The 72089-nt window shown below is 35.9% G+C and overlaps 3 protein-coding genes across 4 annotated transcripts in view; 1 reads left to right on the top strand and 2 right to left on the bottom strand.

Moving 5' to 3' along the window:
- The window catches only part of LOC114301532 (Chaperone DnaJ-domain superfamily protein), an 8256-nt gene extending 5568 nt beyond the window's left edge, over positions 1-2688 (top strand). The window contains exons 4-7 of the mRNA XM_082887298.1: positions 87-137; positions 1198-1287; positions 1391-1567; positions 2394-2688. Of these exons, the coding sequence (XP_082743424.1) occupies positions 87-137; positions 1198-1287; positions 1391-1567; positions 2394-2438 (363 nt within the window). The 3' untranslated portion in view covers positions 2439-2688. The remainder of the gene's footprint in view (positions 1-86; positions 138-1197; positions 1288-1390; positions 1568-2393) is intronic.
- A 46926-nt stretch (positions 2689-49614) lies between these two features.
- Positions 49615-51314, bottom strand: LOC114287133 (Mitochondrial transcription termination factor family protein). Its single transcript, XM_028230413.2, has one exon. It carries the CDS (start codon positions 50689-50691, stop codon positions 49747-49749), a length of 945 nt encoding a protein of 314 aa, XP_028086214.2. The 5' UTR covers positions 50692-51314; the 3' UTR covers positions 49615-49746.
- A 9-nt stretch (positions 51315-51323) lies between these two features.
- On the bottom strand, positions 51324-64161 carry CIPK23 (CBL-interacting protein kinase 23). Of its 2 annotated transcripts, XM_028230415.2 has the most exons (15): positions 63274-64161; positions 57375-57437; positions 57215-57286; positions 57004-57111; positions 56790-56870; positions 56543-56596; positions 56327-56452; positions 54754-54843; positions 54433-54552; positions 54188-54313; positions 53728-53844; positions 53231-53287; positions 53061-53135; positions 52595-52673; positions 51324-51919 (listed from the first exon to the last, which is right to left on the bottom strand). In XM_028230415.2, the coding sequence occupies exons 1-15, from the start codon at positions 63457-63459 to the stop codon at positions 51897-51899; spliced, it is 1377 nt and encodes a 458-aa protein (XP_028086216.1). In that variant the 5' UTR covers positions 63460-64161; the 3' UTR covers positions 51324-51896. The 2 variants fall into 2 exon arrangements, with proteins under 2 accessions (XP_028086216.1, XP_028086215.1); XM_028230414.2 differs by lacking the exon at positions 52595-52673.
- Positions 64162-72089: the final 7928 nt, after the last annotated feature.

Genomic DNA, 72089 nt, shown 5'->3' with positions numbered 1-72089 from the left:
TTTGTGTATTTGTACCTATATGTTGATGATAACTTTGAATTTTTTGGATGGCGGAGGACTCTACATTAACTTATTTCCTTGTGCAGGAAGAAGAACCGAATAAATGGGCACCTGAAGGAAGAGAACTGGAAAAAGATGTAAGTTTCTTCTAGTTAGGTTTACATCTATTTACTTTGAACACATGGTAGAAGAACCATATACTTGTGCTTATTGGGCACATTGATATGCATAAGAGAAAACTTGTAAGCTTTTTACACTCAAAGTACTTCAGGTGAGTGCCATTTCATTTGCAAAAACAGATCATATATTACATGCTATGTGACATGGACTTGTGTACAAATGTAGAGTGTTTGTATGCGTCTATATGTTAGATTTATCTAATTCTCATTTCCAAGGATACTTAAGACATGAGTAGATGTCATATTTTTAAAACAATTTTTTAGGATAAAATGATATTTACAAACTAAAAGAAAGAATGTTAACCAATAATGTTAATCTTAGTAAATTCAACTATTTACAAATACTTGTCTGGCACATACCAACTGCAAATACTTGTTGGGCACATATCCAACTAAACGTGTCAGACACATACCAAGTGTTGGGTGTTGACAAAGGTACTGCACAAATTTAAAATAGCCCATCTGACATAGATTATAGGTAGATGGGTTTTTGACTCTCTTTTTTGGCAAGTAATGTCTAGTTTTTCATAATACATTCTTGCTAGTTTATGTGGCAGTTTGTATCTACAGATGCGTCTAAACCCTTTCTCAAATGTTAAGTACTACTGCCTTCATACGTTATTGAGCTTAAAGTTAAACTTGAAAATTTTATTACGGACCAGGAAAACTATTATAAGGTTCAAATCAAACAAGCAAATAAAGAAACAAATTATGTAGTGTTATTTGTATTATAGCTTTTGATCAGATCCTTCCAAAATCTCAAGACATACTTGATTTCGTGATTATAGAACTCTGGTAATCACATATCAATGTTATTGATTGCTACTACAGTATGGTTTACGAGGTACCAAAAAAAAAAAAAAAAAAATCACAAGGTGTTGAATCTTCTTCTCTCTCCATTTCATACATCATAAACGACTTCCACTTGGCTTTTGTCTCCAATTTTTTTTCCCCCTCTCAAGAGATATGAACCAACTGTTGAAAAATTCACTTTTTTATCTACCTTCAAAATGAACAGATGGAAATGGAGGTATTAGATGAAGGTATACGGTTGTGGTCAGCTAGTAAGGAAGCTAACATCCGGTTGCTGCTCTCAACATTGCACCAAGTAAGATATCTAAAGTTGTTGGTATTGTTGCAGCATTATTTCAGAGTTAGTTTTGGTGATTTGAATCACATTTATAACAGTTTATTAATTTTATGTAATTCAGATTCTATGGCCCGACAGTGGTTGGTATGAAATCCATATAACAAACCTGGTAGAAAGCTCACAAGTGAAAAAGGCTTATCAAAAAGCAAGGTTGTGTCTGCACCCTGACAAGCTGCAGCAAAGAGGTGCAACGTTCATGCAAAAATATGTTGCAGAGAAGGCATTTTCAATTCTCCAGGTACGTTTTGGTGCTTGTATTACAACTTGAAAAATTTATGTATTAATCAAATGGAACAAATGGTAAATAAATTAGAAAGAACGATGTGAGAAAGATGAGGGAAGAATTTTGATCGAAAATGGTTTCAGACCATGGACAGTGAATTTTGCACTTGATCAGAGTTGAACATGAAAAATGCAGATGGAAAGTTCTATCTGTAATTTGGTGGTGAAGGGTGAGCATCTAAAGCTAGAATTGTTAGGAGGAGAAATGGTAATTTAAATGAATTCCAAGGCAGACTTGTGATCATAGTTACTGGAAACTCTATTCAAAAGGGAAAACTTGTTTCCCATGGACTGGTTTGAGGAGGAGTGGATAAAAAACTCTAATGAAGTGTTGAGAGAAATTTCTCTGAGAAGTATAAAAAGATCTTACATAATTTAAAGAAACCTTTCAGAAACTCTTAAAAAGCAACTTTCTAGAAACATGCTTCTCAAAGTCTATACTATTTTTGCTCTAGAATTTTATTTTTCAAAATAATATATAGTTCTTCTGATATATTTATGTAGATATTATGTTGTGTTAGTTTTTTAATGATCATCAAACTATGTTGATGCTTTGTATTGTTATTCTTACAGTTTTTAATAAAATTTCATATATAGATTTTCTATTGAATCTTATATTACTTACCATTTTCCGTTTCTCTTAATATATATATATATATATATATATATTTATCACGTATCACGTATCACGTTTCTATTGCCATAATGCATTCCGGTTTCCATTGACAACTATGCTTTTGATTGTGAGTCTTTCTCAATGAGATTTTGTGATGTCGTAACAGGAAGCATGGGCAGCATACATCTCCCAAGACTTCTTCTTTAGCTAGAGGATGACTAGTAGTCAGTCCTCTCTGGAAAGGAAACCTGTTTCAACTCAAAACTGAGGCACCTTATGTATATATTCAAAGAAAGTGCCAGAGATGAAACACATAATTCCATTGTTTTTAGTACAGATGTTTCAAAAACCTGCTTCTTTTGTATCCATATACTGTTGTGTTTTGTCACTCAATGGCTAGACTATGTAATTTTTTAATATGAGAAATGCGTTGCCCACCCCGACCTGAGGTATGCATCAAACCCTGGTGTTTTACTCGAGAACTAGATGTTCACGTCTTCATCAAGTGAATCCAACGGCGTGGTGGATTGACGAATGATAGTGAGATTACCATGACTATGAGTTCCTTATTGAGATTTCAATTGTACTTTGCAGAAACAATCTTGGAGCTCTACTTTTTCTCTTTCTTCCTACGAGTTTCACCAGTTTCTTTACCTGACAATTTTTAAACTTTATTTATCAATTGCATCGAGATTAGGACAATCACTTTTTTTTTTAATGAAAATGTAACTGCTTAGTTTCTTGATTTCAAGCTTGCCAAATGTTAAAAATCTAATAATGTTTGAAATTGAAAAAGAAAAAAGAAAAAAAAAGGGTGATTGTCAATAATACTTTTGTTAGAAGTCGTAGCTAGCAACTTAGCAATCAAGTTTTTTCCACTCATAACCAAAAGGATATATGGCAATGACATTGTAGAGAATCTGGAGGAGAGGGTACTGAGACTGAGAGGTTAGTATTGGAGAGGTGAAAAATTGCAGATGATAAACTGGGATCATTGGATACTGTCATTGTATAAATATTAAGGTAAACAAGAGTGAGCTTTAGCTCTAACATAAATGCATGAAAAAGTGTTTGGGTAGAGCTCTAATGAAACTAGACTACAATAAAGAAATTCATAGGGAAATTTGAGTACTTTAATCTTCGTTGTCCTCAATGAGTTTCGAGAGTATTATGGTTAGATTGGGTTCTCTCTCTCTTTTTATTCACTTCCGAACTTTTCACCCTCTTAGTGTTGTGTTTAGTTGAGAGATTTGGGAGGGAATTTGGAAAGGAAAAGGAAAAAGGTGTGTGAAACTAGGTGAAATGTAGGTATATTTTATTCAAATTTTACCTACCTTTTTCATTTCCTTTTCTAAATCCCTCCTTAAATCTTCCAATCAGACAATGGACAAGGGATCCACTTTGTACTAGGGATTTGTTCACACATTTTCAATAAGGCAATCACACTTTACCATGTACTTTAATTAATTTCAAATCATTCCACATTAATTAATGAAGTTTCAATTTTTTTTTTTTTTTTTTTTTTTTTGTTAATATATATTTATACATTGTTAAAGTAGATAAGCCAGTTTTAGTCTGTTGATTTTGGGCTTGCTTAGTATAACTTACTCGTGAACAAAGACATTTACGGTCTCACCGAGTAAGCTTAACCCAAGGGCTCATTATCCTAGTACTATTCTCACCAAAAAAAGCAGTCAACAAAACACTAGGGCTCAACTATCCTAATACTATTCTCACCAAGCACACTTAACTATTTGGTTATGGAATCTGGTATATTAGTGCTGCGAGGATAAAACCTCTTTAAGTTTGGACAACTCAAGTTGCAATCAAAAAACAAAAAAAAATGTGGACAACTCAAGTTATTTTGCCTTTGGAAAAAAAGAAGAGGAAATTGTGGGTGAAACCAGGAGCAAGTCAACAACATATGTACCATGGTTTTTTGGGTGAATAATGTACCATGTTTAACATTGGCCATTCCATTATCTGCTCAAGAGCTCACATTACATATGAAGATATAGCCCACCACCATTACCATTTAGTACGAGTTCATTCACAAATATGATCACGAAAACATGCATTTATTGCTGTAAATTTGTAGATAAATTGGTTAATAAGTAGAAAGCAAAATGATATCTTGATCCCTTCTAATCTTTTTTTTTTTCTTTATAGATTTTTACAGGGTCAATATAGCCACATGTATATATATATACACACGAGTGTTACCATTATCATCCCAATTAATACTTTGGACCTCACCTGCAAAAGTCAAAACTCTAAAAATCTCTAAGAACCCTCAAATAATACCAAAAGTATCCTTATAAAAATAGGAAAATTCTATTTACACACTATACAAACTCTCAGTACATACCATAAATGTGTTTAGATATAAATTTTTGCGCACATATCAAATGTTCTGATTTAAAGTTATGAACAAAAATAAATTGTTTACATATACATTCTGTTCAATTATTTATATCTAAGCTACTGCTTTATGTTTATAAATTTATATCCGAACATTTGGCTTTTATTTAGAAATTTATATGAGAACACCATTGATGGTGTGTATTGAGAGTTTGTATGGTGTGCAAATAGAATTACCCATAAAAATATCACACCTACCAAAATGCACACCCCTTCAGAACATTTCATCTCCCAAAACCCTTAATTGTCGAACTCTCACCATTGAACTCAAGTTTTCTCTCACCGGGAACTCTTGAACTCTCACCGTTGAACTCAAGCTTCCTCTCACCATCGACAGAGCTTCACCATCAATCTATGCCTGCCGTCGATCTTTGTCACAAGCTATTTCTCACAGCCGACCTCTCTCCACCGGCGATCTCTCTCACATCCGATCTCACACTGTCAACCTCTTTTTGCCATTGATCTCTCTCACAGTCAATCTCTCACTGCCGACCTCTCTCCGTTGTCGATCTCTCTACCTCCATGTTTGGACATATGTTGCCAAACAAATTACCCATGTTCGGATTGTGTTACTAAACAATTTATACATGTTCGGACTTGTATTACCGAATAATTTGTACTTGTTCAGACATGTGTTATGGAACATTATAAAAACATAACGTCCTGTGAACAAGTTTGACCCGTCAAAGTTTAACAAATAAAGATAAGTATGCATCAACTTGTTTGATTAACAAATAAAACTAAAATTCATCGCATAACCAAAACATAAGTATGCATTAAGGTTACATCCAAAGTGCCAAACATATGAATAAAAAAGTTTGGATCCAAAGTGCCGAACATATGAATAATGTTCAGTTAGACGTCACCATGCTAATGCCTTTAATTCGGCCCTATGTTGCTATTTTTTTGGCATATGTTCAGGAGTTTAGTATCGGAAAAAAATCGAACTATTTTCACTATTTATTTGTTTGTTTTTTAAAAAACTTATCAATTCAAGATCAACCTCCTCTGAACTACGAACATCATCCAAACTATGAACCTCCTCTGAACTTATATTGTGATATTCCATTCGTCTCATGGTATTGGGCTATCGGAAAAATTTTCACTCATTGCCATTATCAGAGAAGTGTGTACTGTCAAATAGTTGCCATTGAAAGTTGTCGGAAGGCTGGCCGCTGGAGGGTTTTGAAGTGTATAGGTGGTGAGGGAGGTAGCTACTCTCATAAACCCTATGTTATGATTTAGCGGGTGAGTGGGTTTAATTGTGAGATGGGGTGTTCCAAAATAATTCATGTCCTTCTTAATAATTTCATTTGCGATTATTATTGTTATAAAAAAAATTAAAGAAATTGGGGGGTTCCAAAGTATTAATTGGTATGCTAATAGTAGCACTCATATACAAAAGTATATATATTCATTGACCCTGGTGTTGAACGTGGAAAGGACGAATGGGAATGGGATGTTGTAAAGGCAAAAGTGAAGACTAATCTCTTCTGAGTCTGAGCATAGGCTGAGCACTACAATGTGAACTGATTCAACTAAGGCCAGTTTATTCTAATTGATCGGCCTTTGGAATTACAGTAAAAGAAGTTTCGATTGTTACAATTACACTGAAGCCAATTTGAAGAGTTTTTGCCAGTACTACAATAACACTGAACTGTCTCTCCACTAACATTTCCAAGTGTCAACAACTATACTAAAGCAAGTTTGAAGAGTTTTGCTTGCATAACAACTGCATGAAGATTAAAATGGAATATTTGATGAACTGAGGAAATACACCCTCCTCACCTTACAAAACCATTGATGGAAAAATTAAAGGAAAAGAAAGTCTTTAGATGTAAAATGTCACGACCCCAAACCGCCCCTAGTAGTTTGGTGCCGTGATGGCTAGTAATCCGTAATTACCGAAGGCCAACTTCCAAGGTTCACACACAATCAGAGTATAAATATATGGGGCTCACAATTGCGGAAGCAATAATTCAACATACAAGTGGTCCGTAAGAGCAGTGCGTAAGTCAAATGAAATAGCATACATCTTTACATAGCTTTAAAACTTGAATACAAAGTACAAAATACACATTACATCTTAGCAAAGGGCTTCCCAAGCCGACATGTTCAAAATACAAAAGCTTCAAGATTGCCGACGTCCTCACTGCCGACATAACATGCATACAAAACACCTTGTAAAACACACATCTCGGCGTAGCCGACTTTTAGCTTGTTACCTACATATATATATAGGGAGGGTGAGCTTGGATACTCAGTGAATGGTACAGGTAATAAAGGGGTTAAATGAATGATTCCCGAGGTCTTTTCAAACAATACATAATATATTTAGTCAAAACCATACTTATCATAACTTGTACAAAACATGAAATAAATCTTGTTCATCAAACTTGGTCTTGCAAAACTCACATACTTAACACGTGTCAAATCTCATAACATAACCTCGGCATAACCTTGGTCCTTCAAAACATACTTGTGTCACTTAGGCCCGTAGCCCGCTTTGACCATTACTTGTGTCACTTAGGCCCGTAGCCCGCTTTGACCATTACTTGTGTCACTTAGGCCCGTAGCCCGCTTTGACAAGGACCTTATCCTTTTATACTTAGTACTGCGAAAGTTTAGAGTCCTCCAGCACAAGGGACTATGTTACATAGGCTTAACGTCCCCTAACACGAAAGGACGGCGTTACTTAGGCTTAACGTCCCCTAACACGAAAGGACGGTGTTACTTAGGCTTAACGTCCCCTAACACGAAAGGACGGTGTTACTTAGGCTTAACGTCCCCTAACACGAAAGGACGGTTCCAAGAATGCCATTCAAAACAAAGCTTATACTTGATACATAAAATAGGGGTGATCATTCGTGCTTAACAAATACTTTTATCAAAACAAGGCAAAGCTTTATCAAAACTTTAAGAACATAACTTTATTAAAAATACCACTCACTCTAGTTCTTGGGACGTCGGGGTCAAGGCAAAGGTCCAAGTCCTACAAACACATGGCAAAGCATACTGAACATACTTCTCAAAACAAGTCTCACATGCATGCAAATGATCTCGGGAAAACATGCTAGAAGTCAAAACACTGTTTTACATGTCAGGAAGACATGCTGGGTACCAACCAGGTCTAAGCCGAGGTCCTACACCTCCTGGCCGAGGTGCGGCTACCTAGGCTTCGGCATGCGGCTGCACGCCGAGGTGCGCACAGGACAACCAAAGGTGTAAGTGATTATGCAAGGTAGGCCAAGGTGAGATACGATGCTCGGCCTAAGTGTGAGGTCTAGATGAGAGTGGTCTCGGCGACTACACCCCGGAAAGTGAAGTCTGGAGATCTGGGTTTCCACCCGTGAAGAACAGGAAGGACATGAACATGAAGATCATGAAGAACATGAATGCCAAAATCATAACTTCTTTATTTACAAAATGTGGGGTTTCACGCTATGAGTTCGAAAACATGGACCTGGGTACCCATACGTGAAAATCATGCAAGAACAAACACAAAAACATGGATCTGGGAATGAGCCTTCGGATCAAAACATGCCTTTTCTTGAAGAACACATGAATGCCATTTTCTCTTTCTAAAACCGAACTTCAAAGCGATGCATGGCTTACAAATCATATTCAATCATGCAATGTAATATCATAAACATATAGAACAACAAGAGCGGATCAAGAATCTAACCTTAGAACACGGATCTAACGGTTCGATCTCAAAGAATCAAGCTTGGAAATCCACTCTCTCTCAAGAACTCTTCTAGAGCTTCTCTCTCTATTCTTCAAAACAAGATACAACAAAATGAGGGGTTTCTCTCTCTATCGGCTGACTTAACTCTCAGCTCGGACACGTGGCAACAGCGGATTGGTTCTCTTCAAAAAGGTGATAGATTGACAAGACAAGGCCCTGACAAAGCGTATCCAACAAGCTACTCGGAATGGCACTCCGGCAAGCGATGACATCGGCTAACCACAAGACTTCGGCAACTAAGGTGACAATGACCTCGGCTAGGAAGGACAACACTTGGCTAAGCTGTGCCACACCTTGGCCTAGATGTGCCACACCTCGGTCTAGGTCATACCACTCCAGGACAAGGTCGCTCAGGTGTAAGGGTAACATCTCGGCCTAGATGATACACATCTCGGCCTTGGTGATGCACACCTCGGCCCAGATAATGACATCCCGGCCAATATGTCAAAGCAAAGGTGGAGGTCAAACGAAGGGGTTCCAAGATACTTCTAAACTGAAGATGACCTCGGCTTGGAATGATCTAGGCATAACGTAACCTAGGCTTGGCATAACATCGGTTAAGATAACTTAGGCTTGGCGTGACCTAGGCTTCACATCAAGGAGGGAGCAAAGCAAGCACACAACACTTAGACAAATCACGAGGCATCAAAACAAGGCATGGATCTTACTTAAGCAAAACAAGTCAAAATGCGCAAATGCAAGCTTAATAAAATAGAAACATGCAAATGTGCAGGAACATGACTAGGATATGAATGTGGGTTATTACATAAAATCATTATTTTGTTCTTGTAATGACCCTGTGAGTTAGATTCACAGGCGCCTGCCTTGATTTTTGAACATCCTCATCATCACTCTTAGGAAGAGAGTCGATTGTAGTTGAGGCAACATTCGCTACTAGCTCTCTCATTCTCTGTATTCCATGACTCTTTCCAAGGTAATCAAGAGCCTGCATTTCCACTTTCATTTAGCTTTCATTAATTAAATTTCGTATGAGTGATAATATTGTGTGTGCATTAGAAGTTGAGACAGACTTCAAGCAGCATGCACTCAATTTGAATTATAGACCCAGAGTGCAACTCATGGCATTTAAAATATCAAGAAACTTGCCAATTATGAATTGTCTTCAAGACAATGCAAATAAATTAGAATATAATTTATCAACAATAATAGAATATCACCTTTTTCTTTTCAAATTAAAAAAAGAAAAAATAGAATATCTTCATTTCCTCAGCAAGAAAAAAAACTAGAAACAGTAATATCCTAACCATCAACTGTCTAGATGCAATTTAACAACCCTGCTAACACTTTTCGCAGAGATTTTATACATGGGATTTGTTTGAAGATTATATTTTAAGAATTAGCTTTGGCAAATGAATACAAAAACCAGAGGGCAAACAAGACAAAAAGAGAGGCTTCGGACAGCTAGAGGTTGTGAGGTCCAAATCAAATTCTTTGGAAAAGAAAGGCCTAAATAAAGATAATCAGATTCAGAGTCATCAAAGTTTTAGTTCAAAATAGGATACACTTGGCTTTGGTTTCTCAGGGGAGACATGGGCATCCTTTAAATTGTGAACTTTTGAGAAGGGCCACACAAAGGCAGTTGTTTTTTGCTAATACAATGCAGATTTTAACTTTTGTCCCAACCAATAAAACACAAAATATATATATATATATATATATAATAAAAAACTGAAAAAAAAAAAAACAAAAAACAAAAACAAGCGTACATAAATATTGAAAAAGTAGCACATTTATGAACATTCCCAAATTGGAATAAATGTTAAATTTTAAAAACTCTGTAAAATGTTACAACCTTGACACTCAACCGCAAAATCATGTACAATATGTGAAATATAACATGAAAACTTACTAGATCTACATCTATAGGGTTCTCAAATCCCTGATCAACAGCAGCACATAATTGCGGGAACTCCTCCATGGCATATAATATTGGAGCCGTTATAATTCCCTACAAAAGAATTTTAATTTTATGCACTCGTAAAATCAGTAGATACAAGTCCAATTGCTGACTCTATTGAACATAAAACATTAAGATTTAGATGCTAGAAAAGAGTAGAATATTACAACTAAAAATTTATATGGCCAAGGAGATCTGTGCACCGCACTATGTATGCGTGTGTATAATTTGTTTTTTAAGTATGAAAGAGGCATTGATAGTTATCCTCAATAATGATACTCAACATAAAGTGCTTGTGAAAACAAACTAATCATTAATATGAAAAAAAAAAAAAAAAAAAACACACACCTTAATGCGTTAAACAAACCTCGAAGGAAGCAAATTATAAGGAATGAGAAACATGTGTATGCGGTAGGCTTTGAAGTGCCTGAATTACAATAAACACAATAACCATTGGCAGGGAAAACATCCAAAATATTACTAGGAAAGCAACATTCTGCAATCACTAGGAAGACAATAACTGAATGTAACATATTGGTGATTGTGGAAAGTAAGCTGGAGTAGGGCTTTCTGGGAAGATGGCAAGCACTGAGATGGCAAAAAACCACTAAATGTGGAGGAGTTAAAGGCTGAGGTGGTCTTAGAGAGAAAGAGAGAGAGTTTCTACGAAGAGGTAGTTGATCACTTGTGCATGGGAAAGGTCAACCATGAAGGCTAACTGAACAATGCAAAATTCCCTATGCAGAGGGACATATGGATCAACCCACTTGGTTTAACAATCTGGAGGTTTCTCAAATAGTCTCAATGCTCGTGGAGCAAGTGTCTTTTGAGAGAGGGAATGACAATGCACCTTGACAAACTTTCAACTCTAGTCTCCAAGCTACAATTCCCCTCTATGATTTGGAGGGGAGGTCATGAGGTTACTCAGGCACCCCATAATTGAGCCACCAACCTTGAGGGGGTTCCTAGCGTTGCTCCTAAGTAGGTAGACATTGGTATGGGTATATTTATGCCTATTACCACGTGGAAAGCCTCATAAGTTCAATACCGTAAAAGAAAAGGATCTCTAGGTAACGAGCTTAGAGAAAATCATTGGTTAAGTGTGCAAAAGGTGAGGATTTGAGGGTGTTAGTAAAAAAAGAGATTAAGAAAATGAAGAAAATTATTTTGAGAAACTGTTAAATGGAAAAAATTCAAAAAACTTACAAGGATAGGAATATGATAGCATTGATGGAATTAAAGAATATAGGCTTTATCGTCAACTAAAGGAGTTTAAGGTAGAATTTGAACTAAAGAAGATGCAATTAGCAAGGCATTACTATTAGATTGTATCCCTATTTAAGGCATGGAAATGCTTACGTAATGAGGGGTTATCTTGGTTGACAAAATTCTTAAATAGAATTTTTTATTAGGAAAATGACTGATGAATTGAAAAAAAGTATTTCAATACCTATAAATAACAATAAAAAAGATATCCAAAATTACAAGAACTATAGAGTTTCTAAGTTAACAAGTCGTACATTGAAATTGTGGGAGCGAGTGATTGAGCATCGGTTAAGGGTTACAACAACAACATTAGAGAATCAGTTATGCCCAGTAGATCAACTATGGAAGCAATATATTTTACTAAAAAGATTAATAGAAAATATAAAGACAAAATGAAAAATCTACATGTTATTATAGATTTAGAAAAAAAGGAGGGATCTACATATTGTGTATAGGATTTCTCCCTATTTATTTAGAGATTTATTGTAGTAGATATTGAGAATAATACAATATTAGACTTCTATCTCTAAACTCGCATATTGATGGATGAAAGACATACGTGATAGAATTGTGACTACAATTAAATCACCTACAAGGGAAACTAGTAAATTTGCAATCATTGTAGGGTTGCATTTGGGTTCACCTTTGAGACCTTATCTATTTGCCTTAGTGCTAGATGAATTAACTAAATACATTCATTCAGAATGTATACCCTATGGAGTATGTTGTTCGTGTATAATATTGTTCTAGTGGATGAAAATAAGGAAGGAATTAACATTAAATTAGAAATTTAGAGAAGCGCTGGAGTCAAAAGGGCTCAAAATTAGTAGAAATACAACTGAATATATTGAACATAATTTTAGTGAAATAGATGTAGAAATAATGGAGCAGTAAAATTGCAAACTAAGAGATAACAAATAGTGAACATTTTTTTTTTAACTTATGCTTGATTATTAATAAAGATGTTGACGTTGGAGATGATGTGATTTATAGAATAATGAAGGTAGGTTGGCTCTAGTGGAGGATTTTATTTGGCATATTATATGATCTGCAAATACCAACAAAATTGAAAACAAAAATTTTACACAACAATTGTAGGTAAGTGAAATTTTATGGGACAAAATGTTGGGGAACTAACACTACTACAAAATCATAAATAAATCACACTTTGATAGATGTGCAAGGAAATACAAAATTCAAAATACATATATTCATGAAATGGTAGGAGTAGCACCAATTGAAGACAAGTTGAGAGATAACATGCTAATTAAGATCATCTAAGACAAAGACATATAGATTGAACAATAAAGAAGAGTAATCTGATTACCATAAATAGAAATATAAGGGGACAAGGAAGACCTAAACTTCCATGGGATATAGTAGTGAAAAAAAGATATAAAATTTATTTGATTTAATTGAACAATAGCCTTTGAGAGAGCTAAATAGAGGAAGGGGGGGAGGGGGGAGGGGGAGTTCATGTAGCCAACTTGACTTGAGTAGGACACAAGGCCTAACTTACACAGGGGCACAATGGTAGTTCAGCCAACTAAAGTCTTAGCTCCAAACTATGGCACCATGAGATAAGCCAGAGCATGGGACACTCTAGGGTGACCATGGGCATCACTCTAGGCCAACGATTCTTCGCTCTGCCACACCATCTCCGATCCACAATGAAACAACTTGGCATCCCTTTGGCTCGGTTAAGGGACCAAACCATGACCCTCCTACACCTCATCACTAATGAGTCATTGTTGAAATAATAAACATGATTTTAGTTCAATTAATTTACACATTTTCTAAAAGTATCTATTTATATTTTATTCATTTATTGTTAATGTTCATATATTTTTGAGATTCATGTATTCCTAGAACAAATGTATCTAGAAAGATTCATGTATGATACATTGGATGTAGAAGATGTATTGGTCTCATGGCTTGTTCATCTGAGACTATAAATACCTCATGTACCTAAGTGTTTTAAGTAAGTGGAATTGTAGACGTCTCCCGAACGCCCCGGGGGGATGAACCCCCGTTCTGTTCATTTGGGCTCACTACAGTTCGGACTCCCAGATTGTCACGATTCTTAATCTGAACCAAAGAGTCCAAATCCGGCAAATCGTTTTTGAGAAAACAGATTTTTAGAAAAGAAGTGCCAAACATGGACTGCTTTGCCAGATACAGAGTCGCCACCTAAATATTTTATTTTGGGAAATTTAGGAAACCCTGACACGTTGCCTAAGGTCACGTGTCCGTCATCACCAAAGTTGCCTCGGCTCGGGAACTTGGGTACGATTGGGGAAGGTCACTTCGTGAGCACCTCCGCTCGCCCGATCAAAGATTGGCCTCTACTAACCATGATATCTATTTTTGAAAACATTATGTGTTTTTATTCCGGTTATTAGCCTAGATTACTATGTGATGCGCACAACATACAAGTATAGACTGGATCGCTTGAATTGGAACAAAACATTTCATGTTTGTTTGTTTGAAAATGGTTTGATGGTGCTACCCGCAAGTAGGCTAAGACGTGGATTTGCCACCCTCGGGTGGGTTTAGAAAACATGATTTTGCCACTATCTAGTGGGCTTAAAACACACATTTGATGAATTGTTCCAATTCAAATAACCCAACCTTCACCCACAAGCATTCAGGCAGTTATATCACATAAGCAATTAGCCTCATGGTAAACATGCTATCATGGCAGTCACTCACACGCATGCAAGGATGCTAAAGCATAAAACTTACCGAGTACTCCAAGCCAAAACAGAAGCTAATTAGAAATCCATGCATGATCCTAATTATACAAAGATGCCTAACGCAACACATGCAAAAATGCAACTATAGCAGGCTCGGCTATTCTAAACATGGCATATGAAATACTACAGCCAACACGTATTCAACTTAGAATTGAAAATACGATGCAGTTAGTATGATGCGCCGAGCCCGGTGCATGCATGACAGATGAATGAATGCAAACATGCTATCATACTGTATGCTAATTGAAACATGCCCTAATCTAGCCATCATAAGCGGGTAAATAAAAGGGAGAAAGACGTGGGGTTGGAAGACATACATCACACACACGCACACTTATTACAATATTGCCCTCGCGCAAAGGGTCCGAAAGAATAATACAGTCCCAAATGGATAAATAATACAGTCCCGAATAAATACTTAAATATTAAAAAATCCTAATTAATTAACAAATTAACTAGGAAAGCGATAAACTAGCATGCAAGCTAGGGACTGCCTCGACTCTGTTCCGAATGATGGATGATGCATGCTTGAGTCGCCTTGCGCGAAAATCCACTGCGATGCCTCGGTTTGCCTCTGTTTGCAATTGTTCTCGGGATACGCGCTAAGCTCCGGAAGGCTACCGATTTCTGATTTGCTGCAACAGAGAGCAACAAAGGGGCATGGCAAAGTATTTTCACATATGTATGCATGACTACTCTTCAGGGAGTGTAGTCTTCGGTCCTCGTGCCACCAATCATGCATATCGATGCATGATGGCCGAGGAGTCGAATTGCACGACTCAATATGAAATGAATGCACATATGAACACAACAAAACCTAAACTCCATCATGGATAATCCGGAGTGTCGGTGACTGGGAATTAAGACACGTTCCATCACTCGAAGTACGAAACGTCCCTCGTTTCCCGTGCTCGGGCTAACTCCTATACCAAGCACAATGCAATATGCATGACATGCATGAATGCAACTAATATACAACCTAGCATGCACAATGTTATGAGATGGCATACACAATGCACGAGGTAACATGGCATACACAATGCTCTAACATACAACCTAGCATACGCAATGCTATGAAATGAAATGACATACACAATGCATAATGGACTTACACCAACATGAGTGGACCTCAGCCACACTCACATAAGAGGCCATGAGATGAAAAATGAGACACTCGAAATGCATGCACACATGCACGCAAACCGAGGACCGATCCTAAGGCACCAAATGCCACTCTAACAAGACATGGCAAGGCATGAAATATGGCATACTAGCATGCAAATTTCAGTAGCAAAATATGATGCAAAACGGCCCCAGAACATGGAAACATGGCACCCGATACATGGAATGGGACCCGAAACATGAAATTAGGTACATGGAATGACCTATGGCTATGCAAAGCATGCATTATTTGAACATGAAGTGTGAAGACAAAATCAAGAAAGTCCCAAAACAAGCATATTTACAATTTTAAGCAAGGTCAAACAATGGACACAAATAGGACTAAGCTAGCATGCAAAAATGGCCCCGTAAGAGAGGTAATGAAGCAAGTAGCAGCTTATGACCCCAAATGGCCAAGAGCCCTTCAACAAAGTTGAAGAGGGGCTCAAAATGAAGCACTGTACAGTTTTCAACAAGCCACGGATCTAAACACAAACAAGCCTAAAACATTGTGCAAGAAATGGGCCAAAAGGGAGACAAAGAAGCAAGTGATGGTTGCTGGCCTCAAACAGAGGAAGGCCCTTCAACAAAGTTGAAGAGGGGCCCAAAACATGGTGTTTTACAGTTAGTGATCAAACCCAAAATAGTGCACATGCAGGCTTAAAATACTATGCAAAATAAGGCCTAAAAAGAGGTTTAAACACAAAGAGCAAACAGTGAATTTCAAACAGTAAAGTTCCCTTGATCAAACATGAAGAGGGGGTCAAAATGAGGCTATTTACAGTTCGGACCAGAGCCCAAAAATATAAGCACAAGGGGCTAACAAAACATGCAAAAATGAGGCCAAAAGAGGGATAAAGAGGCAAGCGACAAAAGGAAGCCTCAAACAGTGAAGAGCCCTTCAACAATATTTAAGAAGGGCTCAAAATAAGCCACTTAACAGTTTATAACCAAGCTCAAAACAGTTTAAAAATAGGCCTAAAATACTATGCAAGAAAGAGGCATACAAGAGAGGTAAAGAAGCAAGTGTAAAAAGGAAGCCTCAAACAGGGAGAGGCCCTTAAACAAATATGAAAAGGAGCTCAAAATAATGCTATTTTCAGTTGGGGTCGGAGCCCAAATATGCAATCAAGTATGGCTAATATATTGAGCAAAATAAGGCAAGAAAGAGGGAGGAGGAGACTTACCCTTGAAGACCAAGTCTTTGACAACTCTTGGACCAAGTTTGGTGGCTCCTTAGCTCTGGAAAACAACTCCAAGTGGCTGGAATGGATGGTGGTGGTGTGGTGCTAGGTGGTGGTGTAGAAATGGTGTAGGGTTTGGGAGGTTTTGAAGGTTGGAGTGTAGAGAGAGAGAGAGGCAATGCAAGAGCCTTAAGACAAATTTTGTAACCCTTTGAAATGCAGCTGGAGGTACTGTTATATAGGCACAAGAGTGGAGAAAAGGGGGGGAGATTCAAATTCAAGTTTCCCCCCAAAAAATTTCCCCCCCGGACATAGAATCTGGGGGAAAACAGAATACATATTTATAATGTACCAGAGGTGGAGATCATGGGCGGCCGGGTATTTAAGTTGCAGGTGGCCGGCCGGCCCTCCCCATGGCCGGCCGGCCAAGGGTCAAAAGGCTCAAGAAGTTTTAGTGGCCGGCCACCCCAGATTGGTGGCCTCCTATGTGTGCACAACACAACCATGTGGTCAAAAACTGGAGAAAGTAAACCAGGAGAGAGAAAAGGCCACTTTTAGGAGGGGTTCAAAAGGGACAAACACAATTACTGGCCGGCCATGTGATATTGGTGGCCTTCCAGGTGTGCACAACACAAATATGTGGTTTAGGGTTGGAAAAAGTGGCCTTAGGGTGGTCAACATTGGCTTTCAAGTGAGAAAAACGGGCGACGGAGGGCGATGGAGGAATAAAACTGGTTGTCAGAACAATTACTGGCCTCCCACCCTTTTACGACCTTCTTAGCAGTGAAAATAAGGTCTCCACCAAAAATGAGCCCAAACCTATGCAAAATGAAGGTTCGGGGGCCGAAACGCGCAGCCCGAGGCCCCGAAAACTGACTGTTAGGCACCGGAAGTGGTGTTCGACCACAAAGTTGGTCTCTCAGACCCTAGTGTCCCTCAAAAGGGAGCAAATAAGATGCTTGCCAAAAATCGGAGCAAACAGAGGTGGTTAAGCGATCCCGAACCGAGGCACACGGCCAACGGCTCCGAAAAATCAGAAACCGGACTCCAAACGGGCAAAATGGCCTACGACCACGAAACGTAGCCTATGGCCACTGAGAGATGATCTACGAGACCTCTCCCTCCCTTCGGGAAGAGAAAACAGAGAAAAAAGAGCTTGGTTCGCAAACCGAGGCAAAACATGAAAAAGTCCGGAAGTCCGGAGGCTAGGCTCGCAGCCGAGACTCTGAAACTTCTGAACGAGCACAATATGCAACATCACTAAGTGCTCAATCGGTGACGTCTGAGTCTTAAGGTCGGTCAAAAATGGGGTGTCTACAGGAATCGAATATTTGAGAGTTACGAATTCATTTTCCCTCTTTCAATCTCTCTAGCCTTTGTGTAATCCATTTTATTTCCAACAGTTATCTCCTAAACAATCAAGACATCTTCGTTACCACCATGATGGCCTAGGTTGGGAGCAAGGCTTGGGTGTCTTTGCTCAAGATCACTGGAGGACTTGTCACTTCGAGTCTAGAGTTGAAAGGATTGCTAAGGTCGTTCAACCTACCCCCTCATGGTACCTATATATAGACATCCTATTTTGACTGACTATAAGAATTCGGGTGCTTGAACGCTTCCTGGTGATTAAATGGTAATTATTTCATCCCTAGAGATGCTTGAAGTTGTTGCGAGCTGCTGTAGTACCCCATTTTAAGCCAAAACCGTCTTTTTGTAAAAATAACCATTCTACCCTTGAACCCAATTTTAGCCAAAACCCAACTCTTTGGTCCCACTTAGAAGAGAGAGAGAGAGAGAGAGAGGTCTGGTTAAACCTGAATTGATAATATTTCTCAAAACCAGCGACCAATTTTATCCAAAAAATTGATTGAGAGGTAAACAAACTTACTTAGGTAACAAGGAAGCCCAAAGGCATGGAAACCCGCACCTTAGCATGTGAAGTGACACCTGGACAGTCAAACTGATATATGTAGTCCCTTTACTGTTCCAACTATTTCTAGACATAAATATTTTATTACTTTTATTGATGACTTTTCTAGATTTACTTAAGTGTATCTTATTCGTGAAAAATCAGAAGCATTGGATATGTTCAAACTCTATAAAGTTGAAGTTGACTATCAACTTGGTAGATGGATTAAAAGTGTAAGATCTGATAGAGGCGGTGAATATTATGATAGATTCACTGAGTCGGGTCAAAATTCAATGTATAGAATTCGTTGAGTATTATATGCCTGTAAAAAATCACATTGATCGAATATCGATAGTTATTTCATCGGATCAAATTTCTGTCAACTGTTTATTTTTTCGTCGTCTATTTATTTTATACAAAACTTATTTGATTACATGGCTATCGATATCCGATTAACGTGATTTTTAATAAATATATAATACTCAACGAGTTCTACACATTGAATGGTTCGGATTATCAAAACGGGCCCGTGATGGGCCCCTACGGGCTTAACAGTACCCTCTAGTTCGATATGGGACTGGAGGGAATCTAGACCCTTTTCAGAAATTACTTTTAAATAGATTTTTGTTTGTAATTTTTTTTTTATATTTTAGTTAAATTTTTTATTTTGTAAATACATCAAGATTAGATGCATTTAAAAAAAAAAGTAACTAAAATATTTTTAAACAATTCATTAAAAACAAACGAAATTCAAACAAAAAATCACACAGATTTTTGTTGGAATTTTCATTTATTTTTAATGTTTTTTTAAATATTTTAACTAATTTATTTTACTTTTTAGATACACGTACATCTAAAAAGAACAAAGAATTGATTAAAATATAAAAAAAAATCACTAAAAATAAACTAAAACTCATCTAAAAATAATTTTTAAAAGATCAAACCAAACAAACACAATTTTGTGTTTGGATACGTAGGAGTAGTTGGAGACCTGACAATGTGTTTGTTTGGACGGACTGGATGAGGGAGATTGAAATTCATCAGACTGCTAGTCTTGGGATATATTGTCACCGGACTATTTGGTTGGACTGGATTTGTATCCCATATTTGTTTAATCATGGAATTAGATATTAGAAAATGACTATTTAGTTGAATAGGATATGAATCCTATGTTTGTTTGGGATATTATAGAGAAGGATAAATGCTCAAATGGTTATTTTACCCTTTTCAATTATTTACTCAATATTAAACATATTTTTAATATTTTAATTATTTTTAGCTAGATTAAATAAAAATTTATTTTGTTTTATTTTTTACACAATTAAATAAATTTAATTATTTTATTTTATTAAATAAAAATTTATTTGATTTTATTTTTTAAAAATTAAATAAATAAAATATCAATAAAAATATATGTTATTTTTAATTAAAATTTCAAATGAATTTATTTTAAAAAATAATAATAATTAAATAATGAAATTAAATAAAACATCTATTAAAATTTAAATAATGAAATTAAATAAAATATAAAAAAAATTAAAATAAAACATCAATAAAAAATTATTTTAAAAAATTAAATAAATAAAACATCAATAAAAATTAAATTAAATTATTTTATTTTTAAATTGAGACGGTTAAATTTTATTAAATTTTACTAAATATAATACATAATTAAATAGTAGAGGATCAAAACGGTCATTTCACCCCCTTATCCCATATCCCCTTTTGTCCCCCCATTTGTGTCCAACCCCCCCATGAGACGCAATAGTCCTACATATTTATAGTCTAGAAGGACTATTAGTTCGGAACAAAATTGAACAATGAAACAACGGATTATTAGTCCAAATAAACTATTAATCTAATCCCATAACCCTATCCCTCGAAACAAACACCATCTTAATGATTAACGCCTAATAAGTTTTTGCCTCAAATACCCAATGATACAACCAACTACCCCACTCCGTTGCACTTCAATCGGTCTATCTTTGTTAAAGGTAAGAGCGATATTATTTATGATTTTATTTTTTATCTCACTTTTTCACTTTTAGACACAAAATAAGCCCATATTTATATATACATATGAGACCCTTGAAATGAGGGAAAAAAAAAGAAAAAAAAAGAAAGATTATATTTTGAATTTTTCTTAGTTTCTCTCTGTAGCTCTGCTGTATTGTTTTCTTTCCCCTCGTTATAATTACTGTTGTTGTTGTTGAACTTCTAATAATTTATTAGATTATGATAGATCTAATTTTATTCTCCTATATTGTAAATTCTAATCGTTGACACATGTGATGCACTCCATAAAAGAATTTTATTTTCAAAATAATATGACATTTTATAAATTTTAATTAAAATATTTATATAGATACCTATGCATATGTACATATAAAATTATTATTTTTTAAATATGTTACCAGGTATGTGTGGTAAAGAATATTGTATTATAAAAGAGGCGCATTTACTAATAAATCTTATATTCATGACTTATTTTTCATTTAGTCTTATAAATCTTATACTGTCACGATCCGCTCCCCGTACTTAAGGGTTAAGTATCGTGATGATCAGTAACTGAAGTTACCTACGGTCAATTCTTAAACAAATCAATAAACGCAAGCGGAAGAAATATTTAAGTAAGGGTACGAAAATAATCATTGAAATTTCTATTTTTATTACAAAATTTATTGACAAAAAAATTGATATTTACATATAAACACAATTATAAAAGTGTTGTGTGTGTCTAATCCGTAACCCCGCATCTAAGGCTTTTCAAAGCTATTTCTGAATTGCATTATTTCTTGAAAATTGGTAAAAAACTATAAGCACATGGCAAAGTGAGAAATATTATACCAAGAGTATAAGGGACACGAAATAACTATTGATAGTTATGTAACCAAAACATTTACATAACTCAGTGTGGTAGATAAATCATTGGTAAACAAATAATTTAAGTAGCAAAATCGAGATTATTTTCATTTAAGTGACAGAAACTGAAATACATAAATTATGTAAATATATCACCATAATCACGGTACAGAACAGAACAGAACAGAGCAGAGGTCACAAAAGTGACAGTTAGAACAGAGGTACGGATTCAAGAGGTGGCTCGTACGGATTCTAAAGGTGGCTCCCACGATAGTGTAGCACTTAGCTCCTCACAACACTTTGGTCCGCACAGAACAGAGGTACGGATTCAAGAGGTGGCTCGTATAGATTCTAGAAGTGGCTTCCATAATAGTGTAGCACTTAGCTCCGTACAGCACTTTGGTCCGCACAGAACAGATATACGGATTCAACAGGTGGCTCGTACGGATTCTAGAAGTGGCTCCCACAATAGTGTAGCACTTAGCTCCGTATAGCACTTTGCTCCGCACAGAACAGAGGTCAATGGATCCATGACAAACAGAGGACCACAAAGTGGTCAAACAGAAGCTGATGGTTATTTAAGTCCCCCAAGGCGTGGGACTCCCGTGGTGGTACTTACAAAACATAATTGTTTATAAGGTCATAGTCAAATATTCTTTAAAATATAAACAGACATATCTATGAGTTTCCTTTTGAGCGAATAGGGTTCAGAAATAAAACCACGTAATTGAAACCTTTATAAAACATAACTTCTATTAATATACTAATAAAACATAACTTGTGTAAAACAGATTTTGGTAAGTCAAAACATACGTAAAATATATTTTGGTGACTCAAAGTATAATATAACTCACCTTAACTTTAATACCTTACTCTTTCTTTCCACTATCACAGACCCTTTCAGCTTTTATTATTTTTTCCTTCCTCTCTTTTCTTTCTTTCCTTTCCTTCTCTCTTCCTTTCTTCTTTCTTTTTCTTTCCTTTCTTCTTTCTTTTTCTTTCTTCACGCAGGTTGATCAACTCCTCCCGAGGACGCCACAGGCACTCAATGATTTTATAGATTCATTCTTATCCTTAATAGATATTTAAGATAATTACCTTTTAATCTAATATTTTAATATAATTATATAAATAATTTAATTTCTAATTAAATTACACTCTATCGTATACCAACATAAAATTAATTATTTATTTTACTACAACACCCATTATTATTATTATTTATATTATCTATATTATTATTTATATTTTGATCCCTAAACTTTTAATAATTATATTATTTTACAAAATTGCACATAATAATATATAATAAATTATATGTTTTCCAAACTGAGATTAAATAATATTAGTATAAATTTCATAAAATAATTAAAAATCTGAGTTGTTACACTTACAAAAACTAATTTTTTTAAATTAAAAATTACTCTCTCTCTAAAAACCTCAACCCGGACCTCACTGCTGGTCAGCTGGCCGTTGCCATGGGCCATGGTGGTCGGTTGGCCTTGATTCCTCTGTGTGTGCACGTTGTTTCTTTTAAATAAACTTGAATCCCACAGCTTTTTCGATTTGCTCAAGTGTGTTTAGATCTTTAGTTTGCGGTTCGGTGCTTCCAACGGTCACAATTCTAGTTGGGTCTGTTCTTGGCAATGTTTGGTGCTCTCGTTTGTAAAAGGGTTTAACTTGAGCCCATTAAATTAATTGGGTCCAATCAGAGCCCAATTGGGCCAATGAGGACCCATCAAGCATATATCTCTAAAGAGAGCCCAACAAGCACATCCAAAGAGGCCAAGATCATACAGGTGTCCGAGGAGATTAACCGTTGCTTTCAAAATAAATGAAACCTTCAGAAGCGATCTATTCTCCGAGGTATTTGCTTAGACTTGAAAAGATTTGGAACCATGAACCTACAGACCTATTTGAGCTCGGACTCGAAAGGGTTTGAATCCACGAACCTAGAGATTTGAAGCATTTGGCTTCGAACGGATTGGATCGCAATTTAGAAGTCACTCTATTAATGAGTCCCAGAACACTTACGAGCTTGGAGCTTTCCGAAATCAACGTACCAGAACCATGGACGCGACGGAGTCCAAACAAACGACCCGATCCTAAGGACGGTGAGTGGAGATAAATTCACTTTTTGGTTAAATTAGCCTATACTTGGGTCGAGGTGACACGATCTAGGGGGTCCATGAGACTCGGCAATATTTGTGACAGGGCGTTCTCTTGAACTACCCTTAACCCTTGTACGACAGGGCATCTTTTGGGACTACCCTTGACCCTTTGGGATGATTAAGGATCATTGGTTAGACGTGGCCAAGAAGAAGGGTTTACCGAGAGGTTGATCGGTTTTCCTCATCCTCGAAGAGGTCACCTCCTCGAATAAGGTAGTTAGAAGGAATATTCTCCATGTGCCTTGCACATGGGCTCCATTCTACATCATGAAGTGCCTATAAATAGCACTCACCCATAGCTGTACAAAGGGTTGGATTTTGGAAATACTCTTTTTGGAAAAGAACAAATTTTCCTTCTCTATTATCTACCTTGAAAGTGAAAGTGGGAGATTCATAGGAGAGCCTTGCCATTATTTTCTATCTAACTACTTTGCTTTCTTCTTCATCTTGTTATTATTGTGTTTCTAGTTACGACCGTTAAAGAATCTAAGTCTCTCATCATTTCTAGAAGATTTAAAGTTTCCAAGACCTTCGAAGATTCCGACAACTTTTCCGGTAGTTGTTTTCGAATTTTTCGGCGACATCCTTGAACCCTCCCTCTTATACACTATTTGGGTGCTTTTTTGAGATGTTTTGGTTATAGGTGTTCTATGGGTGCTCGATATTGTAACGATCTCGTCCCACATCGGAAATTTGCATGGGTGATCTTAAGCATATAAAGCACCACTAACTTACTATTAAGTAACTTAGATTTAAGCTTTTGGGTCATGTTGGTAGACCCACATCCTTTGGGTTATGCTAGTAGACCCACAGGTCACTTGGGTCAGCAAATAGTAGGCCATTATAAGCGATAATGGAAGAAAGGAAGAGTTGGTTTCAAAGGCGATTTCAATTTCCAGCCGAATGTAGTAGCGGGTGACTATTGCTATGGAAGTTTGGTTAGGTTGTTCAGCAGATGGAGCGTGGAGGAGGGTGGAGCAACGGGATGGAACAAGGTGTGTTGCACGTGGTGGAAGCGTGAGAGATAGCTTGTTTTGGGAGACAACTTGCCTGAATTATTTTTTGTTGGCATGGGAATGGGTTGCAGTGGGTCAGATTGTTTTGGGGTTCATGTATTTTGGATTGTAGGTAAGATCTACTCAACTAATTTTTTTATTTTTGTTTTTTTGTTTTTTAAATCGTAAGGTTGAGGGATTGGTTGTAAGGATGTAAGTTGTAGTAGTATGGGAGTTTGCACTCTCTGAATCTCTCTTAGTGCATCTTTTTTTCTTCTACCTTTAATTTCATGTTTTCAATGAAATTTTTACTTTGTCGATCAAAAAAAAAAAAAAAAAAAGAAGTCGTATCTCATATAAAATCTATCAAATGAAGTATGCCCACATTTGGAAACATAATAAGACAATAGTGTACACATTAAACAATATCTCATTGTCACATTTTAAGAATGACACATTTGGTAAAAGATAAATAAGACAATAGTGTACAAATGTTCCACTGTCACATTTTGAGAAGAATGACAAATTTGATAAAAGTTTAATAAGATAATAGTACACATTAGAATGATGTCCCATTGTCACATTTTAAGAATGTCACATTTGGCAAAAGTTCAATAAGATAATAGTTTAATGAAGCATACCTGCATATGAAATCTCTAGAAAATATAGTGAAAGGACCTCACAGAATATATTTTCAAATTCAATGGGACTTAATGGTTTACAAGCAAATTCGTGAGAGTTTCTAATATATACTTTTCTGGGATAAGACTTATGGATAAATTTCCCTTTTTTTGTTTTCATTTTCATATTTTTATAAGGGTCTAGCTTGTCTCATGTTGAGATTAAGACTAGACCTGTCCAGCCCGGCCCATGGGTCCATTTTGGGCCCCGTTTCGATAATCTGAATCGTTCAATATGTGGAACTTGTCGAATACTATATTTCTGTAAAAAATCTCATTGATTGGATATTGATAATTATTTAATCAGATCAGATTTGTATTAAAAAAATGAACGGTAACAATAAACAGTTGACAGAATTCTGATCCAATCAAATAGCTATCGATATTCGATCAATGTGATGTTTTACAAGGATATAGTACCTGACTAGTTCTATACATTGAACAGTTTGGATTATCGAAATGGGGCCCAAAATGGGCCCATGGGCCAAAACTAGACAGGCCAATCTTGATCTCAATATGAGACAAGCTAGACCTTTTTTATAAAACTGAAAATGAAATCTGCATTTTGTTTTGGCATTTAAGTCAAAAGTTTAATTATGAAAGGTTGAAATTCGGATGGCTCTAAATGCACCCTAACAATTTGGTTGAGTACTCTAATTCTCAAGACACCCCAAGGCTAAATTCAAATTTTTTGTTTTCACTTTGAACACCCCCAAATAATTCCAATCATATCCCTCCCACCCCACCTGGCCTCCTAACCCAAACCCTAGCTCTGACAACTTCCTACCTCCGGCCAACCTTCTTATCGCTGTCATGAACCCCCTCTCTCCCTCTTTACCCTGATTAGACTATCCGTATAAAGCCGTCATCCTTTCAATCAACCCTTCCCTCCCCGTCACTATCACGAATCACTCACTCTCCATTTGCAAATCGCAACTATTGTCCCGTCATCTAGTCTCAGCCCTTCTTACCTTACAATTTGACTACTTACCTTACAAGCTAACATAGGAAAATGCTATGGACCCCAAATGAATTACCAAATTTTCTACCAAACCTCTCACATGGATGTGGGACCCACACAAATCACATATGTGTGGGTCCCATACCCATGTGAAAGGTTTGGTAGAAAATTTGGTAATTTATTTTGGGTCTCGCTAACATAACATGAAATCAAAAAGTTGTGTGTGGTTATTTGTGGCTTGGAAAAGTTGAGTGCCCATTTTTGCCCTGTTTATGAAGATCCACAATATCAACTATATGAAGTGTTTTGATTTTGGTTTCGCTGCGTCGAAGATGAGGATGAGGAGGCAGTGACGGCGGTGGTGAAAGATGAATAGATGGCAGTGTTGGCAAATCCTGGGAAATGAGAGGTGGCGAGTGGCTGCAAGGGGGCTTTGGTTTTGCCGACGATGGGTGAAGGTGGTGGCCAGAGTTTAGAAGGGTAAGAGCAACGTTAGAGTTAGGGTTTAAAGTGATATCTATTTTAGTAATTTAATTTAAGGGTAAAATGGTATGTTAAAAAAAATAGATAAATGGGGTGCTCAACTAATATTTTGGGGTGCATTTAGAGCTACCCGTGAAATTCAACTTTGCTGCATTATGGTTTCACCTCAAAATACTTTACCCCCTTATGATTCAAATATATGCAGAGAACTCCCTTATGATTTTGAACTAAAGTGTTACCATCAACTTTTTTGTCAAGAGTAACAGAAAGTGTATCATACTCTCCCAAATTGAGAGCAGGCAATACAAAAATTCCAAATCAAAGTAAAAAATTATATCAAATATAAAAAATACCCTCATCTTTATCTTCTTCTCCAAATTAAATCCTATTCCTAAACAAACCCTAACCCTAGCCCTAAATGCCCTCTTTTATAAACAATTTAATTTAAATTAACATTAAATGAAAAATTAGGTTAAAAATTAAAAATTAGATTAAGGTAATTTTATGGTAATAAATTAGGATGTTTAAGTTAACTTATGGTTTAGTTTGTTAAATATATATTTATGTACATGTTTAATTTAAAATGTTATTAAATAATAAATTGGATTAAAAATTAAAAATTAAATTATAATAAATTAAGTTATTTAGATTAATTTATGATTTAATTTGTTATATATATGTATGTGTATATGTGTATGTTTAGTTTAAGATATTATTGTTAAATAAGGTAATAAATTAGGATTTTTTGTTTAATTTAATTTATTATATATATATATATATATATGCATGTTTATGTTTATTTTAAAATTTTGTTAAATAAAAAACTGGGTTAAAAATTAGATTAAAGTCATTTGATGATTTAATTTTATGGTAATAAATTAAGGTATTTAAGTTCATTAATGGTTTAATTTGTTGTATGTAATATAATATAATATGTATGCTTAATTTAAAATGTAATTAAATAAAAAAAGTTGAGTTAAAAATTAAAAATTAGATTAAGGTGATTTTATAAGTAATAAATTAGGGTGTTAAAGTTAATTTATAATTTAGGATTTAGATAATTTTTCCACTCTTGTTAACAGAATTTTCTCACTATTATTAACAGAGTCAGAGGGTGGTTTGCACCCAAAAAAATTGGTTAAACACCCAAATTCAATGAATTTAAAAAAAAATAAAAATTATGTCCCTATTTAAAATAATCAAAAAGTACTTAATATTGAAAAAAAATATAAATCATAGTGTTTGTACACCCTATTCATAATCAGTCTCAATCTTCCATTCTCTCTTCTCTTCTCACTCTCTTCACTTTGTATTTTCATACTCAACCTTATTTCACTTGAATCTATTTTTCTTGTATTCTATTTCATATTGAAGTCAATAATGAACAATGAAGAAGACGTTTCCAACTTTTTTTTATATATAAAAAAAAAGGTAGGTTTTCTGTTCATTTTCATCGTTTTTGGTCAATGGATTTTTAGAATTTTTCAAAAATTCAATACAAAGAAATTACATTTATTTGGAAACTTGTTTCTAAAAAAAAATTAATATATTTGGCACTGTGTTTTCGAATAATTTAACATTGCTCAATATTTAATATCCGAACAAATTATCCATATTCGGTTTTGTGTTTCCGAACATTTATTTTTCTAACTTCTTCATATTCGAATTCCAAAAAAAAAAAATCCATTATGATATCTCCAAGAAAATTACAAATGTTTGGAAACATGTTTCCAAATAAATTCAATATTGTTCAATATTGAGTATCCAAAAAAATATATATATTTGATTATGTGTTTCCATATCTTTATACTTTCTAATTCTTCTACTATCCTTTAGGGTGATGTTTGACATTATTTGTGAGCTCTGATGGCTCCAACAGGGTGGGCGACGATGGGAGATGTTTAATTTGTTGTGTTGCTCTGTGTAAGAAGTTGAGTTGGAGAGAATTAGAACCAAGTTGATTTGTAGGGTGTGCTAAGTATCTCTCTAGAATTTTTGAGGATATAATAGGTATTATTTAGGGTGTCCAAGTAATAGAAGAAACTTTAAATTTTAAAATAGGGTATTCAAAGTATTGGAGTGTCCAACCAATCTTTTGGAATGCAAATAGCACTACCTAGAGTTAGCTTTGCACTTTAGTCTAAAATCATAAAGGGGGTTTTTTACTATGTTTGAATTACATGGAGGTAAAGTGTTCCAAAGCAAAACCATAAAAGGGTAATGAATTTTGCTCTTTCTGAAACTTTTGGGCCAATAACACCAATCTTAAATCTTTTTGGGCTAAAAGGACATAATCTATCTAAAAGGACACTTATCTATGCAAAAGAATAGTTCAAAGCTTACCTATGTATCTATCTATCTATTTAAATGTCATATATATCCGTACACATATCACATATCTGTTCAATTGATTACTTATTTTTACACGTGTCACTTATCTAGTCACCTATTTATCCATCACATCATCACTAGCCGTCGTTAGTGACTTTTTTGACGACTTTTCAATGGGTGACCCTTTCACCCTAAAAAAAAAATTTAAAACTTGGACTAAATAACATATGGCCCAATAGGAAAGAACTTTTCACCAGTTAATCTTTTGTTTTTCCTTTCAAAAAAGTGAAATTGAATTCAAAATCTTTAACAACGAAAAAAAAATTTGTGTTTAAGCCACAATAATTCATAACTTTCGTCTATTTAGGTCATAGCACAACCAATTGGTTCATGATAAAAATACCACAAAACCCTATTTTTGGTGTACACAAATGTTTTGAAAACAAAAATAAACATGTTTGGTGAGTTACCAATAATGGAGTGTGGATCGATGTAGTGATTGATGTTGGAGATGACTGAAGGTAGCCAGAATATCATCAAAGGTTAAAAGATAGTCAGAGGGCCACTGGAAGGTGGTTGGAGATCATGGGCGGTGATCGTCTAATCTCTGAAGCCCTCGTGAGAGTCATTGGTTGGTGGCTGGTGGATGATGACTAGTGACTAGTGGTTAGTGGAGGCAGTAGGTGGTGACCAGAGGTGATAATGGAAGAATAAGAGAGTAAACTTTGTTTTGAAAACTTGTGAAAACATCTTTTTCCATATCCAAAAATTTTAAAACTTTGAAACCAATTCCATTTTTGTTAAAAACTAAAATAATATATCAAACAAATTTTCATTTCCAGTTTTCAAAAAATAAAATAAAAAACATTATCAAATAAGACCTTAGTTAATGGAAAGTGGTTTTGGTTATCACCTAAAGTGGTCAATGCAAAAGGGCCTAGATTAAGTATCAGTGGTTTAATGGTCAGGTCAATCGGAATCCAATCGTAATGTCATAATTACATTATAAATATATTAATTAATATGTATAAATAAAATATAACTTTAAAATTACAAATATATATTATCAATTTATTTTTAATTTAAGATTTAAAATATAAATAAATTTTTGTCATATATATTTTAAAATTTATTTCTACAAATATCTCATCTCCTCATCAGCTCCATCGTTTTCGAAGCACCTACTGTACCGATGATGCTGTCGCCTGATGAGAGGAGTTAGCATTCCGACAAACAACACGCAAATCTGTTGGCTTTTTGGCTTTCGAAGGTTATTCTTATAATTATGAGCATGCCAACAAGGATCAAACAGTCCTTACAGAATTGTAATTGCCAACCAATTACTCAGACGATTGTGTTATAGTTCTTTCAGCCTCAATGAAGAGAACTTTTACTGGTGGCTTACTGGTAGCTTGATTTAGGAGAATTTAAGCATAAGAACAGTTAAATAAATTGAAGCATTTCATTAGTATGAAAAACTTACAATGATCTCAGCCTCGTAGAGATTTACAACGGCAATATACTCGAAAACTACTCCAACAAATGAAGTGCAGTGCAGGAATTTAAAGTACAGAAATGTAAAGAACAGGAAATAAAACTGGAATATGTAAAGTAAGACTGGTTTTCTTTAGATTTGAGCCCTTTCCTTTTCTGATGTCCTTCCTGCTATTTATACTCCCCAAAGATAACCATCGAACTGCACTTTAAACTGTCGAACTGCTCCTCTATAATCGCTGATCATGCTGCCTTATGAATAGTTCCACTACGCTTTCACTTGCAGTTAGGCTCCCCTCCTATATTTGAATTTGAATGTAAATAACCGTTGAAGCCACGTCACTTTGCATCTCTTTGTTGATCCACTGTTACTCAGATCTTATAACAACCAATTTTAACTGCCACGTGTATGATCAGGATCGGAGACTTGACAGGTTTCCTCATATTGCCCTTACCTTGCCACATGTCGAATTGTCACTGGCGTGTACAAAATATGTAGCCAACATTACCCCCCGCACTAATATACCTAAGACTTGGTGATATTAGTGGATCAGGGTCGTTTCCCCACATCTTAGAACGTGCATGGGTTTTGCATCTACCCAAAAATGCAACTGTCACTCACCATCTGTATTAATCTCGCGTTTAATCCTTTAACCACTTCCACTGTCTTAGCATTCGAACAGACTGATACATTTCATGGCCGAATTAATTTTTTCTTCCAGTGATCGAGCACACGAAGAGTCATATGTCGATGTTGTTCCTCCTCGAAAGAACGTCCATGCGTTTATTAGCCACCTTTACCCACCTTTCTATATTCAAGTCATGGATGCCTTTGCAAATTACCAACCTTTGGACTACGAACATATTGCTCTTAATCCTTCGATTCAGAAAGTTGCAGGTATAGTCATAAGAAGTTCCTCTAACTCACCCTTACAATTCAAACAAACTGCTCTCAAACCTTTGATTCGAAAAGTTGCAAATATGGACTTAAAAAACTCTTCTTCACAAGTCTCTGTATGGGATAAAGCTGCAACTTCTACCTCTTCTGAGGGTTCTGACTGGACAAGCCCGTCAACATCTGAGACCTGTGATTTGAAGGAGCGAATCAACCACCATTTTGTTGAGTTTACTGACCCTTTAGAGTTTCCTTCCTATGTTCGAAGTTCAGTGGTCTATCCCTATGTGCCCATTGACCATCGACGTAGTCTGGAGGAGAATCTGCTTGTAGTATGGTATACATCCTCTATGCCTACAAAGATAGTGCACGCTGCCCGCCGCCCAGAAGAAGCACAAGGGTACAACCCATCATTCTTAGCCCAGAAGGCGAAGATTTGTTCTTCTGATTGGCTTGATTATATTAATGTCTTTGTTCCTTTTGCTCCCGTGTCATCTCCGAAAATAGAAGCGTCCACACCTTTTTCTTCGTCTCCCGAAATTGAAGTATTCATACCTTCTCCTCCACCAACTCTTTTCTGGACAGAGAGACTGAAGCTTGCCCTATCCATGAAAAACATCTTCCCACCTTATAAACCTCTACCTTCTCCTACTCCAGCTGAGCGGAAACAAGCTCAACTTCTGCTTGCAGCTTTCTCTCACTTGCCTTTTAATGTTCTTGAGGACGAAATCCCTCTCAAGAACCTTCGATGGGCTTGTGATATTCTGACTAGGGGCCATGTCCTTAATCCCCTTGCCCAGGCAGAACTTCATATGTTTCTGGACCAACTTCCATTGCTTCTCAACTGGTATCGAAATTCTGTGGCTACTACACAGTCTTTAGACCAACTTTCGTCTCTTCGAATTCATGCTCAGTACGAAGCAGAGAACTTCATTGAAGAATTCGGTGATTTCAAGAATAAAGATTCTGCGTATTGGGATGACTTAGACATTGACGAATTGGAACAAGGATTAAGAGAGGTGGCTTTCGAAATAAAGGCTGAAGAACTCTATTACGAAGTGAGAACACATCAACTTATGCAGCCGATGCTAGAAGACTTAGAAGATAGAATAAGGAAAGAACAAAAGTTTATTGATCATTGTTGGACTAAATTTCATGATCTTGTTATTTATTCCATTCCTTATTTTTATGAGCTCGAGTTTATACCGAGATAGGGTCATCTGATGTAATCGCTTTGGCTTTAATATAAACAAAATTCTCCTTTATTTGGCATTGTTTGACCCTGCTTTCACTTGTGTTTTAAAAGTTAATTCAGAGCTTCGAATTGAACAATTTCATCCTTTGAATCTGGACTTAATTGTTTTAAATGAAACACTAAAAGAGCCAATTATGAACTCTTCCAATTTGTGGAATAAAGTTGACAGTTTTGGCTGATTTTCAATTTAGAAATAGTGCTTCGGATCTAGCAATCTTATACTTAAAGTCTGTTTTGACCATAATCAACATCTAGTCATTGTCATTATTGCTTTTGATGTTTCAAACACCAAATCCCATCCTTAAAGAATCTCAAGTTTTGCCTCGAAGGACATTACCTTTGTTAAAAACCTAAAAGAAAAAACAGGTTTTTAAACCCTTTGAAGTAAAATAAACACTTGAGTATTCTTATATTTTGGGTATGGAAACCTGCTTCGAAGCCGGCTTCTCTGTTTCGAAGCCGTTGTTTTTTTGGCTTTTGGCGCTAAAACTTGGCTTCGAAGCCAAATATCTTACTTCGAAGCTAGCCTCAACATCTGGGCTTTGTTTTTCCCTCCAAAAGTATCAATATTGAAGGAAGCTTTTGTATTCGCACTTCTAATACTTAACAACTTACGCAATATATTTTCAGACACAAAGGCTTTAAAAACCCTTTCGTTTCGTGCTCTGAAACCACTTGCTCTTTTAACGCACAAACCCCTCTTTCTACCGATCTTCGGCTTCTCTCTACTTTCTTTTTCAGTTTCACTTTCAAGAAAAGCATACTGTCAATGGCTTCTCCTTTAGTATCGATTCTAGAGCGTACGAGCCCATCTGTGGCCCTGAAGAGGATCATTGATGCAGAATGTGAGAAGTACAAAGCTGGGGAGAAAAGCGCTATTGATGGACGCATCTTTGTCCCTCGTCGCCATGTGCAGCAAGACTACGTGCTTGGGCCCATATTCAAAGAGATCCTTACTGAGCTCCCAGCCCTATATCCCCATCTGGAAAACCAATGTCTCCTTTACGAAGGTGGTCTTGACTGGAGGAACTGGAGGATAAATTGCCCCCACCGATGCTAGCCCACGGTGAGACCAGAGTGGCAAGAATGGTATGATCGGGTTATTTCTGCTAGGACCCTGGACCTTCAAGAACTCTGCCTTCTCGATGCTCTCAGATTATCCAGGGTAACTATCTCAGAGGACCCTTTCCTTATTCCTGCTGCCTTGTGTTTTTGGAATCCTATCTTTAACTTTTTTCAATTTAGATGCGGGATGATGGCCCCTACTGTTCTTGATATTTGCCATTTACTAGGACTATCCCCCATTGGTATCCCATTTGGACCGGATTACCCTGATTTAACAGTCCCTTTCTCTCTTCCCTCCCTTAACTCATCTTATAGTGATTTCGCTAGGGCTGAGAATAAAAGAGAGGGCCCTGTGACTGATAGGGAATTCTTTTCTTTCTTATTGTATTGGCTTTGCAAATTCCTCTTCTGCACCTCCTCTCAGAGAATCATGCCTGAATTTGCCCCTCTTGCCAAAGCCTTTGTTTTACAGAAAAAGGTGGCCTTAGCCCCATATGTTCTAGGTCACGTATATAGAGTCTGCTCCCTTTTCTGTGAGAAACCCTTAGATGCTAATCAAGGAGGGCCATTCTGGACTCTTCAGTTTTGGCTTTTTGCCTATTTTACTGAGTTACAATCCAAATGCCTTAAATTTTCTGAGCCAAACCCTCTTACTCATGGCGTAAGGTTAGCCAATGCTTCACTTTACCCCTCTACCTTTGCTTTTTACTTCTCTTTCTTCCACCAACTCCCAGCCTCCCTTCCTACTTACCGTTTTCGTCCCTTCGAACCCACCATTGGTCCATCTTGGTTGAGGAATTTTCTAAGTGACCAGTCCTGTACTTCACCTATTCACAAAGATCTATGGGCTTCCATTCTGATTCCCAGAGAGTTATTTATCGGGACTTTAAACCCGAAGGCCTACAAATGCATTGCTGAACCTTACTGTCCTGCTCAATTTGCTAGATAATTTGGCCTCACAAGGGGTCCCAATACCTCTCTGTAGCAACACAAATCTCAGCCTTACTAGAACGGATCTGAAAGTCCGGAAGTTCAGGCTAGAAGAGGAAACTTTTAAATTTATAGACGACTTGGTCAATTTCGAGTATACCCCTTTCATTCCTCAAGGTACCGTATTGAGGAGATACCAAAACTGGTGGGTGACTAACATGGAGATCTACTTGGCCATTCCACCTCTAGACCTACTAACGGTGTTAGATGTGACCAAGCCCAAAGAAGCTGGAATTGTCACTTCTTCCACTGTTTCAGTTGTAGCACATGCTACAGCACAATCTGCTCCTGCTGCTTCAATTTCTCCTAGAGTTACTCGGGCTGCCTCAAAGAAAGGTATATACCCTCGTCCCTTCTCATTTTGTCTTTTTATAATGCATTTTGCCTTATCTTTAATTCTTCTTTTGTGGAGGTGGCCAACCACAAAAGAAAAGGAGGCTCTTTGAGCTTGAGAAGGAAACATCTGATATTCAAGGAGAAGAAAAAGAAGAAGCAGATTAAGAGGAAGAGTTACCCTTGAAAAGAAAGAAGAGAGCGATCATCTTTTCATCTGACTTGGTTAGGGATGAGACAATTGTCAGAGAGATGGAAGATGAACTCATTTCTTTGGAATCCAGATCTCAGCTTGAAGAAGTTGAGAAGGAAATTGAGAAGGAGCAGACCCTGCCAATACAGAGAAAAAGGAAAAGAAAAGTGACTGTCTCTCCTTCTGATATGGTCGAAGACTCTGATTCCGAGACAATTGCCAAAGCAATGGAAAAGAGAAAAAAGATGTCTGCTTCTGCTCCTATCTTGGTTGAAGATACCATCCATGAAGCAGCCGTCAAGGCAGTAAAACAAGAACATTCTAAAGCCATGATTGTCTTCGAGAGAGCTGAGAAGAGACGGCAGCAACAATTTCTGAGAGATGAAACTGCTGCTGCTGACATACTACAAAGAGAAACTGCAAGAAGGCAACAAACTGCCAGACATTACACCCTTCGTAGTTCTCCCATCATTGCCGATACTTCTGGAGCAGGTAATTCTTTATACTTCTGCGGTTTTTCCTTTGTCAGCCTTTGGTATTGAAGTTTAACATTGCTTTACATTTCTTCCTCTTGCAGCAGTAACTTCTGAGTTCATCTTTCCAATGAGACCTCTCTCAGTTTCACTTGAGGTTGATCAGATGCAGGATGTAAGGGCTATTCAGACTATACTTCCACTTCCAAGGTCTACACTTCCTGCACTTTTCCTGAGGCCAAGCATTCCTGCACTTCTTTCTCTTGGTTTGACTCCACGTCTTTCCCACTTGACCTTTGACTTTCCTCAATTTACTTATCTATCGAGTCTTGCTCCTCTTTCTCCTTCCAAAGAGATTCCAACTGCTACCCTATCTCTGATGGCAGTTGATTCCCCTATTGAGGGTGCTGGCAGCTCTCCAACTCGTGACTTATCACCTTTACATAGCTCCAGCCCTTCTTCACTTGATTCATTGGTGGCTAGGACCATGGAGACTGTTAAAGATGCTCCACCCATTTCTCCTATCCCTATGCAGTCTTCTATGTCTCCCATGGCAACTCTCTCTGCGCCCCTCATGTCTAATGATGAGGTTGATGTCTTCGAAGTAAGATTAGCTAGTCTCTTTGACATCACCTCTACTTCTCTGACATTCGATGAGGAAGCTGAGCCATTAGTTTTGGTTGATTCTTTGCTGGAAATTTTTTAGAGCTTTCCTTCCTCCAGCAGCCAGCCTTCTGTACCGTTGATAGACTTAGACACCTGCCTGGACCTGTTAATTTCCTTTTCGAGGATTCCCTTCGAGGCTCTACAAAGGCCTATAATTAAAAATGGGTTTCTTCAGTGCTACAAACTTGCTGAGCAGTCTGGTATGGATGTCTCAAATCACCTATCCCAGGCAGCAGCTACTATCGACTTCTACATCAGCATCAGTCATGCTGCCAAGGCTGCGGATGAGAAATTGGTTAGAGACCAAAGTTTTGTTTCTCAAGTGCATACTGAAGTATCGAAGCTTAAGGAACAACACTCCTCTGCCTCTCACTTTCGAACTCAACTACTGGAGAGGAAAGCTCAACTCGAAGAGGAGCTTTCTGCAGTGAATCAGGCCTTACTCCGAACTTACATCAAACTGCAAATCACCAATCAAGGGCTGGCCAATCAAAAGAGAGACATGGCTGCAGCTATTCAACTATTTTCGTCATTTACCAATAGGAAATCTGTTGTACAAAAACAACTAAAACATTGTAATGATTTTTGGGCCAATTTGTGGCACGATGTGCTTGACTCTTTATAAAAAACATTTTCTTGTTTATCATCTTATGTTCTTGTACTCAGTGTTTATTTTATTCCTTGTGTTTCCCAAATAGTTGGAAAATAAGGTTTTAAATATCTGCCATTAATCTTTTTGGAATGCACATAACCATTCAAATTTTTCAAATGGTATGCTCCAAAAGGCAAAACTCTATGAATTTGATATGGTCGTTCCTAGTTAGGTGACCATTTGCCAAATCTATGGCTTTTAATTCCTATTGGAAGTATTGTCTTCCACACCAAATCACCTTCATCAAAGCCAACGTGTTTGACTTTCTTATTATAATTTTTGGCTGCTTTCTTCTTCTGAAAAAGAATGCTATTTAATGCCAGAATTCTAGCTTCATCTATGTCTTCTAACTCCAAGCACATACTCTGATAGTATTGCTCAGGATCCAACTGGTCTTGGCATCTTACCCTCAAGGATTTAACATTGATCTCCACAGGTAATACTGCATCATGTCCATAAACTAAGGCATAAGGAGTGACTCCTGTGCTTGACCTTGGGGAAGTTCTATAAGCCCACAATACATCCAACAATAAGTTATGCCAATCCCTAGGATTATCTTCCACAACCTTTTGTATTCCTTTTTTCAAGGACTTATTGGATGATTTAGCTTGACCATTGGCTTGTGCATAATATGGAATGGAATTAACAAGGCTAATTCCAAACTCAGACACAAAAGACTTTACCATTTTCCCATCAAAAATAGTCCCATTATCAACCGTTATCGTTTGTGGGATGCCAAATCTATGGATCAAATCTTTAATGAACCCAATAACCTCCGTCTGATCTACAGCTTTGTATGGCTTAGCTTCGACCCATTTGGTGAAATAATCAGTAGCTACCAAAATGAAACAATGATGCTTCGAAGAGGGTGGGTGTATTTTCCCCATCATATCCATGGCCCATCCTTTGAACGGCCAAGGCTTTACTACTACATGCAGATCAGTTATGGGCACATGCCTTATTGTACCATGCTTTTGACATACCTGGCAGCCCTTTGCATATTCTATGCAGTCTTTAAGGATAGTTGGCCAATAATAGGAATGTCTTCGAAGCAGCCATCTCATCTTTACACCAGGCTAATGTGCACCACAGATGCCTTCATGAACCTCAGCCATAGCTGTTAATGCTTCTTTTGGTCCTAAACATTCCAACAATAGACCATCTCCCCCCCTTTTGTAGAGATCATTGTTATATATGATGTATTACATAGATTGCAATTTAACTCTTCTGCTGGCTTTTGAAGATGGGCCAGCCAAGTACTGTATTATTGGATGCCTCCAATCTTGTTCCTGCAGATCATTATGATTGATTTCCAGGACCACATTCCTTTTATTTAAGGGTGGTATAGATTTTTGGTATGTTGTTTGGCTTACGTCCCGTTGGGTACCATCCTTTCTCTTGAAATTCGAAGCTTTCTGAGCCACATCATTAGCTCTATTATTCAAGAATCTCGGAACATGAGTCATATTTACTATTTCAAATTGAGAGAGCAAATGTAATGCGACAACATAATATGGCAGCATACTTATACTTTGACACTTGAAAATCCTTTTTACTTGGTTAACGACCAATTGGGAATCTCCAAATATGTCAACTGCATGTACTTGTAATCCAATAAGAATTTCCAATCCCACTATCAAAGCTTCATATTCAGCTTGATTATTAGAACAAGCAGTCTCATCCACTCTGAAACCATGTGTGGTTTCTATTCCTTGTGGTGACTTGATCACTATACCAATTCCAGTTAGGCCATTGGCTTTCGATCCATCGAACCACATTTGCCATGGCTCGACTGTAATAACCCTCGTTACTGTTTACCGAATAACAGCTGATTACCGTTAAACTGGACTGATTATGACTGATGATTGAACTGATTAAAAGTACTGAACCGACTGACTGAAATTGAAATTGAATTAGCCTAGTATATCTGTTGTGTTGCACATTCTATCTGTTTGATTGATTAATTATCTATTCATGTCTTTGTGTTTAAACCGCTAATTGAAGGCCTTATCGACGGCCGAATTAGAAACCGATTGGTGTCCTATGATCGTCATAATTAATGTGATTTTATGGTATAATTATTTGAAAACTGATTAGGTATGATTAAATTAGATTAAATATTGATAAATCAGAGTTGGCCTTAATTACAACCTTGCCCTTGAGTGGGCCACTACCTATACACTTTTGAGTTCATTACACTTGAGCCAAAAATGTTTACCTCAACCTTCTTCCTTGCCTTGCCGACTAGAGAAAGACTAGAGGAGAGAATTGAGTTCATTTTGTTGAATTGGCTTGAATTGCTTGGTGTATTGCTTGCTAATTGAAGTGTGGATTGCTAGATTGAACCCCTAGACTTGCATTCAAGGAACTTAAGTATGAATTTCACCTTCTCATTCTTGTGTTTGAACTAATTCTTGCATGGTCCATGTTAAATTGTAGAGCTAAGTCATGTTTTAGTTCATACATGTTGATATAGGGCGTAATTCATGCTTGCATGTGTTCTTGGTTGAATTTGGAGTTGAGTTCATGGCAAAATGGTGCATGCATGTCCATAATTTTGTAATGGTCCATGTTTTCAACTTGTTTTTGGATCAATTGGCTCCTTAGAGCATCAAATTGGAGCTTCAAAATGGTTTGAATTCATGCATGTTTGCATGTTCATCTTGTGCTTGAAAAATAGTTTAAATTGAGTTTGAATTAAACACCCTTGGGCTTTGATTTCTTAAAATTGAGCTTTGAAACATGTTATTCTATGTGTTTATAAATGTTTTCCAGAAAAATGGGCCCAAGAGGATCGGTTTTGATGCATTTGAATGCGAGTTTGAGCTTGGAGGTGCAATCTGGAATTCCCAGATTCTGCACTTCCGCTCGAGCGGGGGAAGTGCCGCTCGAGCGTGGAATCCGAGCATCCTGTATCTCTGAACTGTTTTACAGTCCGCTCGAGCGGAGGATTGGGCGCTCGAGCGGAGTCATGTCTCAAGCTCGAGCGGGCGTCGAGCGGAGATTTCACCCATCCAGTACTTTTACAGTACGCTCGAGCGGGAAAGTTGACGCTCGAGCATGTACCTTTGTCACATGACCGCTCGAGCGGGGAAACCTGCGCTCGAGCGGGACCCTGTTTTTTTGAAAATCTTGAAACAGTCTTCTGATCACATCTTTGCGTCCTCATTCCATTCTAGGCATTCTTAGGCCTAGTTTAAGACATCCTGTTGAGGATAGATGTAGAACACACTGAGGCGTTAGGGGTTCAATTATGTTATCTCTCAACTGTGTAGCTTAGTGTGTGTTCAATCTGTTAACTGTGTAGGGTTGGCGACTGGGGAGGCACGCTCTAGCATACTGTAACCCAAACTCTGTGAGTAACAACTGTGTAAAGATATGTTCAAAATGATTATCTTCTGAACAATTGAACTGCACTGCTTTCTGAACTGTTACTGTTAATTGAATGAATGTATGTCCTCTATTCTGAACTGTATTGTGGCATCCTTAGCAACTACTGTTACTGACTGTCACTGTTACAGAGATCTCTGTCGGTTCCCTCGTGGAACCACTACTGTTTACTGATTGATGGCCATCATTTACTGTTCGGTCTTTTAAGACCTACTGTTTACTGTACTGTTATGCTAATGGATGTACCACATATGACTGTACTGACTGAAATACTGATTTAATGGACTGTTTTCATTACTGTAAGGACATTCATTCTTAAACCCTTTACGCATCATGTTATTCACTGGGCTTTAGCTCACTGTTTATATATATATGAAGGTGCTCAGCCACCAGATCGGAGCTAGGAGCGCGGGTTAGACTCCAGTTTTGTCAAGCCAGCCTTTGTGCCTCACTGCGAGGTTCCGAGCCTATCGTGCTAAGGCTTCGGGGTGTTTTACAATTCCCCCTTCTGTACCGTCTACTGTTCTGTATAGACTGAATGTTTACTGTACTGTTATCAAGGGATTAGGTCCCTGTACTGTGTGACTGTAAATTATTGTATAGACTGTACTGTTGTATGTATGAATGCATGAAAAATCTTTTTGGCATGCAGACTGTCACAGCTCAATGGACATTATTTATTTACTGTATTGGCTTCCGCCAGGCCCTGTACTCTGTTTTATTATTCTACTGTTCTGCAGGCCTTCGGTAATCTCGGATTACTGGCCGGTTACGGTGCTAAACCCATAGGGCCGGGTTTGGGTCGTGACATCGACACTAGCCATACTAAGTTCCATTATCTCTTGACTCTCTGTTTGAGATGGATGGTCTGCCAAAAAATTGGCTAAAACTTGTCCTTTCACTGCCTTTTGGGGCACATATTCTAAGTGAAATTCTGACAAGGCTAATACCCATTTGCCAATCCTTCCCCTCAACATAGGTCTAGATAACATATATTTAACCAAATCTGTGGTTGCAATTACCAAGACAGTTGTAGGCAAAAGGTAATATCTTAATTTCATTACAGCAAAATACAGCGCAAGGAAAAGCTTTTCTACAGCTGAATATTTACATTCACAAGAATTTAAAAACTTACTAAGGTAATAAACAGCTTGCTCCCTGTCTTCCTCATTGTCTTGGGCTAATAAAGCTCCTAATGAATCTTCTGCTGCAGCTATGTACAACTTCAAAGGCTTAACGCCATTTGGTGGCATCAGTACTGGAGGGTTGGCCAAGTAGGCTTTGATTCCGTCGAAAGCACTTTGATGCTCCGTTGTCCACACAAATTCCTCTTCATCTTTCAGCCTTAATAAGGAAGAAAAAACTTTAGTTTTCCCTGCAGTGTTAGAAATGAATCTTCGAAGAAAATTAACCTGTCCAAGGAACTTTTGTAATTCTTTCTTACTTGATGGAGGTCTGGCTTCAATGATGGCTTTGGCTTTATTCTGGTCGATCTGTATTCCTTTCTTGTGTACTACATAGCCCAAGAAGTTTCCAGATGATACGCCAAAAGAACACTTAAGAGGATTAAGCTTCAATTTGAACTTTCTCATTCTTTCAAAGGCTGCCTCTAGGTGAAACAGATGTTCCTCCATGGATTGGGATTTAACCACAATGTCATCAATATAACACTCTAAATACCCACCAATAAGGTCATGAAAGATAGTGTTCGTAGCCCTCTGATATGTGGCCCCGGCATTCTTTAGGCCAAACGGCATTTTAACCCATTCGAAGGTCCCGATATTCCCAGGGCATCTAAATGCTGTCTTGTGAACATCCTCCTTCGCAATGCAGATTTGGTTATAACCAAAGTACCCATCCATCATTGATAAAATTTGATGTCCTGCTGAGCTATCCACCAGCAAATCTACTATAGGCATAGGATATTCATCTTTCGAAGTCGCCAGATTTAGGTTTCTAAAATCGATGCATACCCTCATTTTGCCATTCTTCTTAACTACAGGCACAATATTAGATAGCCACTCAACATACCTGGCTGTCCTGATAAAGCCTGCCTTGAGTTGTCTAAGAATTTCTTCCTTAACTTTCTGGATCACGTCTGACCCCATTCTTCTTGGTTTTTGTTTGTATGGCTTGAAGTTAGGCTTCATGGGAAGCCTATGTTCCACTAATGACCTATCCAATCCTAGTAGTTCATTATATGACCATGCAAAACAATCTTTATATCTTCTCAGAATAACCAACAACTAGTCCCTATCAAGAGAATTCAACCAAACACTTATATAAATGGGTTGTTGTACAGAATCTTCCCCTAAATTTATTTCTTCTAAGGGGTCTTGTATCTGAGTACTTACTAGAACTCCTTCTTTGATCCCTTCTGACTTCGAAGTAGTCTCCTTGCTGTGTTCTGTTTCCAAGCTCTTTGATTCCTCTTCTTTATTCTCCTCCTCATAGACAAAGTCTGTCCACAAGGTTTCTTCTTCCTGTATTTCTTGGACTTTCGTTTCTATGTCCAATGCACAGTATTTATCAAGGGTCAAAATTCTGGCTTGTTGCTGCTCCCGCTTGTAGCCAATTGTCATGACTTCTTTCTTTTGCTCCCGTACTTTCTAAACTATTTACTTTATATCCAATATTGAAAACTCAATTAAAGCCAAAGACCTAGCTTCTGGTGCTTCATCTTGCTGCCTATAACCAGGCATCATTGTCATCTTTAACGACCAGCTCTTCACCAGCACTCTCCTGGACTAAGTGCTTCAGGTGTGCTACTTCCTCATCAGCCGGTAATTCGGCTGAGCCATCGGATTTCATCAGTATACTGAGCGGTGCCACGCCATCAATATACAACTTGGCTTCTGCGAAATCTGCACAGGCTATGAAAGGTTGAGGATCTACATTAATTTCCTCCGTCTCCCCATTGCCTAGAGCTATTATCATTTTCTGATGCAAAGAGAAAGACACACATTTATTAGTGTGGATCCAATCTCTACCAAGTAAAGCATTGTACTTCGCATTGCTGTCGATGACGAAAAATGCCGTCATGCAGTCCTTGGTTCCCACACTCAGGTTGATGGGTAGAATTCCCTAGGCCATCTATTTGTCTCCAGCAAAACCAGCAATGGTTGTACTGGTTGGGATCAACCTGAGATTCTTTTTTCCTAGTTTCTTCAAGGAGGATTTCGGTAGTAAGTTCACCGCTGCCCCATTATCCACTAAGACTCGGTTTAACTGTATTCCACCGAAGAAGGCCTTAATGTACAAAGGCTTAACATACTGCATCATAGAATTCGAGGGATATTCAAATGGATACGAGAGGTTAATACTTACCACTTCTTCACTCTCATACTCAGCTTCCATTGAGGTAACCATTCCGAAATTATCTTGTACCATACTCGCTTGTGAATCTTCACTAAAGATTGGAATTGGATCAATTTCTTGCCCCTCTTAGTTCTCATCTCCAGCTTGGAATTCCTGCGGTAGTATGTGTACCATGTTTACTGATACTGGGGAAAACGAGCCAAACTGGATGGCTGGCTGTACCTGTTTCCCCTCTTGGCCACCTTGGTCAATTGCCTCAGAAACATCCTGCATGCTGTATTCTGGTATTTCATTGCTAACAGGTTCTTTCGAATGATTTTCCTCGGCTGGTTTTCCAACCAAAAATGTTTGCTTGGCCATGAAAGCTTCGAACATTTCTTCTTCCACCATTTCTTTCTTTTGGCTCATGCCAATTTCTTCTTCTGTCTCGCTACCACTCTCCATCAGAGCTTTCTCCAACCCTGCTAGGCTATCCTTCTCTCTGACTTTTAGTTCAGAATGAACCTTGGCCAACTGTTCTCTGCTGCAACCCACCTCGTTTTGTAGAACTGGCTTTGGAGTATGGTCTGACTTTCGATTCTTCTTTTCTCCAGTCTGGATCAATGAAGAACTCTCTCCACTTTCTTTCAGGTCTTGCTGGTATTGGGTGTACCGACGCTGAATTTTCCTCATTTGTGATCTGGAAATAACGGGGACCATATCTGGTTCCTTCGTTCTTGGGTGTTTCAGCAATACCCAGTTGTTGGGGGCCACCAAAGGAGGCTTAACCATCCTACCTTGATTTCCAACATTCCTTTGGGTAGGCATTTCCCTAGGTTTGTTTTGCATCACAAACCAATCTGGGACCCCAGGTACCCACGAACTTACTGACCCAGACGTTGAACTGCCCTTTTCTTCCTTCGAGGTCACCTTCGAGGCTGGCTGTGAAGGCAATTATTTGGCCCTGTCTCCAAGCTTTGAGCCTGATTCAGGCTTTCGATGATGGTGATCATTTTCTGTCCTCCGTGAAGCTAGTCCAGGGGGCCAATTTCTGGCTTTGATCCTAAAACCTGAACTCTTCTCCAATCTTCTTTCAGAATGACTACTCTTCATTCTGTAATAGTTAGGTGACTTGGTCTCATATAAGGGCCTCTTGCCTTTAGCATGCATTCTATCAACTGCAGGCTCAATCACTAATGGTTGCCGCCTAACATTAGCCGGATACGGCCTTTTGTTATAAGCATTGGTTGGTTTGGAATGCCTCTGCACATCCCTGTAATATTGTTTCCCATCAACTAGAAGGCCTTTCAACCACTTATAACTCAGTCTGCACCTGGGACACATCCTTTGCATTATGGCTGCCTCTAAGGAGTCATCATCCAGTGCTTCTTCATCAGAGTCTTCCCTCTGATGTGAGAAATCTCGTCCAATAGCTGGTAGATTTCTAGTGTCTTTTTTTATTGCTGTCTAGTTGGCCACATGCATCTGTACATTGACTTCTTCCAATTCTTTCAAAGACTGGTTCTGAAAGTCTGACATAATGACATTGGCTGCCACCTCTCCAATTTCTGGAAATAGATTGCTGTCGATCCCCATGGCTTTTTCAGCTTTGGCTGGGAATTTCAAACTCCCTTTCCGAATTTGTTCTTGGATCCTGTCTCGAAAAACAACACAGTTTTTAGTCGAGTGAGACCAAGAATTATGCCATTTACAATATACTTTTCCTTTAAGTTCATCAAGAGATGGAATTTTAACCCCTTTTGGTAACTTAAGAAAGTTGGCCGCAAGTAAATGATCAAAAATGTCATCTGCCTTAGTTAAATCGAAAGAATACTTCCTGTGGAGATCTTTCTTTTTAAACTACTGGTTAATTGTCGTATCTTTATGAATTAATGCTTCACAGATCATAGGCTCTTTTCCCACAATCTCTGCTGCATCAATCTCATAATTAGGATCTTTGTAGTATGTCCTATATGATGCATTATTTCGATCTTGTTCCTCTTCTAGTAATGCTTCATATCTAGATACTTTGTAAGTCAGTTCCACTAAATCCCTGAACTCTGTTGAATCAAACTTCTTTCGAAGCCTGAACTCTAAGCCATTTTGGGCCAATCTTACGAATTCTGGTTCTGGCAAGATTACTCTACATTTATTTCGAGCCCTCTTAAATCTGGAAATAAACTGAGTAGCCTTCTCTTCAGGCCTTTGACTCAATCTTGCCAAGTCTGCCATGGAAACTTCTAGCTCTGGTTGGAAGAATTGGGCATGAAATGCCTCTTTCATTTACTGCCAAGTCTGGATGGAGCCAGGTGGAAGGTTAATGTACCATACAAATGCTCCCCCAGTTAGAGAATTTGGGAATAGTCTCAACTTCATATAGTCATGATTGGTAAATTCACCACATCGAGCAGCAAACCTAGCAATATGCTCTACTGTTGATTGGTTTCCGTTTCCATGAAAGAGGACAAAATCTGGTACCCTGAAACCTCTTGGATATTCATGTATCCTGTCGATCCATTCTGGGTATGGTTTTCTGTACACAGGAGTTTGGACCCCCCGAGCCATTGGTCCACACAGCTCTCTAACTATATCAGTAATTTGGTCTCTAGGGACCATATTTTGTGCCTGCTGAACCACTATTGGGGGAACAAACACAGGATTTGGTGGACAAACTTGTGCTTGTGGTCCTCTTGGTCCATAGGGTGGTACATTTGGGACTGGCTGTCCCTGTGGTACAGGTTGCTGTTAGGGGTGTAGGTAACCTCTTTAAGCCTGTCCTGCGAAGGGACCCACGAAAGGTGCTGGAACAGGTATTGTATCCCTTCCATTTGTAGGAAAACCTTCCAATCCCCCGTGTATAAATTCGAATAAGGGATTATTGTACCCCCTAGTGCCAGGTATGGCTTCGAATGTGGGGTTTGGAACCATTCTTATGCCATTTTCTTATACTGGGCCAGATCCACCAATTTGCATGGCTTCACTGTTGATCATTGAGGCATTCTGGCCTGCTACAGGCCTCGAAATGGGTTCGTACCAAGACTGAGGTGGTAATCTTTCATGAATCTGATTACTGGTTTGACCATTAGAATGTCCATTAACTTGCATAGGCTGTTTATCTCTAGCCAATCTTTGCTGAGGGACATTTACTTCCTCCATGTGTCTTACATTTGTTGGTTGGTGGTTATTCATTCGATCCAAAGAGGATGCTGCCCACTTTTCCATTGTGTTTATTAATTGCTGTCCCATGGCATCTACTAAGCCACCCCACGGATTTACTGGCTGAGTAGATGGGACATTGGATGGTCCAATTCCTTGGTCTCGTCCAATATTACGAACAAATGGTATTTGCTCTGAAGTACTGGTCTGTTCGACCATGGGTTCCGATAAGATAGGAGTCTCCACAGGATTTGTTATTACATTATCCTCTGGATTAGGTATCTCCACCTCTCCTTCCACGCCTTCTTCCAAACGTTTATTTTCTCTTTGTCTCTTACGTCTAGCCATTTTAAATATTGTCCCACCGGGCGTGCCAAAAATATATGTTGGCTTTTTGGCTTTCGAAGGTTATTCTTGTAATTATGAGCGTGCCAGCAAGGATCAATCAGTCCTTACAGAATTGTAATTGCCAACCAATTACTCAGACGATTGTCTTATACTTCTTTCAGCCTCAATAAAGAGGACTTTTACTGATGGCTTATTGGTAGCTTGATTTAGGAGAATTTAAATATAAGAACAATTAAATAAATTGAAGCATTTCATTAGTATGAAAAAATTACAATGATCTCAGCCTCGAGATTTACAGCGACAATATACTCGAAAACTACTCCTACAAATGAAGTGCAATGCAGGAATTTAAAGTACAGAAATGTAAAGAACAGGAAATAAAACTGGAATATGTAAAGTAAGACTGGTTTTCTTTAGATTTGAGCCCCTTCCTTTTCTGATGTCCTTCCTGCTATTTATACTCCCCAAAGATAACTATCGAACTGCACTTTAAACAGTCGAACTGCTCCTCTATAATCGCTGATCATGCTGCCTTATGAATAGTTCCACTACGCTTTCACTTGCAGTTAGGCTCCCTTCCTATATTTGAATTTGAATGTGAATAACCGTTGAAGCCACGTCACTTTGCATCTCTTTGTTGATCCACTGTTACTCAGATCTTATAACAACCAATTTTAACTGCCACGTGTATGATCAGGATCGGAGACTTGACAGGTTTCCCCATATTGCCCTTACCTTGCCACACGTCGAATTGTCACTGGCGTGTACAAAATATGTAGCCAATAGAATCATATCGATATATATATATATTTTTTTGGATAGAAATTATGATAAATAATATATATATTTCAGTAAATGTCACAAGAACAGGTAGGTTACAAATGTTGCAGACATCTCAATTTCAGGTTTCCTATGCTACATAGTCTCTAGCTTAAGCCAAATGTCATTTAGTTTCTTAATACTGTGTTTGGTTAGAGATTTGAAAATGAAAAAAAAAAAAGATGAAATGTGAATAAAATATATCTATATTTCACTTAGTTTTACACATTTTTTTCTTTTTCCTTTCTAACGCTATGTTTGGATTGAGTGATTTGGAGAGAAAATAAAAGAAATGGAGAGATATATATTTATCTTACTTGTTTGGATAACCTAAGTGGAGAGAAATATGAAGAAATTGAGAGAAATAGAGAGAAACTCATTTCTCTTATAAGCCTCATTTTCAATCTTCCCAAAAGTGGAGAGATTGGGAGAGAAAAGAAATCTCTATTTTCATAATACCAATTTTGTCCCTATAAAAATAAAAGAAATGAAATGATTGAAAATATAAAATAGTTATTTTGGTAATATAACATAAAATAATTTCTTTTCTTTTCTCTTATGCTGTGTTTGGTTGGGGGATTTGGGGAGGGATTTGGAAAGGGAAAGGGAAAAGGTGTGTAAAACTATGTGAAATATAGGTATGATTTATTCACATTTCACCTACTTTTTCCATTTCCCTTTCCAAATCCCTTCCCAAATCCCCCAACCAAACACAGTATTAATGAAATTTAACTAAACAAGAATGAGAGAAATCACAACCATCTCTTCTCTTTTATTTATTTCTTATCCAAACAAAAATGAGAGAAATCATAATCATTTCATTTCATTTCATTTCTTTTCTTTTATAACTTAAGAAATCATTTCTTTTATTTTCTCTCTTACGTTCCCAAACATAGTGTAAATCTCTCTCTAAATCCCCTAATTAAACACACGTAAGTGGTTATAGTTTTACGAAATGTGATGTTGATTGTTACCCAAAGTGATCCATTGGTGTTGATTGTATCCCAACCCTTATCCTGGAATGAATTCCTACTTAATATAACATTCAAGAATTGTTTCTAAAAGTTGATTAATTTTGAAGTTTCTGGATTACCAAAACTAGTTGATAATCATCACACTAAAGCGGAGACCATAACGGAATTGCTATGCAATATGAGACAAGCAAATTTCAAAATTATTCACATAATGCAAACATTAAAACAAAAATAATCACTAATTTCTGAGACCAAAGCGTTGTGACTGACTAACTTTTTTTTTTTGTTTGTTTGTTTTGACTGAGCCTTTATTATTGTGACATGGCAGCTTTCTTTTTTCCAAATCTCATCTTTCCAATTGTTAACAAAAACTAAAAGAATAATACTAGGTATCATCAAAAAAATATCATAAAATGTTTCATAAAGATTTTTCACCCTTTGATTAGTATGTGGTGTTTTTTTATGTGTAATTTAACGGTAAAATTTTTTTTATGATCGTTTTCATTACATTTTTTTCACGATACGTAGTATTACACAAGAGTTTAAACTAGAGTAATGCATCTTTACAACATAATATGGATTGTTTAAATTTACAATTACACCCTGGAATAGAAGCAAATAACCAAAAAAAAAAAAAATGAGAGAGAAAGAGAACTAGATCCAACATTAATAGTCAACCAGCAGCATGCCTTGTTGTGATCAATTCCCTGAACTCATCATCAGTAGTCTTAAGCATTTGTGGCAAAGGAACTTTCAGCCCACTCTGCACAAGCTCCATGTGTCTAGGCTTTATTCTCTTCTCCAAACTAAAAGCAAAGTACTGTGGAAATTCCTTCAACTCCTCTAACCTACCCTCCATCTCCTTCTCATAATACTCATACTTTGGCTTGAAATTGTTCTCCACACTGAAAGTAAACAACCCTGGGCACCTCAAAACCATCCCCACTGCTTCATCCCTTGACAGCCCCAAGCTCACCAAGTATTCCAGCTTTGGAATCAATGTCTTCTCCACACTAGACACCAACAACACAGAGTCTTGATGTGCCAAAGCCTCCAAGTCCTTGAACCCAAGTCTCTGTAGATAAAACAAAGCTGGTTTGAGCTGGTTCCTCACACTACAAGCCAGCAATCTTGGACACTTGTTGATGACCCTTCTAAAATTGTGGTCTGGGACTCTAAGGTCATGAGAGAGGAAATTGAAAACTGGGTTGAGGTGGGTTTTAATGTTGGAGGTGAGGACTTGAGGGCACATGCCAAAAATCCTAGGCAAGTCCTTTTGGTGGATGCCTTTGGTTTGGAGGAAGAAAATGATGGAGTGAATGGAATGCAAGGAGGTAGTGTGGAGAGAAGGGTTAAGGGAGAGTGCTTTACCTGAATCAACACCCATGATCTCTAGGAATAGGATCTTCTCTTTGAATTGGAGGGAGAGGTTTGAATGAGTTTGTAGATAGAGTGGGTGTTTCTCAAGAATGCTTTTGGTGGGTTTTGCTGCTAATAAGTCTACTGTGTTTGTTGGTTGGGAATTTGAGGGTGGTGGTTGGGCTGATGGGTTCCGAGAAGAGAAGCACAATGAACAATTGGCCGCTGCTGCTGCTCCTACTACTGCTAGTGCAGGCATGGTTGAGAAAGAGAGAGAGAGAGAGAGAGAGAGGGGACTCCTTTTGGCTTTGAGAACCTGATCCTATTCTTCACTTTTATCTGTTTTCTAGCAATTAGCATTGTCTTGACAGGTGGCAGATACTTTATCTTGATTGGCCAAGTCAGGATTCCATAGATTGGCTTGAAGGGCTCTTGGTCAATCCATTTAAATAATATATATATATATAATTAAATAAAATAAAAAATTGAATCAATAGATTACATTTAGGGGTTGTTTGAAATGACCTAAATAAGTGTACTTTTTGTCCTTTTACGAAAAAATATGCAGAAAAATAAAGAGATGATGTGATGAAAAAAAAATAAAAAATAAAAAGATAAATTATTTTGGTATTGTCAAACTTGGCCTTATTGTCGGCTTCCAATTGTGAATTGACGTTGCTCTTTCCCTTCATTCATTCTTCAAAAAAAAAATGTTAAATGAATTATTTCTAAAAACATTTTTCTAAAAGCCACCTTTTTTTTTAAGAATTTCAAAATTTTAAAATTATTTTTACATATTTAAAACATAAAATTAAAAAAAAAAAAAAAAAAAAAAAAAAAAAAAACACACAACAACCAAAACAAAACAAAACAAAACAAAAAAAAACAGAGTTTCCTCTACAAACCACTTCATATATACAAAATCCAGACAAAACCACAATTTCCAAACCAAATGTAATTTGTAACAGTAAGGACAATTCACCTCACACTTGATCAAATGATTACACCAACGGAAGATCAAGATTCCAAAATAAGCGCACAGCTACATTTGTTTAGCGACACCAACGCCAAAATGTTTCCCCAAAATGTCATCGTCCACTCCAATAGATAATCACAAACCTCGCGCATTCAACTGTGCAAGGCACTTCTCCATTTTGTTTCCCCTTCTGCTGTTAACATCCACATAACCCTAAAAATAAACTGAAAATTCAACTAGATCGATATCTGTAAAGAAATGGTGCTAAGATATTGTCCACTCAAAATCCAAGTAATGCCAACGTATTTCATAATTGACCATTCCATTTAACAAGGAAAGCATATTGCTTGAGCAACACAAAACTAATACCCAATACCATACAAACAAACAAAATACAATACAGCAAGCCTAAGAGCACCAATTCAAATGCGCAGTGATTGAAATTCTGTGAAATGCCACCTATAAATAGTTTCAAAGGAAGCTGATGATCAAGAGGACACAATGCGAACACCTGTAAACAGAAACCAGAACAATAGGTCATGACCCAAAAACTACTACTTCCCAAGTAATTATATAAAAGGTAGCAAAGTATTGCCAGTTTGCTGGTAATTCCCCATTCTTTATAATAATAATAATAATAATAATAAAAAGTTCCCATCGATTTAAGTCAAACTTTATATAAAGGTCATGCATGCTCTCAAGTCATGTTGACATGGTTTTTCTTCCAAAAACCAAAAACAGAGAAATTTTTGGGGGGGATGATATCATAAGCATCTCTCCTGCGTATCACATATATTGACACATGCAGCAAACAAAGTAATTGAATGCAGGGAAACCACCCAAGTAAGCTCTCAGTCCAGGAAAAAGTTAAATCATCCAATCATCTGACAAAACTAATAGTTTGTACAGGAATTTCGGTTTGTCCATTTCACTGTCTTAAGTGCAAATTTGTTGCCAAGAAAGTCACCAAATTGATTATCACATTGCTCAAAAAAGCGCAGTGCTAATTCCACAAACACATTTGTTGGTTCCATGTTCACTCTCACATTCTTTTCTTTTACTCCCTACACTCATTTTTAGCATTGGAACCAACAAACAAAGTTGTGGCATTACCATTACCGATTCAAAAACAATTACACAATATTCAATTGAAATATGGTAATTGCTATTACTACTGTATACCGACCATCATTTGCTTCCTCTTTTGTTTCATCTCCTGATTTCCAGACAATATCTTTCAAACCAGTGGCGAGGTTCTTGTAGAACTGTAATAAAGAGAGTGCAGTGTTGAGCTTATAAATTATAGTTAACAGGATACAAAAGCAACAAATGTGCACGAAGGGGATTCCATAACATGGGACAATTGTGCACAAAAATGTAGCAATTTGGTAGAACTTCCAATAAGGACAAGCCACAGAGCCTACAGTTAAAATTTCTGGAAGCAAAACAGGTGGATGACAAGGATCTGCCACCGTCCAATAGAAAATCACTTGCTTTTGCTAATTGTAAAATCCAAGAAATTTTAGGCAGAGCTTCATTAGGTGCCATTAGCATGAATAGTAGGGTGCATAAAACCAATAAATAAACAATTGCATAAGCATTAAAACCAAGTGTACATGTGTAACCATTGCAATGAGATTTCAGAACCATACCTTATGAAATTCTAAGGTGTCCCCTCTAGCCTTGCGAAGCTCAACCATGCAAAGTGAGGGAGCCACCTCATAAATCTGTAGGACATTATTTTCAGACCCAGTTTTAGACACTGCTTCACATGATAGTCTAGTGATTTTTCAGTCAACAGGGGACCCCTGAAAGAACATACCTCTGTTGCAACAGACAAATGACCCTTGCGCCCAGTTTTCTCCCCTTGGAGCTTCAGCTGAGATTGATAACAAACAGGCATTTTTAGAAGTGGGAGAACAGTTAAAACTTGATCAAAAGTGTTGGGAGTTCATAATTTAGTCTTGTCTCATTACAACCAAAATACATCAACATCACCATCACCATCACCATCACCATCACCATCACCATCAGTCAGCAAGCAAACTTGACACACAAGTATCTATTACCAAAGTCCACTTCTAACAGCAAGATTCCATTACCCGCAGATCCAATGTAATTGCAAGCTAGCTAAACAGACCAAGCAAATACAGTAACCAAGTACACATTTTCCTTGGATTTATTCAAATTAATCCAGAAAATTATCTTGCTGATTCAGGAGCTAAATAAAGTAATCGACTTTTAAATTGCTCTAGAAATAACATGCAGGCATAATAATTGTGGACAGAGAGAGACAAGGAAACAGAATGCTCACTGTACCTTGTAATTGTTTTTCTTCACATCAAAACCCAAAGGCGCAGCAGCTTCCTCAATTTTGGAGATAATCTCATTGGCAGGACATTTCGATGTAAATCTTGTTTCCCGCTTAACAAGCCCCTGGTCATCAGAGCAGATGTCAGCCCTAAGATTCAAGAATATGAGCAAGCTTATGCTAATGAACAAGCTCGGGGTAATTAGTCTTTCAACTATTAACTATTGGCAACATACATCATACCAAACCAAACCAAGCCTTAAACCCCATCAAATGCGGTTGGCTTGGCAACATACATCATCAAACAAGTTAAAGAACTAAATATCAACTGGTTCATTCATGATATGACATAGGAACTCTGACTTAACTGACAAAAATGCATGGAATGTTCAGATTCTAAAGATCTCTACATCTGATAGCTCGGCTACCAAAACATAACAATCAAAAAGCTATAAGCCTCTTACATACCATTTGCTTTTCAAACAGAGAACTGAGGTTGAGACCCTGAGATTTAGATATAAGCTCAAAAGCGTTCATGGAGACAGGATTCGCAGGTCGTTCTTCCCGCCTTTCCACGACAAGGTTTTGAGTGTCCTGCACATCAAAACGAAAATCACAATTAAAGTCACCCCAATGCCCTATTCCTCAATACTAACCGAAAGGGTAGATGATCAAATGTTTTTTGACTGAAATTATAAACAAGATATAGTTACCCCTGATTCATTGAAAATAGCATCCACATCGTCGAGACTAACATCCTCGTTTTCGAAAACAGAAGGCTTATATCCCTTCTTAAACCACTCATTCTCAATGACCTCGGCAATGGTAATGCGCTGTTTATACAATGAAATAACATTTGCAAATCATGGGTTATAAATGATGTGAGAAATACAGGCTTCTAAACTCAAATGGGGACATCGGATACTCACATTTTTAATGAGATGAATGCACATTTGAGTATAATAAATTAATATATATTTATAGATATATATTACTGCATTTTAACCAAAACAAGAAGAGAAAAGTGTCCGTACTGTCATGGGATTAGGATCCAGGATTCTTTTTACTAGTTTCTTTGCACTTGAGGAAAACCATGGAGGACATGTGAACTCAGCCTTGAATATCTGCAATCATGGAAAGTCCTCATATACTTGCATTTAAACCTTATAAAAAAAAAGTAAACCACATAAGATAGCATAAGGATTGGTTTGGTTTGGTTTTGGTTTTGGTTCTTCCATTACAGTGTTTGTTAGGGATGCAAAACATGATAAATACACCTCGGGCCTAAATAACTGTTATTGCTCTTTTGTCATTGCAGCTCTCTGAATGTAACTGAAGAAACCTAACTTCTAAGCTCCAAGAAACACAACTATTTGGATTTAAATTCAAGCAAAATAAATATGTAGCTTCCCAGACCAAACATATTTAGAGCAATTCAAGTTAAGTATCCAGTTAGGTCACTATACCGAATAATTTATAGCAACTTAAGAAAAGATATCCATCAATTTCATCATTGTATACAGGTCCCTTCCTTTAAAATTGTTACTTGCGTTCCATACAAGTATAAGGATTGTTTTGAGAATAGGCTATTTTAGTAATATTCCGACTTTTTGGCTAAAAGATGAGGTGAAAAAAATTAGCACGTTTGATATGTTTTTTTGATTTTTTATGAAAAACTTGCAAAAAGTAGAGAAGAGAGAATCTTTGACTTTTTTATATAGTTCTTTGGCTTTTTTGCTTTTTTAGTGACTTTTTAGCTTTTTGGTTATGATCTAAACTTCCCAAACTTGCCCTAAAAATAAGACCTCATTTGGCAACTCACTGTTTTAGTCAAAAAGTCTCTAAAAAAATTCAAAAGCTAACAACCTATACCAAAAAATCAAAGATTCCAATTTCTATTTACTTTTTGCACATCTTTTCGTAAAAAACCAAAAAGTCATTACAAACATACTAATTTTTTTACCTCATATTGTAACCAAAAAACCAAAAAGTTATTAAAATAGTCCATTCCCAAACAATGCTTAAGTGTTGGTTATAGACACCCAGGCATTGATACACAACACGTAATTTAGTTCTCTAATTAACTTAGCTTTTTTTGCCAGGCTATGTCCATTCATGTAAAATGATGTCCAACTGGCCAATGCATTTTCAAATTATTTCTCAGAGTTAAGATTAGCTGACGATATGAATGGAACTGGCAGTGATAAACGAAAGTTGACCAGGATGTTTCAACTGAGGGTTTGTTTGGGAAGTGGCTTTTAGGCTAAAATATGAGGTGAAAGTATAGAAAGTGTTTGGGAATAACTTTTTGACTTTTTGCGAAAAAACGTGCAAAAAAGTACAAAGAAGAGGAGGAATCTTTTGACTTTTTCTATATAGATTTTTGGCTTTTTTAGGGTCTTTTTGGCTAAAACATCAACTTCCCAAACGACCTCCGAGTCCTAAAATATTCCAAACTATAAATTTAACTGCACTCAAAGAAACATCACGTAGATGAAAGTAAGAAGTTTTGGTAAATAACAAAAACATGAAAAAAAGAAAGAAAAGAAAAGAAAAGAAAAACTGTTAATGGGATTGCAACAAAATAACCAAGGGAAAAAAGAAAACCTTTTTGTATAATGCCATAAGGTTGGACTCTTCAAAAGGAAGATAGCCTGCCATAAGGACAAAAAGGATTACACCGCAAGACCACAGATCAGCCTTAGCTCCATCATAGCCTTTATTGTTGATCACCTATAAAAGTGAAGAATCTATGTAAGGAGAAAAAACCTGTAGGTTAGAAAAGAGTACATAAATAAATTGCAGCAAAAGCAGAAAATGTACCTCAGGAGCAACATAATTTGGCGTTCCACAGGTTGTGTGTAGTAGCCCATCTTCCTGAAAGAAAAGCGTTCAGAAGCTCAGGTTTGAAATGTGTAATGAGATAAGTAAAATTGTCGAATGATTGCTACATTATCATCAGGGTTATGTAATTCAGTACTTAGAGGGCCTACACTACAGGCAAAACAGAATGATCTCTGGAGTTATTATTGGATAATTCTCACATAAGATAGAAAATGGTCATACTTACTCTAACTTGCTGAGGTAGAGCACTTAATCCAAAATCTGAAACTTTAAGAACTTCATTTGCATCTAGCAACAGATTCTCCGGCTGTTAATTATAAAACAGTTTTGAGGTTCAAAAATATACATCTGATTTGTTCACCATCTCTGAGGCTATGTTGACGAAACTCATGGTTGATGAAAATTAATAACTAAATACTGAAAATCAGTGATTTTCTCACCTTCAGGTCTCTATGAAAAACGCCTCTGCTGTGGCAGTAATCCACAGCATTTATGAGCTGCTGAAAATACTTCCTTGCTTCATCTTCTTTCAATCTCCCTTTACTAGCCTAGATCCAATAAATAGCACAAAATTCAACATCGTTGCTCATTGGATAGAACAAGAATGTCATTGACACAACAGCGAAAAAACTGAAGCAGTAACTGTCTTACTATTTTATCAAAGAGTTCACCCCCAGTCACTAATTCCAAAACAATGTATATTTTGGTCTTGCTAGCCATAACCTACAATAGAGTTCTTCAGTCAGTCAAGATATAACAATTCATGATATACAAGTCCCCAGAAGCCATGCTCATCTAAGCACATTCTAACCTCATACATACGAATCACATTTGGGTGTCTGATTAGTTTCATGGTTGAAATTTCACGTTTAATCTGCATAGAAGAAACATATAATAAATACAATGTTACCATAAGTTTAAGAGGTAAATCACAACTTAGAATTCAATTCAAAACAAAAATAACTATTGTCAAATGAGTGCTTTTACAATGGATGCATGTATATTGTGAGAATATTAGGTTAGGCGGTGTTTCTTTTTCTGAAAGATTGTATAGGTGTATATATATGGCGGTGTTTTAGGTGTATATATATATGGTAGTGTTTCCTTTAGGTTAGGTTTATATATATGACAGTGTTTTAGGTGTATATATAGGGTAGTGTTTCCTTTAGTCTTGGGGTTATGTTTACTATATAATCAGATGTATTCTTTGTATTATGAGACAATTGAATATACAGAAAGGCATTCAGAAATTTTACATGATGTCAGAGCTATGCAGGATGAGTTGTCTACCTCGCAGAAAACTACTACTTGAGAGCTAATTCCTTTGCCTGCTGGCAAGAACCTACTACTTGAGAGCTAATTCCTTTGCCTGCTGGCAAGAACCTAGTTGGTTGCAAATTGGTCTATAAAGTCAAGACTCATTTTGATGGTTTTCTCGAGCGCTACAAAACTAGCCTAGTAGCAAAAGATTTCTCACAGGAGTATAGTATTGATTATGAGGAAACATTTGCCCATGTTGCCAATATGACTACTGTCCATACTTTGATATCTGTCGTTGTTGTTCGTCATTGGCCTCTTTATCAGATGAATGGTAAGAATAATTTTCTTAATGGTCATCTCGCTGAGGAGGTTTATATGCGTCCTCCCCCTGACCTTCACCACTCCTTTGGATAGGTTTGTCGTCTTCGGCGTGCTCTATGTAGTCTGAAGCAATCTCCTTATGCTTGGCATAATCGCTTTTAGACTGCTGTTACGGAGCTTGGGTTTCATCCTTCTGCCTAAGACTCTGCTTTGTTTCTCTTCCACACCTTCGCTGGGTTTGTTGCCTTATTACTGTATGTGGATAATATGATTATTACTGGCTCTGATTCTTCTACTATCTCTGAGGTCAAGTAACATCTCTTCCGTACCTTCAAAATGAAGGATTTGGGCCTATTGCGGTACTTTCTTGGTATTGAGGTGACTTCTTCTCCCAAGGGTTACTTTCTGTCTCAAGCCAAATATGCTAATGAAGTTATTCACCGTGCTGGTCTTACTGATACAAAGATTGCTGATAATCTCATTGAGCTTAATGTGAAACTTTATACTACTAATGGTGTTCCTCTGCCTGATCCTACTTTATATCGAGAGCTTGTGGGTTGCTTAGTCTATCTGACGGTTATTCGTCTTGATCTTGCCTATGATATTCATGTGGTTAGTCAGTTCGTTTCTACTCCTCGTTCTGCACATTAGGCTACTTTGGTTCGGATTCTTCACTATCTTCCAAGGATTGTTGTTGTCCTCTACTTCTTCCTTGGCATTTAATGATAATATTGACGCTGATGTTGATGTTGATTGGGTTGGTGATGTTACAGATCGTAAGTCCACTTCTAGTTTTTATATATTTCTTGGCGATTCCTTAATTTCTTGAAAAAACAAGAAACAAACTATTGATGCTCGTTCTACTACCGAAACTGAATACCGTACTATGGCTCATGCTACTACTAAAGTTGTCTAGCTTCATTGTCTTCTCTCTACCTTAGGCGTCACTCAGTCTTCTCCGACCTCCCTCTATTGTGATAGCCGTAGTGCTATTCAAATTGCCCATAATATTGTCTTCCATGAGCGAACAAAGCACATTGAGATTGATTGTCACTTTATCTATCAGCATCTGCAGTCCGGTTCTATCTCACTTCCTTTCGGCTCTTCGACTCTTCGGCTCTTCGGCTCTGCAACTTGTTAATTTTTTTTACCAAGACTCACACCACTGCTCGATTTTAGTTTTTTCTTGGCAAACTCTCAGTGTTTTCTGCTACAACACCTTGAATTTAAGCAGGGGTGTGAGAATATTAGGTTAGGCAGTGTTTCCTTTTCTCAGAAATTGTATATATATATATATGGCAGTGTTTTAGGTATATATATGGTAGTGTTTCCTTGAGGTTAGGTTTATATATATGGCAGTGTTTTAGGTGTATATATATGGCAGTGTTTCCTTTAGTCTTGAAGCTGGGTTTACTATTTAATCAGATGTATTCTTTGTATTATGAGACAATTGAATATATAGAAAGACATTCAGAAATCTTACATTACCAATATAATGCAACACACCACCAAAAGGATTACCAATGAAGCACGGGTACTTCGAAAACGTTGTCGTACTAGTACCGAATACTGATACTCGTACCAATAGAGTTGCATGCATACTGGGTACTCGAAATACATACCGGGTACTTTTTATACATTCTCTGACAGTTAGGTACTCCATGGGTACGGAATTGGTACATCAAGAGTACACCAAGCTATGGGACACTAGTGGAGATATGTTTAATTTATTAGAGAGTTCTGATTTACTTGAAATTGCAATCCTTTATTTGATGTATCAAAGATGAAAGATGTATTAGTCAATGATGAAATTGATGGAAGTGAAAACTGAAATTTTAAGTTTTCAAATTTCACTTAGCTTGCTTTGGAATGAAACTTTATTTTGTAATTTCTTCTATTTAACAGCATTAAAATAGCTTATAGACTTTGTTTTGATATTGGTATTGTTGAATTATGATTTCTCTTTTGGTTTTGTAATTTCTCCTTTTAGTTTTGGTATTGAACTTTGATTTGTAAATTGAATCTCAAACTATAAATTACAAAAAATAAAAAATTTATTGACGTACCTGTTACGACCCGGACATGCATTTCCTTAAGTATTCATTTAATTGCAATGTTATGTGCTAAATGATTTTGTGTCTGTTGTGAAATTGCATGTTTAATGATGTAAGATATAAGAATTTGAATTTATATCTATTGTTCGTAGGAAGACCTGTTGAAATCATAACTTTAAACTGAAATTGGGGGCCATAGAGGCGCCAAAAACCAAAACTGAGGAAATATTGGTGATCAGCATGATTTTTAGGACTTACTGAGAAGTTTTGTAAAAATTTGATTCAAAATGAATTAATTAGATTTAATTAATATTATATATATACCTATATAAGCTCTAGTTGAGCTTTAGCCTTAAACAAAAAAAATCTGGGGAGAGAGAGAGAGAGAGAGAGATTGAGAGAGTTCTAGAGACTAAGAGAAGGAAAAGAAGAGCAAGGGAGATTAGGGTTTAATCTTCAACAAATCAACTAGCAAAGGTAAGATTTCTCCCCTAATTCATGAAATTGAGACGTCACACTCATAATCCATTAGAATTTGAGTTGGATTAGGATGAAATCAAGCTTGATTGGTAGTGTTATGACATAGTATACATGAAAGAACAAAATAAAAAAGAAATGGCAAGAATGGAGCTTATATCATCACAAGCATGGAATTAACTCATGGAAATCTTGTTATACACTTGCAATCTTGTATGGTTCTTCAAATTTGAGGGGAAAACCCCATGGATTATAAGATTGGAACTTAAATATGCATGGTTTATAACTTTACACTTTAAACTCAAGAGTTTGATCTTTCACATGAGAATTTGAGTTTTGTTTTGAAGTGATGATTTTGTTTGAAGTTCAAAATGTCTAGTTCAACATATTTTTGATGAGAGTTGGGCTTTGATTTACATAAAATTGAAGTTTTTGGTTGCAAAATTCAGCTTAAACACTGAAGTAGATTTTCGGGCAGGTTTTGGCCCAAAACCGCACGTGCGGAAGGGGTTGCCGCACGTGCAGAAAATAGAGCACAGAAGACTGAACATTCTGCAAAAATTGCACGCGCAGGGGCACATGCGGTGGAGGTTCCGCACGTGCGGCCAAGACCTCCGCACGTGCAGTTTTCAGAGCAAAGTTTTGGTTTTGTTTTGTTTTCTTTTTTCGAGATTCGGGCCTCCATTTGCATGGTTTCTAAGTATATTTCAAAGTCATGTACATATCAGGAATACGAAAGAAATTAAAGAACGAATAGAAACAACCGAATGAATGAGTAACGAATAAACTGAATGAATGAATCGATTATGCTTTGAGATAATTGTGCTATCAATGTTTGTGTTTGTAGGTCAAGACTCGAAGATCAAGCAACCAGTTTTGGAAGCCCATTATGAGTAACATTACTGTAAAGATATGTTTATATGAAATACATTTGAAATGCTATTTGATATGTTATGTTTTTCGAAATATTATTTTGTTAAAGTGAACAAATATTTGATTTTGAATCTACTATGACATCCAATGAATGGTCCCAAGTCATGGGGGACAACATGTTAATACGGGTCCATGACATGTATGTGATTACGAGATCTTATTAGCCACTTGCCAAAGTGGTGATATGTTTAATCGGTATCTCGAACTGATTACTCTAGTCGGAAGACAATACGTTCGGTTCTATTAAATGTACCATTATTATGTTCAGATATCAGAATCATTGTGATATGATCTGTTTTATGGATATGATATACTTAGAATTCGTTCATTAACCTCTTTACTTTAATATTATTCACTGAATTTTAGCTCACTGTTTGTATATATACATATATATATATATGTATGTATGTATGTATAGGTGAGCGTCCTGGAGATCAAGCCTAGAAAGGTTCCTTTAGCTGAGCCACCTGTTGAAACATTGCTGAGTTTTTGTTTAGTGCCTCCAAGTTGAGGCTAGGTCGAGAAGACCGTTGTATAGTTTGTGATCTTATTGCCTAGCTTTTGTTATATGTATATATGTTGATGAAAGTTTTTGATACATTATATTATGTATGTATTGTACGGTGAGTAAATTAACGTTTATATACATCTAAATTTGGGCATATAGATACACAGCTTGATGGATTATTTGTTGTCTTATTATTATAAGCTTCCGCTAGTCCCAATTAGTTTGAAGGCCTTTAATAATCTCGGATTACTAGCTGATTATGACGCTAAAAATACAAGGACGGACTTGGGTCATGACAGTACCTTAGTCGTACCCATATCTTGTTTTTTTAAGTTTTGCTATATCGGTGTATCCGTATCCGTACCCGTACCCATACCCGCACCCATGCTTCACAGAGGATTATTACACATAAAAGATAAAAACAACTAAACTGGTAGTCGAAACAGGAAATTTACATGTTTCTCTTGACTGATCAATCTAAACAATTTATCAAACCAGAAATTCGATATAAGTCCAACTTACTTTCAACACCTTATAAGACTTTTTATCAAGAAGTGCACAAATTTCATATCATAATTAGTGGTAAGCTTTATTTAAGCTTCTTGGCACACTACAGGAACTTAATCAAGACCAAAGAAAAAACTGATTTTCCGTTTGACATCCGAACCTGGTATATTTCCTGTCAGTAAAAAGTAAAAAGAATAAATCCAGCTATGACTTGTACTTTTACTGAAAAGAATAAATACTGTTATGACTTGTACTATTATTTGCTGGATAGAATTGAGATACCCATAATCTCAAAATAAAAATAATAATAAGGCCTATATTTACCAATTACAACTTCAAATCATCTTTCGCTTTCCAAGTTTCTAACTATCCAAACAGAATCTAATTATTCTGCTGCTTCCCTTTCTCAAAGGGAAAAGACTATACCCAACTAAAATTTGTAAAATTGGTATACTCACTCACTTTCTTCAATTATAAATTTATAAAATTGTATCAACTTTGGTATTCAAACAGAATCAATTACTACTAGAAAAATCAGAAGCCAATCATACCCTTTTTATATAATTTAACCAAAAAAAAAAAAAGAAGAAGAAGAAGTCAAATCAGTCATGAAAAAAGAGATTGGAAGAGAAGAGAATCAAATTGGGTACCTGAGCGATCATCTTATGCTTGAGAATCTTCTCTTTGTCGAGAATCTTTATAGCCACGTTCTCTCCAGTTTCTATATTCCTTGCAAATTTCACCTTCGCGAACGTTCCTTCCCCGAGCGTACGACCCAATTCGTACCTCCCCACTCTCGTCCTGCTACTCCCACTCCCACTCGATCCCGAAGCCATTTCACTCACTCTCCAAAATTATCTGGGTGTGTATGCCTCTTTTTCTCTCTAATCTCAATTCAGAATCTCAATCCAGATCTCACAAATCTCATACTATACAAATACCATCCATTGTGTGTGTATGTGTATGTGTATGAGTCGAAATCAAGATCTCTTCTTCTTACAAGGTTGCCAGACCTGAGACTTAGCCACATTCATCTTCTTTTTCTTCTTCTTTTTTTGATAGTGGGACCACAACACACATGTACAATACAAACCTCCCTTGAAAACAAAATCAATACTAATTAATTAATACGGATAAACCGATGATGAGATGCTGAGATTGATGATGAGAGAGAAGCTCCAAACATCACTCACAATCGATGATGATGATGATGGTGCCAACAACTTCTCCATTGATTAGGTTGGGAAGAATAAAATTCGATTTTTTTTTTTTTTTTTTTTCACATAGTTTGGGTTGCGAATTGTGATGATGCGTCGAATCGGATCAGAATTTTCTTTTTAGTTTCGGACAATGATCTCGAGGAACCCTAGATCGGCGCTGGGGGTCTGTGTGTTCCAACTTCCGATTCGAATAGAAGTCGTTTATCTCTCTCTCTCTCTCTCTCTCTGCTCTCATTTGCCAAGATGGGTTGGAGTAGGGTTGTTTGTTTGGGAGGATTTAAAAGGATAAACTATCGAATGGTTTGACTTGAAAGTTCTACTGACTATTAAAAATAATTAAAAATAAGTTATTAAAATAGTCATTAAAAATAATTATTTTATTATAGTTTTTATAAATTATTATTAAAATTTATAATTAGTGATATTTTTTATCATAAAATTTTTAAATTATCATTAAAAATTAATAATTTGTGATTTTTTTCAATAATATTTGATAAAAAATGTAATTAATTCTCACAAAATTTATTGGATAATAAATTCATTTATTGTGACTTATGCATAAGTCCCCCGAATTTAAATATGTATATTTTTTCACTTTTTTTAAAAGATGTATAAAAAAAAGTAGAAAAACGGAGTTATGAAAAGACCGGAAGACCTATGCCCCTTCACCTTTGTAATTTTTTTTTTTTTGTATATAAAGAAAATAATTAACAAATAAAATATAAGAAAATTTGTGATAAATCTGACTTAGAGAGTGTCTAAGGCACTAAGCCAATGGATATTTTTTGTTTGTGAGAAATCCATACTTTGTCAAATAGTTTGGTGAGAGTAGTGTAAGATATTTTGTTTTCAATTTTACCCCTAGACTTTTTTTTTATCTGTTTGACTATTTGTTCAAATTTTTTCCCTATCTGTTCAAATTTTTTTCTATCTGTTCAAATTGTTTTCTATTTGTTTAATTTTTTTCCTATCTGTTCAAATTTTTCTCTATTTGTTCAATTTTTTTCCTATCTGTTCAAATTTTTTTTCTATTTGTGTCAAATTTTGAACTGATCTATCCTATCTGTAGATTTTTTTTTAAATCTATTGCAATGTGTTTCTTCATCATCATCATCAGCAACAAAACAAACAAAAAAAATATATGTTTGAATAGATTTGGAGAGATCTGTAGATACAACCAACAACTACAAAAGAAAAAAAAAATAGAAATTTTAAACAATCTAGAGATAGATCTTTAGATGTTTGTGTCTCTCTCTCTAGCGATGTCTCTTTCTAAAATTTTGGAAGAGAAGCCTTTTTTAGTAGGGTATCGATTTCGCCCTACCGACGAAGAACTCATCAATCACTATTTGAAGTTGAAGATCGATAGCGATGATAAGCAAGTCAATAACCCTGGGATTTACCTAGTAAACTACCCACAAAAAAAATAATATTTGGGGATTTTTGTTTTAATTATTGATATATGCTTGATTAAAAAGCCCTGATTTCAGGAAAGATAAATACATATATACGGAGACGGAGACAATGGGGTGGTCAAGGATGATTATGGTGATGGAGAACTCGAGGACGATGGAGGTATCAATGATGGGGTCATCAATGTCCTGATAAGCAGCAGAAGTCACCGACTTGGAACCAGACAGCGAAAGAGGAGACGAGGCTGGCGACAACGGTATTGGCCAGTAATGGAAACGGGGTAAAGGTCGATGGAACTAGAGTCGACGATAAAGGCAATCTAAAGAGAGAGGAAGAGAGAAAGAAGGGATCGGTTTTGATATATTGAGGGTATTTTGGTCATTTGACTTAAACTTGTCCTTATAGACAAGTTAATTCAGCATGCGGACCTCTCACCAAATAAAATTTAAAATTGGATTTTTGAGCCGAACACCCATAAAATATTTATATAGAAATTACATTTAAAATGATTTCTAAATTACAAAATCAAAAAATAATATTTAAAATGATTTCTAAATTACGAAATCAATGATAATGGTTGTTTATATCGTTTATATCATCTAAACATTTAAAATGATGGTTGTTTATAACATTTGAAATGGTTTCTAAATTACGAAATCAAAAAATAATATTTAAAATAATATCTAAATTACAAAATCAATGATAATGGTTGTTTATATCGTTGATATCATTTAAACATTTAGGGTAAATTACAAACACCCTTCTCGAGATTTGGTGAAAATACATATTCCCTCTGAGGTTTGAGAAATTACATCACACCCTCTGAGGTTTATATTTTCATAACAAATTGCCACATGAGGTTTTTATTTTCATACAGATTTCCCCCTAATTTTCCCTAATTTGTTATGAAAATTTGACCCTCAGGGGTAATTTGTAATTTCTCAAATTTCAGGAAGAATCTATATTTTTACCAAACCTCGAGGGGTGTTCGTAATTTGCCCAAACATTTAAAATGATGGTTGTTTATATCATTTAAACATTTAAAATGATGGTTGTTTATAACATTTAAATTGATTTTAAATGGTTTCTAAATTACGAAATCAAAGAATAATATTTAAAATGATTTCTACATTACGAAATCAATGACGATTGTTGTTTTTATCGTTCATATCGTTTAGACATTTAAAATGATGATGGTTGTTTATATCGTTTAAACATTTAAACATTTAAAATGAAGGTTTTCTAAATTACGAAATCAATTAGTGTGTTTGGTTTTAATTTTTTAAAAATTGAGTTTTTTGTTTTTTGTTTTTTTTTTTGTTTTTAGTAAATATTTTAAAATTTTCAAGTAAATTTTTTTGTACTTTATTAGATGCACCTTATTTAGATGTATCTAAATAGTAAAATATTTGTAAAAAACTATATTAAAAAATTAATAAATACACAAAAATATATTGAATTTTTATTTTTTTTTGTATTTTTGGTAATTAGATAATTTTTTAAAGATTTTTTTCACAAATATTATACTTTTAATTATGTTTTATGTGGTGTCTAAAAATTAAAAAAATTAAGTGAAAATAAAAAAATACGAAAAATGAAAAAGTAAAATTTTTTGAAAAGTGAATTCTGAAAACTGAAACCAAACAGAATGAGTAATTTCTAAAATATTTATATAGAAATAACATTTTTTGGTATTTTTTAAATTACAAAAATAATGATGATTGAAAATGAAAAAAAATCACAAGAAGTTACATTATTATGTATGAAAATTTCATAACAAAAAATTCAATGCAACTGTAATACAAAATCATCACTTACATGTAAACAAAGTCAACCTCACTATGAAAATGTGGAATTATTGAATTGTTAATTATATTTGACAAGTGAGATTAACCTTCTATGTATTATTTTACTATTGATTAGTGATATCATATATTGATAATGATATGGTATAATATACTAGCTCTATAGTAATACCGTATTTCTACTTTTGATTTTTCACAAGTCAATTTTATAAAAAAAAAAAAAAAAACTTTTATATTAAATGTTTAAGATTTCTTGCTTAATATTAATTTTAAAAAATTAATATCTATTATTATTGATTATAAGAAAAAAAAATTGAAATTTTAATTAATAAGTGCTCATTTTGAATTATTTTTTTGGCTCTGCCACTGTAGAGAGGTAGTGTGATTCAAAAAAGATAAAATAATAAATAAGTTCACTTTTTTAATGAGTTAATTACCTAAAAGTCTTATTTGCAAATGTTCTGTTAGCTCCGGTCCTATGTAAGATTTTTTGAAACAATAAGTCTTATTTAGTAAAACTAAGAATTTAGTAGTTTTTTTTTTCAATTTTTAAAACTAAAAATATTATCAATTTTACATAATAATATTCTAAATAATTGTTTCACTAACTAAGGGAAAAAAAAACAGAGCATAAGATTAAACGTTTTTGCCATTTTACTTATTGGTTTGATTCAATTATCCAATAAAACTGAGAACATTATCAGTTTTTTCCAGCTTTAAAACTAAGAATATTATCATTTTTTTCATTTTTAAATTTTTGCACATCAATGTTCCATCATCATACTCTTTTATAGATACAAAATTTTCAGTTCTGCACAAAAAAAAGTTCAGTTTTTTCAATTTTTTGCACATAATTTTTTTTTTTTTTAGTTTTTTCAATTTGAAAGTTTAATGTTTTAAAATTTTGAAAATCAAAATAAATATCAAATCATCATATTCTTTTATAGATAATCATAAATGATGAATGATTATTGTTTGAAGGACAATTCCAACTATTAAAAATTTAATGGGATTTGAATGTTTAAAAAATTTTAATTAGGATTTAATGGAATAAAAGTTCATAAATTATGACTTGCATTGCATGTAAATACCTTATTTTTTTAATTCATACCAAACAAGTTCTAAGTCAAGAAAGTCAATAAGATAGGGGTGTTTTGGAAAGTTAATTAAAAATTAATTTTTGATTTTTTTTTTTGATTTTTTGTGAGTAAAAAATATGAAAGGTGATATAATCTAAACTGAATTACAAGTCAAAAGTTAATTTTTAACTAACTTCTCAAATGAGATGTTAAATCTTTTTAATCAAACTAAAATAATTAAAAAATCACCCAACTCAATTAACAGTTCTTAGGCGTATATCTCGTTATGGGTACGTACGTCTATGAAAGCCGTGAATGCTGAATCTCCACAGATTTGACTGCAAAAGGGTTTTCAATTTAATAATTGGGGAGGTAAGATTTTAGCTAAAATAATTAATAAAGATAAAAAAAATTAAAAATAAGATAAAAGGATATTTGAGAAGTAGGTTAGAGGTTTAAAAAGTCAATAAAGATAAAATAGAAAATAAGATAAAAGGATATTTGAGAAGTAGGTTAGAGGTTTAAAAGTTAATAAAGATAAAATAGATTAAAATAAAATATCATATTAAAACTATAATCATTTTATTATTTCTCTCACAATAATCAAATTAAATACTACTACCAAAAAAAAAAAAAAAAAAAAAAAACAACTAACTTCCTAAACATAACTTTTTTAACCAGATTAAAATAGTTAAAAAATTAAAGAGTCAATTAATAGCCAACTTTCCAAATGAAACTTAAATCAATTATTTTTTTTTAAATAATCTATTCAATTATATAGAATAAAAAAAAAATCACAACTTATCTCAAACATAATTTTTTTTATAAATCATGTGAAACATAATTGTTTTCATTGGTTAAAATAATTAAAAATTTAATTAAAATAGTCAACGTTCTAGAGGAAGTTTAGGCCAAGTTTGACAATCCAAAAATAATTCATCTTTTTATTTTTTTTTTCATCACATCACCTCTCTACTTTTCTACACATCTTTTTATAAAGAGATAAAAAATACATTTATTTAGATCATTCCAAACAATCCTTTAGACTGGCTCCACTCCAATTCTACTTGAATGGGAGGATCCTCTAATCCTCTGTCAACATGTGGCCTCTCAATCCATCCAATGATGACGATTTTAACATATTAAAGAAATCTATTATTGAGTCTAAATGGTTACTTTCAAGTTTCAACCTCAATTTTATTTATTTATTTTATTTTATTTTATTTTATGTTGGCAGCACAACCATCGCGACTTTATTAACTTTTCAAAATGCTCACTGCATCTATCATCTTTATTTTATTTTTATAATACAAACCCAAATTTGACACTTTTTTTTCTCATATTGTTATCCTTCAAAATTTATATCAATAGATAATCACGATCAAAATTCATATGGGGAGAAACAATTCACAACCATGAGAAAAAGAAGACAGTTGAATCACTGTATTCAATATGAAGCTAAAATTTGAGAAGCATCTAACTAAGCATGATTGACCAAATCTTGCTTTACCAATATGGTTTGATTTGATTTGAGAAGTCTTTAATGACAACAAAAATGTTGATCCTTGTGGGGAAGTATCTTGTGAGTGACGTCACGTGGTCAAGGTAGTTTGAGATGTCGGTTAACGTACCATGTGGAGCAGTTATATTGTCGAGGTGGTCACGGTGTTGCCGAGATGTTCTGCGGTAATACCAGAATCTTGAGGTATTCGAATAAGGGGCAAGAGTCCTAGAACAGAGGAGGATCTCAGTCCGAATAAAAATAAGGCTCGTGAAGAGTTTATTCCTATCTAACTGAGAGTCCAGGATGAGCATTGAGCCTGAGTTCACTGAAGTGGAGTTTCTAAAGGGATCAAGTCACTACTTGTTATAAAAATAAGGCACCCTCGTGGGTCTGAGGTGAGTTCTTTCTTGTGAGTGTTAAGTATTATTTGGTATCTGTGAGAGATATAGTTTACTGACTTGATCGTCAGAGTACTCCCAGATGGACAAACCCCTGCCAAATTCTCAACCCATCCAATGATGACGATTTTAACATATTAAAGAAATCTATTATTGAGTCTAAATGCATACTTTCACGTTGCAACCTCAATTTTTTTATGTTGGCAGCACAACCTTAGCGACTTTATTAACTTTTCAAAATTTTCACTGAATCTTTCATCTTTATTTTATTTTTATAATACAAACTCAAATTTGACATTTTTTTTCTCATTTTTTTTATCCGTCAAAATTTATATCAATAGGTAATCACGATCAAAATTCATATGGAGAGAAACAACTCACAACCATGAGAAAAAGAAGACAGATAAATCATTGTATTCCGTCCTCGTTTAGTAAATGTTTTGAGGCTATAAAAGTATAAAAAGACAAAATAGGCTATATAAGCTAATAAGATAAAATGTCACATCCAAACTATAGTCATTACACTTTTTTTCTTACAAAAGTCAAAAAAACCCAAAAACAAAAACTAAACGAGGCTAAAAAAGTCACAACACAAAAAAGTTGACTGCCGTAGCCAATGTCAAACGATACTTCAATATGAAGCTAAAATTTGAGAAGCATCTAACCAAGCATGATAGACCAAATCTTGCTTTACCAATATGGCTTGATTTGATTTGAGAAGTCTTTAAAGACAACAAAAATGTTGATCTTAATACAGAAAAGCTAGAAATTTGTTTGAAACAAGTGAGAAATCAAAAATCATCAAAACACAATCAACTACCGACACCAAATGATAGTCTGATTATCAAATCCGATCCATTTCCAGGCCTAGTCACCACAGCACTGTCAAATTGTCATCGGCACCAGAAGGTCATCGGTGAGAAGAAAAACACTAATACTATGTAGCAGACAAAAATAAAAGAAATAATTGGGTAAGTTATGAGGGAAAAAAAAAAGAAAGAAAGAAAGAAAGAAAGATTGTGATTTCTTTCCCTTTTGTTTGGATAGATAAGAGAGAAATAATAAAAAGAAATGATATTTTATTTCTCTTCTATCTTATTTGGTTCAGCTATCTGCTATTAGCACCCTATCAATTATTTTAGACCCTCCATTTCTTTATACCCCCACTTATAAATTCTATAACCCTTAAAATTTATTCTCTCTCCCCAAATAATATCAAAATTATCCTTGCAAAAATATTTCACTTATTCAAATGCACACCCCAAAAAGTCTCTCTTCCAAAACCCTAACAAAACTCACAATAGAAAAACCTCCCAAAACCAGTCGAAAAAATTTGTGATGATTAAGAAATTTTTTTTTCTACTTCATTACGAGATTTGTCAATCTGTTTGATTTTTTTTTTCCTATTGTCTATTTTTGCACACACAACACAATCCACTTTTATGCTTCTCCGGTTAGTTTTCTGTTATTCATCCATGGCTTCACTATATTTGTAAGCTCTCTGTGTGATTAAAATTGGGCAGGATTTCATCCTCCGGTTGACCGACTGGTTGACCACCCAAAGGTGGTCTGCCTTTCTTTGTTTGCATGCTTGTGTTGCTGCTTCGGTTATCTATTTCCGAATAAATAAGAAATGTTCAGTTATCTGTTCCTGAACAAATAAACAGTTTCAGACTTGTGTTCCCGAATTTCGGTCATATGTTCGGGAGTTTCGTCTCGAAAAAATGCCGAATAGTTTTTATTATTTTTGTCATTTTTTTTTTCAAGAAACTTATCTTTATAATGCCAATCTCCTCTGAGTTAAGAACACTATCAAAGTTATGAATCTCTTCTGAGCTGTTGTACTCATCTCGTTTCATGGAGTTATGGTTTTCAAAAAAACTTCCACAATGACTCATTCACCCAAAAAAGAAAAAACTTCCACTGATTGTCATTGTTGGAGAAGTGTATGTAATCAAATGGTTGCCTCCGTTGTCACCGGAATATTGCCGCCAAAGGGTTTTCAAGGTTTTGATAAGAGTGGGTAGGTTTGAAGGTGGGATATGGG

This window comes from Camellia sinensis, chromosome 9, assembly GCF_055761805.1.
Source record: "Camellia sinensis isolate YWXY chromosome 9, ASM5576180v1, whole genome shotgun sequence".
Classification (NCBI taxonomy): Eukaryota; Viridiplantae; Streptophyta; class Magnoliopsida; order Ericales; family Theaceae; genus Camellia; species Camellia sinensis.
The sequence above is the reverse complement of the archived record's forward strand: the minus strand, read 5'-3'. Positions and strand labels throughout refer to the sequence as shown.

Coding starts and splice junctions, on each gene's coding strand:
- LOC114287133 (XM_028230413.2), bottom strand. CDS start 50,691: ATGCCTGCACTAGCAGTAGTAGGAGCAGCAGCAGCGGCCAATTGTTCA.
- CIPK23 (XM_028230414.2), bottom strand. CDS start 63,459: ATGGCTTCGGGATCGAGTGGGAGTGGGAGTAGCAGGACGAGAGTGGGG. Junction 54,844..56,326: donor TTATGGCATTATACAAAAAG/GTTTTCTTTTTT, acceptor CCATGATTGCAG/ATATTCAAGGCTGAGTTCAC. Junction 54,553..54,753: donor TGGATCCTAATCCCATGACA/GTACGGACACTT, acceptor TTGTATAAACAG/CGCATTACCATTGCCGAGGT.